The 72,089-nt window shown below is 41.9% G+C and overlaps 2 protein-coding genes and 1 long non-coding RNA gene across 3 annotated transcripts; all 3 read right to left on the minus strand.

Annotated features, from left to right (window-relative positions):
• Positions 1 to 686: 686 nt before the first annotated feature.
• LOC127447454 (mucin-2-like) lies at positions 687 to 23,226 on the minus strand. The gene is made up of 10 exons (XM_051709344.1): positions 18,676 to 23,226; positions 18,002 to 18,063; positions 17,691 to 17,806; positions 16,540 to 16,961; positions 9,145 to 9,209; positions 8,743 to 8,924; positions 8,319 to 8,431; positions 8,168 to 8,232; positions 5,383 to 5,555; positions 687 to 2,737 (listed from the first exon to the last, which is right to left on the minus strand). Exons 1-10 carry the CDS (start codon positions 23,224 to 23,226, stop codon positions 2,646 to 2,648), a joined length of 5,841 nt encoding a protein of 1,946 aa, XP_051565304.1. The 3' UTR covers positions 687 to 2,645.
• A 108-nt stretch (positions 23,227 to 23,334) lies between these two features.
• LOC127440324 (mucin-2-like) lies at positions 23,335 to 40,768 on the minus strand (the record flags this gene model as incomplete). Its single annotated transcript, XM_051696855.1, has 4 exons — positions 39,219 to 40,768; positions 37,023 to 37,084; positions 36,708 to 36,823; positions 23,335 to 25,496 (listed from the first exon to the last, which is right to left on the minus strand). Coding segments are annotated over exons 1-4 (3,717 nt in total), but the record flags the coding sequence as incomplete, so codon positions are not given.
• Positions 40,769 to 53,838: 13,070 nt separating this feature from the next.
• LOC127448142 (uncharacterized) lies at positions 53,839 to 55,837 on the minus strand. The gene is made up of 3 exons (XR_007898466.1): positions 55,787 to 55,837; positions 53,960 to 54,026; positions 53,839 to 53,870 (listed from the first exon to the last, which is right to left on the minus strand). It is a non-coding gene; the product is annotated as an uncharacterized LOC127448142 (long non-coding RNA).
• Between the last annotated feature and the right edge of the window lie 16,252 nt (positions 55,838 to 72,089).

The following is a 72,089-nucleotide window of genomic DNA, read 5'->3' on the forward strand; positions in this document are numbered from 1 at the left end:
TATCTACATTATGCCACAAATGCTGCTGATTGAGCTGAACTTGTATTGAACCCGGAATATTCCTTTAACAAGACAAAAGAGTTTGCAACAACAACAAAAATCAGGTTTGAGAATGTAATTTCCACCAAAAAATTGTTCACTCATCACATCACTGAGATTTGGTGATTATGACATTTGTTGTTTCAGAAATATGACATTGTCGGTAGACAAATTAAAGTATGAGAGTGTGAAAAGTGAGTTTCAGAGTTTATTTTCTAAAAGCTGACAGGGCCAAAAGTGTCCATGGTTGAATAAACACCTTTCTATCCAAAAGCCAAAGCAGCAGAGATTGCTGAGGGTTGCTTTTAGGAAGAGTTTTTATTTGCATATGAGCTTTGTTTCTAAAAATGTTTCCTGATCTTTTATAGATAACATGCTTTATACAAAAACAATGAATCAATGAGGAAATTGCAGAAACTGGGCAGATGGGTGTAGTGCAGATCGAATCTGATATGAAACTCACCTCATAGAAATATGACAGCTGAGAAAAACAAAGAGAATACATGCATACGGGTTCCCCATTGACCAGGAAATAATACAAAAAATGGTAAAAATTATTTTGTACAGATTGCACTGAAAATGAGCTAGTTATAGCCAATGAGATATTTTAGATCTGAGCATAACTAGACAATAAAACAGATTCATCCTTGATTTTTTTAAGATTTTATTGATTTCCAGACCAGAAGAGTTCTATATTTTACTTTTTCCATGACTGTATAATATAACACGATGACTGAAAATTGCAGGTTAATGATTATTTGTATTTACCACAAACTCCCACTACAAATATATATATATATATATATATATATATATATATATATATATATATATATATATATATATATATATATACAGTATATATAAATAATAATCTAACATGAGACTTAGTCTTACTATCTCGTGATCATACATTTCTCTTGAATGCAAAAGGGCCCATTATGTTGTTTACGTGAAATAGCGTGAAATACATCAACCAACAATATATTTTGAATTCAAAGGAAAGCCCTGAGTTTAGGATTAAATTAGCATCAGAAAAAGAGTTTAACAACAATATAATTTGTAATAGATTGCTACTTTTTCAGAATCTGAAAATAAATAAGTGTCAACATCACAGGTTTGATTCTCAGGAAACATCAGCTGATGTAGATGTTAAATGCACTGTACGCCGCTATGGATAAACACATCAATTAAATATATACATTTAAATAACTCATTTAAGTAATTTATGGATGGGGATGATTTTAGCCAGACAATTGTTGAAGAATTTAGATTTGTCAAAATTATGTATCTAACTAATGAGCCTAATCTGGTCTATTGTTGTCAAGATGAATAACAAGTCAAAACAGGTTGTTTTGTTGATTTGTAATATTGCCAGACCATCTTTTTTTCACTCCAGACTTTTCTGATGTCATATCCTTTGACTAACTTTATTTCTTCTGAGTTGTTCTACAGGTTTCATGGTTGAAATAATTAATCTTTTATCTTCTCAAAGCTCGTCCCAGACTCTTCAGAGTCATCAAGCATAAATACAACACCTTGAATGTTTTCCATTACAAAGCTGGCTTGTGTGTGTTGCATTTGAAAAACATTACAAATATGTGTGTATGGGCCAGGAGGGGAGGCACAGCCTCTTCCCTAATTTAAATGATTCAAGTGACATTAAAAGTGACATTACTTTTTCTTCTAGCGCTGATTCTTGTGTACTGTGACACAACTGGTGACAAAATTGAAGAAGAAGAAAAAAACTGCATTAAGGAATTGTTTTGGATGGACCTGTACAACCTGTGTTTAAAAATGTATCAATCTGAGCTGCTTTTGGCACCAGTCTATTGAATTGTCAAAAATCATATTTTGCACATCACACGTGTAAAATGCATTAGCCATTTTATTTTTCTGGTGTTGCTAGCTACTAATAACATTTCCTATTTAAATGAGGGAAATGATTTAAAAATCCCTAACAATATCTTTTCAGTTTTGGTGGCGGAGTTGACATATCATGGTTAAGACTCACCAGACTTTGAAAAATGAGCACTCAAAAAATATCATAAATATCTGACAGTGTTGACTATATATATATATATATATATATATATATATATATATATATATATATATATTCATTTTTATTAAGTATTGAGTTATGGCCTAAGGATAGGTGGGTTTAGGGGTAATGGTTGATAATGTCATAAATTTGATCAAATTTGATTTACAGGGGAAATGTAGCAATTTTAAAATATAATGGCAAGTTGTAGGAAATGTTTGATCCCATGTCTCTAGAATCAGTGCTCAAATTGAATATGTATTTCTGCATACTTCAGATTTGTATTTACTGTATAAACATCCTTGGTCCTTGTAAAGTAGAACATTTCTGGGATAGTTCCATCATGTTGGATATTCCATTTATGTGTGCCGGCATGTATGGAGCCAGAGCTGAAATGAAATCCATCGTAGCTTCAAGGATTCTTTTTCAGCAAGATTATGTAAAATATGTAAGAGGCAGTAGAATACGACTCATTCAGTAGCTTCATGATTCCTTCATGTGAGCAGGTATGAAAGGCAGACCTGTCAGAGTCAGTAATGTCGAAGCACATATATGGCTTTGATCAATCAAACCATGAGGCCAGAATTGACACGGCAACCAGGATTGACGCAGTCGACACACTGATCCTGCTGGTGACCTCACTGGATGAAAATGCTGCAATGCAAAGAAAAGAACAGAACACATTTATCTTAGATTTATCATTCATTGATAGCGTGGAGTTTTGTCAAAAGGAGGGGTTTTCAAATTGGGAGCCTTTGAGAATTGTTGAGAAAAAAACACAAAGTATTTTAACATTGAGAACATGGCACAAATCAAAAGATGAAGGTTTATTTTGTTATGCAGTACATTTTCATTCCCCCCATACAAAGATATGTTTCACAACATCAACATTTACAAAAAAAGTGTTGTTAAATATTATAATTAACTTCAAGTTGACACTCTCATGTAAGCTAACTGTCAATCTGTCACTAAGCAATTGTGTAAATAAACAAGTAATAATAGTATAAGTGCCTGAGCTTAACCAGAGCATTTTTCTGTACGTCTGCAATACCCTTTCATACAAATACTTGCTTAACAGGTCTCATGACAAAGATGTTCCCATAGCAACTTTTTGCCTGCATCATGAAAACATCCATGTCATTCATTCATTGTTCTCGCCTCAGTTCAGAGGATTCCATCACAGTCTCGATTACCATTTTGGATGTATTACGCATCTTTAACCGCAATGTTTCATTATTCTTATGAATGCATGTTAAGTTACATTGTACTATCATATCGATATTGCTAAACCTAACCATTTATCAACAATATAAAAATTAAACATGCAACTAAATGTAATCACACTAATTTTACAAACATTACACTATAATGTAGATATTTTTGAACACCTAAACCTACAGTAAGAATAATATAAAAACAAAAAATTGCTAAAATATTTCCTCTATATAGCACAAAACTAGCATGTATTATTTTATGATCACAATTCAACATAAAACTAAACCAAAACATAAAACCAAAAAATAAATAAACAAGTAAATGATGTTCAGTCCATTTCATTTTAAAATGTAGCACTGGTAAAGTACTGAAATCCTCAGAAGTAATTAGTTGAAAACTAGTTGAATACAGCAGAATAACAATGATATTACTGAAGAATAAGTGATTGATAAATGCGACAGACCAAAGAGGATGCTTTGTTATGAGTGCGTTGTCCTTAAATTGCGATACAAGGATATTCATTTTTTAAAAGTTAATGAGTTCAAAATGCACTGCATAATCTGAATTACTTAAATATTCACCTGCAAAAAGTATATATATATATTTATACTGTATATATTTCAATGCACTTAAGGCTGCACAATTAATTGGAAAAATGATTGTGATTTATTATGGCTGCTGCAGTTAACTAATCATGAAAAGTGTCACACAAAATACAGCATTTAATTTATGTCTGCTTCCTTTGCATTAAATATTTCTATTCACAATTTTTTTTTTGAGCATTGTAATGAATAACAGACTTGTCTGTTCAGTACATAAGCCTATCAGAAATGGCACAACAAAACTAGAACACTCCCATTGTAATATAACAATATCCTCATGAGACCCTGTATCCACATGCGTGGACATTAAGTTTTGGCTTCGCTACAGGCTATGCTTAATTAAGAAATTTTTTAAACCAACTAATCTCAGTTCAGGAAAGGCTGTCATTAAAGGGTTAATCTTTCAGCGCACCAAGTCATGTGAAAAAACAACATGGTGCCAATCTCAGCCGAGTTTGTCTTTTGGAGAAACAGCAACAAAACTACATCTAGTAAGAAACCAGCATAAGTTTTCACGTTAAACCCTGTTTGAGTCAAAAGAGCAGAGTCTCTAGTTTCATCCGATATACCATTTAAAAATATTGCATAGATTTAATGCGAAACGGCACGCTTAGGACTAACTTTCCATAAAAATCCTACATTTACTGTGCATTATCACATTGAGAATCAATGGACGTATCCAAAAGCTGAAAAATGTTGCTTTCGGAGGCTTCATACGGAGTTAGGATGAAAATAAGGTGCATTTGAAACTCTTCTGGGACCAGTGCAGACAGACAGCACACTGGAGGTTAAGTCATTCACTAAATAGGGAGCAAGGGAGCATCCTGTAGCTCTGTATGCAGCTAAGAGCATTCACTCTTAAAATCCGACCAAAAGTTCAGTTTCAGGCTGCAGATGATGTTTAGATCACTCAACATGTTTGACAGACATGTGACAATGATAATCAGTACATAGATTCAGAATTTATAATGTATAATTTTATTTTAACATGGTTGGCAGTGATTTGATGATGCAGGACATTACTTTGAATAAGAAAGATTAATTCAGCTTTATAGAAAATCAGCTGTAATGTCTGCAACGTCTCAAAAACATGAATAACCAACACTCATGGACACTATGAACTATTTGATGAAGAAAAGAAGGACTTTCTAAAGCTTGAAATGACTTAAAATTTCACAACTTAAACCCCCTGTCCACATATGAGGACATACATTTTTAGGAAAATTATTTGCTCTAGAATGTGTTTTTTTTTTTTTTTTGCTTGATTATTAGGTGCTACTAATTACAAATCAAAAAGGGAAATGTAAAATGCCTACAGTAGTCACGTGAGGGTCTAAGGAGGTTAAAATAGGAAGAATAGAAATGACTATTAATCAAATGAATAATCGTGATTGCAATATCAAGGGAAATCATCAAAAATTATGATTTTTGTCACAATCATGCAACCCTAACAGCACTTCAAGATTACATTGAATCACTCACCTGTGCCATTTATCACAATTTGAGAAGTGAAGATCTGGAAGGGCAATGAGCTGTTGGCTGCTCGGACTATAGTTCTCACTAACTGTGTACTGTTGGGTAGAGTGGAGTTCGCCACAAATGAGAGGTCCATGGAGTTTTGAATCGTGGGCACACTCTTCAATTTAGTGGCATCACTGGAAAAAGTGAAGAAGTTTTGAAACTAGATTATATAATAAAATAGTGTTATGTGGAAGAAAACATCCTCCTTAGCCCTGTGGTAGGTCCTACCCAAGGGGGGAGGAGTTTCTACAGGCATGACGACCATAGCAGAGGGCCCTCTGAGACATAGTTTACCAAGAGAGAAACGATTTTACAGAAGATATAACACATGGGGTTACCTATGGGGAACCACCGCATGCGGAGCACCTACCTCAGTACAGGGCCTTACCAGCTAACTGAGCCAAAAGCGAGTTTCTCCGCAAACTCGACTGCCACAGGGCTAAGGAGGAAGTCATCCAGGGATCACAGTCTGTGAACACTACTGGGTGTCAAAAGTGCACGTCTTCCCCTCAACAGAGGGGAAAGGCACTATGCGCAAGCAGTACACCCGGCCAACTGTCCCGGAACTTACCTGCTTGTGCCTGCCACTACATGGGACGAAACCGACTCAACTTGGAGATTGTAGAACCTCGCAAAGGTGTTGGGTGCTGCCCAGCCCGCTGCTCTGCAGATGTCTGCCAAAGAGGCGCCACTGGCCAGGGCCCAGAAGGCCGCCACACTCCTGGTAGAGTGGGCTTGTAACCCTGCAGGGGGTGGCACGTCCTGAGCTTGATATGCCATAGCGATGGCATCAATGACCCAGTGGGCGATCCTCTGTTTGGAGACAGCGCTTCCTTTCCGCTGTCCACCAAAGCAGACAAAGAAATGCTCGGAGCTTCTAAAGCTCTGCGTGCAATCCAAATCGATGCGTAAAGCGGACACAGCAATGCCAAGGCTGGGTCTGCCTCCTCCTGGGGCAGCGCTTGCAGGTTCACCACCTGATCCCTAAAAGGTGTCGTGGGAACCTTGGGTACATTGCCTGGTCGGGGTCTCAGGATCACGTGAGTGTAACCCGGACCGAACTCTAGGCACGATTCGCTGACAGAGAACGCTTACAGGTCCCCTACCCTCTTGATGGAAGTGAGCACAGTGCCTTAAGCTCAGCTGACTCCAAGGGCTCAAAGGGAGCTCCCCGTAGACCCTGAAGGACTATAGAGAAGTCCCACGGGGGAACGAGGCACGGTCTAGAGGGGTTCAACCTCCTAGCGCCTCTCAGGAACCTGATGATCAAGTCGTGCTTCCCCAAGTACTTGCCATCTACTGCATCGTGATGAGCCGAAATAGCGGCTACATACACCTTCAAGGTGGAGGGGGATAGCCGCCAATCCAGCCTCTCCTGCAGGAAGGAAAGCACCGATCCGACTGCACATCTCTAGGGGTCTCATTTCCGCATCGGCTTGAGGCTGGGCGACCATTCCCGAAGGAGGAAGCCGAGCCGAGCCGAAGCCTCTGCATCAGACTTGATGAGCCCACTCTCCGATGCTGCGCTCTAACTCATTGTCTTCCGGAGCTCCGAACGACAAGTCGAACTCGCACTGAGACGAGCCGCCGGTCTCATGCGAGAGCCCGATCAGGACAAGCGAAGGGAATGGGAGGTTCATGGGGGGATACCCGGTGGAGGTTTTCCCATTGATGTCCCCAAATCGCCCCCAGTGCTAAATGATGCGGCCTCAAACCCGTAGGTAGAAGGACCGGTATGGGGAGCCGCTGGGGTATGGTCATGTTCTCGCAATGTTGCCATGGTCATGTTCGCAATGAGGACATGACTCATCCACGAACGATGTCTCCGCATGGGCAGTGCCCAGACACGTAAGACAGCGATCGTGGCCGTCGGAAGAGGAGAGATAACGACCGCAACCAGGAATAACACACAAACGGAAAGGCATCTTTAAAAAGACGCATCTTTAAAAAGACGTTCCGTGTGTGCCACTCTTTCAGAAAGAAAATACACTCTTTTAGAATATACTCTTTTAAATGTTCTGCCGAAGCGCCCAGGGGCGTTCTCTTCAAACCACAGATGCAGAGGGGGAGAAGCTGCTGAAATGCACTGTAAAATCCAGCAGAGAGAGGTGAATGAACTCAGCGGATGAATTCAGCTCAATGAATAGAACCGCTCGGCTCCGAAGAGAAAATCTAAATGAGTGGTTGCATACCAGCTCCTTTTATACCCGTATGTCCGGGGGAGTGGCCTTTTCTCATTGGCCTTTTTTAAAAAAAGCAGAGGTGTTTGGGGCTCCCAAGAGTGACCCCTAGTGTCACTACATCGACACAACGTCAAGTGAGTAACAGATAGGGAAAGTTATATTACCATTCAAACATTTGGACACACTTGACTAAAAACATTAAAACAAAATTTTTAACTTTTCCCTATCTGGTCAAATTCTTCCATTTGAATTTTTCAAATAAAAGCTTTATTTTTTTATAAAACCATTTATATGCACAATTCAAATTTTTCAACACTGGATTCAAGCATTTATGCATAGGCCTTTGGTAGTCAAGTGTCCATCATTTATGGGAGTGTGCTGAGCTGGAATCTACTTTGAAGAAGCTCAGACATAATCTATTTTATGATTACTGCATTATTACCATACTTCTATTTGTGTTATTTCATAGTTTTGATGACTTATTCTAGATCTACTCGTTCAGTGTGTCCAAACGTTTGACTGGTAGTGTGTACTCAAGAAAAAAAATGAACAAGCGTGCATACCTGAAGCTTGTTAAGGTTAAAGTGCTGAATGATGAAGGGTAATCAGCGATGAAAAAAGGTTCAAGCTACAAAAAAGAAAAAGTTTAGAGAAAATTTACTCTCTTGCACAAACAAATGATATCAAATAGATAAGTGGACACTCCATACTTACTGCTGTTTTTATAACCAGTGCTCTGTTTTGAAATTCAGTTGAAGTTGAATTTGAGAGAGCAGCCACAAAGGTGCCATTTGTGGAGATAGTCACTGGGATCTTCTGAAGTTCTCCTAAAGTAAAACAAATGAAAAAAAGGTAAATGTACCACAAATGTCCAAACTTAAGGTTATTGCTGGTTTAGTGCTGATCTAGCTGATATTTACATTGTCCACCAGTTAAAAAAAAAAAATCTGGTCATCCAGTATAGTCTTTTTGATGAGGCTGGTTGATCAGGTTCATCTTGATGGTCAAGCTAGTAAAGAGGCCTTAATGAAACACCAGCACACCAACTTTTCTGTTGGGGACCAGCACCCAAATCACATAATTTGGTGACCAGATAGAATGGTCTTTCAACAGGGATGTCAAGTCTAAAACAACTTACTGACAACAACAATAGAGCTGGCAACAAAAGAGATGTTTAAGCTGGGGTCTTGAGCTGTAACTGCTGTTTGTAGAGTAGTGACAATGTCATTGTTACTTGGGATGGGTTCAGTGGAGGTTTGGTTAAACACTAACTCGAGCTCCACATCCACATTGTCTGCCGCTCGGATTCTGGTAGCACGTCTGAAAAGAAATATATTACTCTTTGTTTAACAGTTTACAACTACTTGAAGACAGCATTACATAGCCTAAAGTATGTGGTGTTTGGGAGCTAATTGTATGTTCTATATTACAGGGATTCAAGTTTATTCTTTAATACTACAAAAATGTCACACAAACTCTCTGACATCGAATGTAAGATATAGTTGATATTTGTAAAGGAATTATTGAAGCATTGACTTACCTGAAAGAAATCACAATGGTCCTGATGAAAAGAGTTCCAAACCTTTTTCTATAGATTATATTACACTGTGAAAATAGTAAGTCAGTTTTAAGAATGTTATTATTATTGGAGATATAGATTGTGAATTACATTTCTTGTAAGTATATCATGTTTTTCTTGAGTGAGGTGATAGATTTGTTATGAAGAATGTTCAAAGTGGGCTCACATTGACTGATCCAATCACAAAAGAGATTATTTTGTTTTTATATATATATATATATATATATGAGAGAGAGAGAGAGAGAGAGAGAGAGAGAGAGAGAGAGAGAGAGAGAATACTTGAGATGTTATGTAATGTCAAATGTGATTGAAATGAACAGGAAATTATGAACTCTATAATTGTGGTTATTTTGAATTAGCATTATCTTTGTTACAAAAAAAAAAAAAAGCATATTGCTGTCTTAAAAGTATTTGCATTAGTTGACAAATTTTGCCATAAACTGTAACTATTGCCCCGGTATCTTCACTATATCAATATAACCCCTTTTAGCCCAAGTGAGGGAGAATTTTACCCCACACATGGGGTAAAAGGCCCCCTCGCCACCTTTTTTAAAAAGTGCTTTTTATTCAAAACAACTTTCTTATATTATTTCTTTTAAAACAAATTATGTTGCTCCATCAATATTCAATAAAATAAATGTATAAATGCCCTTCCTGTTTAAGAGGTTGTAGACATGCTACTTTGTATCAACTATTTGATACAATTTTAATGTTAACAATTTAATGTATGGGAGAGTTACAGTGGATGATCCAGTTCCCTATCTGTCACTCACTCGACGTTGGTGTCGATGTAGTGACACTAGGGGTCACTCTTGGGAGCCCGAGACACCTCTGGTCTTTGATAAAAGGCCAATGAAAATTGGCGAGTGGTATTTGCATGCCACTCCCCCGAACATACGGGTATAAAAGGAGCTGGTATGCAACCACTCATTCAGATTTTCTCTTCGGAGCCGAACGGTCATGCTCACTGAGCTGAATACTACTGTTCATTCACCTGCTGGATCTGACGGCGCATTTCAGCGGCTTCTCCCTCCTCTGCACTGGTGCACTGCAGAGAACGCCTCTGGGCGCTTCGGCAGAAAAACTAGAGAGTATATTTTCTGAAAGAGCATTTTTCCCCTCTAAAAGAGTATATATTTCTCTAAAAGAGCGCACACACGGAACGTCTTTTTAAAGACGCGTCTTTTTAAAGATGCTTTTCCGATTGTGTGTTATTCCTGGTTGTGCTCGTTATCTCTCGCCTTCTAATGGTCACGATCACTGTCTTTCGTGTCTGGGCACTGCTCATGCCGAGACAGCGTTCGTGGATGGTCACGTTCTCATTGCGAGAATATGTCCATGGCAACGTTGCGGTCGCGGCTCGCCTTCGTAAGAAAGCGAGCCACCCCAGAGACTCCCGCCTCGGTCCTTTTACCCACGGGTTTGAGGCCAGCGCGGCTAGCAATGGGGGCGATTTGGGGACCCCAATGGGACCGCCTCCGCCGGGTATCCCCCCGCGGACCTCCCATTCCCCAGCACACTCGTCTGCCCCGATCGGGCTTCCGGGTGAGTCCGCCGGCTCGTATCACGGCGAGTTCGACCTCTTATTCGGAGCCCGCGAAAGTGATGAGTTCTCGAGTGCAGCATCGGAGAGCGGGCTCGTCCAGTCAGAAGCCTCAGCTGGGCTCCTCCCTTCGGGGTCGATCGCCCAGTCACAGGCTGATGCGGAGATGACGACATGCTTTCCCGGACAGCCGCGAGCGTCGGTTAGAGTGGATTTCACCGCTCTTCCCTGAACGCTCGCGGCTCTGTGATTGGTTCCTGGGCTCGCGGCGCCGCTCAATGCCACGCCCCGCCCCGTTCCTTTCTTCCCGGAAGTGCATGAAGAGCTGACAAGGTCACGGGAGGCGCCTTTTACTGCCCGGTCCCGATCTTTTCAGCTTCCCTGCTCTCACTACCCTCGATGGTGGGGCGGCCAAGGGTTATTCGGCAATCCCCCGGTGGATAAAGGCGCTCACGGTGCACCTATGCCCGCAGAGCGCCGCCACCTGGCGCGGGTGCCCAAAGCCCCCGTCCAAGGCCTGTAGGTTTACGTCGTCTCTGACGGTCAAAGCCTATGGCGCTGCTGGACAAGCTGCCTCCGCCCTGCACGCCATGGCTCTCCTGCAAGTCCGCCAAGGCGCTAAAGGAACTGCACGAGGGTAGTTCTGCCCCGGGATTGATGCAGGAACTGCGCTCGGCGACCGACCTCGAGTGACGGAGGTCACGGCGCGGTCTCTCGGGCGGACGATGGCCACACTAGTGGTCCAGGAGCGCCACCTTTGGCTCAACATGGTCGAGATGGGTGAGGCTGACAGGACACGATTCCTTGCTGCCCCCATTTCCCAGGCGGGCCTATTCGGCGACACTGTCGAGGACTTTGCCCAGCAATTCTCGATGGTAGAGCAGTATATGGATGCTAGCCGGCTTATCCTGCCCCGGCGTGGCTCAGGATCCCGCACCCCATCTACTCATCGCCGAGGGCGTCCCCCTGCGGTGACTGCACCGGCTCTGCTGCAGCCCGCCCCTCCGGCCCGGCCCCGGCGTGGAGCCCACCACAGGAAGCCGACGCCACCCGTCTCACAGCCGGCACCGAAGAACCCATGGAGGTCTTCGAAGCGCCCCTGAGACGGGCGACCCAGGGACAACGAAACCCGCTGCTCTGGAGCTGGTAAGCAGATCTTCATCTTTTTGTTACCTTTTGCATTTAATTGTGCTGCATGCCCAAGTGGCTGCAGTACTCAAGAGCTCCGCAAGAGTGGTTTCCTTGTTCCCTGGGTCACATATCCGGTGTGTACGGCTGGCATCACGACCACCGTCCACCACTCCATTTGGCAGGTTGGCGCTCCAGCGGCGGTCTCCCACCCTGAGCGCCCAGCTGTGGCACAAATCCACCCCCGATGTGACAGTCTCCACGGGTCATGAGGACAGGCCTCTTCCTCCCCCGTCCTAGGCTGTTCCGTGGGTGGTCACAAGGAGCCAGGTAAGTGCTTCGATGTCCTCGGACTCAGCACGGCCACGATGTGGTGTGGCACCTCGAGCTCCACCCCGCTGCGAGGCCCCACCCGCCGGTACATCCGATGACGTTGTCCCTTTGGTCCCCCTTGCGCGGAACTTGGACGCATGGCTTGCGCTTTCCAGTCTGTCACGAGGGCTGGTCCGGACCGTCCGACTCGGCTGTGCGATTCACTTCACTGGGCATCCGCCCAGGTCCAGTGGTGTCCACTTCTCCTTGGTGAAAGTCGGAAACGCTGCTACCTTGCGTGGAGATCGCTACCCTCCTACGGAAGGACGCGATAGAACCTGTCCCTCCAGCCGAGATGAAGAAGGGGTTTTACAGCCCCTACTTCATTGTACCGAAAAGAGGCGGTGGGTTGCGGCCAATCATGGACCTGCGAGTACTGAACCGGGCCTTACACAGACTCCCGTTCAAGATGCTGACGCAAAGACGCATTCTAGCGAGCGTCCGGCATCAAGATTGGTTCGCGGCGGTAGACCCGAAGGATGCGTACTTTCACGTCTCGATCCTTCCTCGACACAGACCCTTCCTGCGGTTTGCGTTAGAGGGTCAGGCGTATCGGTACAAAGTCCTCCCTTTCGGCCTGTCCCTGTCTCCTCGCATCTTTACGAAGATCGCAGAGGCTGCCCTTGCCCCGTTAAGGGAGGTGGGCATTCGCATTCTCAACTATCTCGACGACTGGCTAATCTTAGCTCACTCTCGAGACGTGTTATGCGCACACAGGGACCTGGTGCTCTCACACCTCAGCCGACTAGGGCTTCGGGTCAGCTGGGAAAAGAGCAAGCTCCTCCCGGTTCAGAGCATCTCTTTTCTCGGTTTGGAGTTGGATTCAGTCTCCTTGACGGCGCACCTTACGAACGAGCGCGCCCAGTCGGTGCTGGCCTGTTTGAAGGCATTCAAACAGAAAACAGCGGTTCCACTGAAACTTTTTTAGAGGCTCCTGGGGCATATGGCATCCTCGGCGGTAGCCACCACGCTCAGGTTGATGCATATGAGGCCGCTTCAGCACTGGCTCGAGACGGGCATGGCGCCACGGGACACACCGCGTGGCCATTACGTCGGTCTGTCACTGTCTTTTCAGCCCTTGGACCGACCTCTCGGAACTAGTCTCCAGGCGCGTCGTGGTCATGACAGACGCCTCCAAAATGGGCTGGGGCGCTGTTGGCAACGGGCACGCAGCCGCCGGCCTCTAGACGGGTCCGCAGCTGCATTGGCACATCAACTGCCTCGAGTTACAGGCAATTCTGCTCGCCCTGCAGAGGTTCCGGCCGTTGATCCAGGGCAAGCACGTGCTAGTTCGGACAGACAGCACGGCAGCAGTAGCATATGTCAACCGCCAAGGCGGTCTGCGCTCCCGCTGTATGTCACAACTCGCCCGCCATCTCCTCCAACGGAGTTAGCAGCACCAAGTCGCTGCAAGCCACTCACATCCTGGGCAACCTCAACACTTCGGCGGACGTGCCGTAACAACAGGTTACCCTCAAGGGAGAGTGGAGACTCCACCTTCAGGTGGTCCAGCTGATTTGGAGTCAATTCGGTCAGGCACAGGTGCACCTGTTCGCCTCCCAAGAATCCTCCCACTGCCCGCTCTGGTACGCCCTCACCGAGGCCTTCCTCGGCATAGACGCGCTGGCACACAGCTGGTCCCCTGGCATTCGCAAATATGCGTTTTCCCCCAGTGAGCCTGCTCGCACAGACCCTGTGCAAGGTCAGGGAGGACAAGGAGAAGGTCGTCCTGGTAAGCACCCTACTGGCCCGCCCAGACGTGGTGCTCAGACCTCACGCTCCTCGTGACAGCTCCCCCCGGGCAAATTCCCCTGAGGAAGGCCCTTCTTTCTCAGGGAAGGGGCACCATCCGGCACCCGCGCCCAGACCTCTGGAATCTCCATGTCTGGACCCTGGATGGGACGCGGAAGACCTAAGCTGTCTCCCACCTGCGGTGGTAGACACGTTCACTCAGGCTAGGGCTCCCTCTACGAGGCGCCTGTATGCCTTTAAGTGGCGTCTGTTCGCTAAGTGGTGTTCTTCCCGTCAGGAAGACCCCCAGAGGTGCGCAGTCAGATCAGTGCTTTCCTTCCTGCAAGAGAGGTTGGAAGGGAGGCTGTCCCCCTCCACCTCGAAGATGTACGTTGCTGCCATAGCAGCACACCATGACGCAGTCGACGGTAAGTCCTTAGGGAAGAATGATCTGATCATCAGGTTCCTAAGAGGCGCCAGGAGGCTGAATCCCTCCAGGCCGTGCCTTGTTCCCTCATCGGACCTCTGTAGTTTTTCAGGGTCTACAGAGAGCCCCCTTTGAGTTTTGCAGTCAGCCGGGCTTAAGGCACTCTCCTTGAAGACTGCCCTCCTGACTGCGCTCACTTCCATCAAGAGGGTAGGTGACCTGCAAGTGTTCTCTGTCAGCGAAACGTGCCTGGAGTTCGGTCCGGGCTATTCTCACGTGATCCTGAGACCCCCGACCGGGCTATGTGCCCAAGGTTCCCACCACTCCTTTTAGGGACCAGGTGGTGAACCTGCAAGCGCTGCCCCAGGAGGAGGCAGACCCAGCCCTGTCGTTGCTGTGTCCGGTGTGTGCTTTACGCATCTATTTGGATCGCACGCAGAGCTTTAGAATCTCTGAGCAGCTCTCTGTCTGCTTTGGTGCACAGCGGAAAGGAAGTGCTGTCTCCAAGCAAAGGATCGCCCACTGGCTCATTGACGCCATATCTATGGCATGTCTCGCCCAAAACATGCCGCCCCCGGTAGGGCTACGAGCCCATTCTACCTGTGGTGTAGCGGCTTCTTGGGCCCTGGCCAGAGGTGCCTCTCTAACAGACATTTGCAGAGCAGCAGGCTGGGCAACACCCAACACCTTTGCAAGGTTCTACAACCTCCGGGTGGAACCAGTTTCGTCCCAGGTAGTGGCACGCAACACAAGCGGATAAGCCCGGGATAGCCGGCCGGGTGTATCGCTTGCACATAGCGCCTTCCACCTCCTTTTGAGCTGAAGACGTGCGCCGTTAATTCCCAGTAGTGTTCACAAAAGTTGTTCCGTGGTTGACTTCCTCCGAGCCCTGTGGCAGTCGAGTTTTCGGAGAGACTCTCTGCCGGCCCAGTACACGCGCTAAGAGCCCGGTTCTGGGGTAGGTGCTCCGCATGTGGCGGTTCCCTGTAAGGCTAACCCCATGCGATCTATATCTTCCGCTAGTTCTTTCCCTGCTGGCAAACTGCGTCTTCCTTGGGCAGAGCTCCTCTGCCCCAGTCTCCATGTTGTAATAACTCCTCCCCCATTGGGCAGGATCTACCTTGAAGGCTCTCCACATGGTTGGAAAGACCATGTGATGTATTCTTCCACTTAAATATCCCCCCCTCTCTTGGGGTGAGGTGTGGTCTCCGCGGTGTCCTCCCCTTGGGAGGGACACCCCCCGACTAGACCTGGCGGCCCAGTCAGATAATCCCCCTTCTTTTTTAGGGAGTGGAAAAAGAGAAGGGGAAAGAGGCCGCGACTGCGTTAAGCCTGTCTCTATCTCTGGGTAGTCGACTTGTCCCCAAAAAGGGCAGTTCGACACTCATAACTGTGTTGGGGGAGGTTACGTGTCGACCTGGTGCGCTGGCTATGAGGCACACAGCAAGTCTGCCCACCACACACCGCCAGTTCACGTAACACAGTTCAGCCTTGTGGCGTTTTGTATAGGGACCCCTAGTGTCACTACATCGACACCAATGTCGAGTGAGTGACAGATAGGGAATGTCATGGTTACTGGTGTAACCTCCGTTCCCTAATGGAGGGAACGAGACGTTGGTCCCTCCTGCCACAACGCTGAACTACCCGCTGAAATGGCCGGACCTTATATCGGCTCCTCAGCGTAAAACCTGAATGAGTGGTTGCATACCAGCTCCTTTTATACCCGTATGTTCGGGGGAGTGGCATGCAAATACCACTTGCCAATTTTCATTGGCCTTTTATCAAAGACCAGAGGTGTCTCGGGCTCCCAAGAGTGACCCCTACTGTCACTACATCGACACCAACGTCTCGTTCCCTCCATTAGGGAACGGAGGTTACACCAGTAACCATGACGTTTTTACTTGGCAACAAGAAATGGAACAAAAGTAAAACTAACCTAATACTACTGCCTTTAAATGTACCACATAATTGAATATGAGGGATACTAAATGATTATACAGTATATATTTTTTCAAGTACAATACCAAGTTATTTCTTGTATAGTTTTATTGAAACATGTTAAGCATTTAAATCCATGTAACATTAAAATCAATCGCATCACATTTTTGTAATTGTTACTACACAACTCAAAGAAATGTTGTCGTTTGAAACTTACCCCAGTCTCAACTTTTTTTGCTAGATCCTTAAATTCTGGAGATTTCGGGTCTTCATAGTTTTTAATAAACTGTATTATAATGATGACTTCTAAGACTACAGTTGGAGGAGGGCGTAGTGGTCTTGTGGTTGTAGTTGTAGTGGGTTTGGTTGTAGTTGTTGTGGGTTTGGTTGTAGTTGTTGTGGGTTTGGTTATAGTTGTTGTGGGTTTGGGTTTGGGTTTGGTTGTAGTTGTAGTTGGTTTAGTTGTAGTTGTTGTGGGTTTGGTTGTAGTTGTAGTGGGTTTGGTTGTAGTTGTTGTGGGTTTAGTTGTAGTTGTAGTGGGTTTGGTTGTAGTTGTAGTGGGTTTGGTTGTAGTTGTTGTGGGTTTGGTTGTAGTTGTTTTGGGTTTGGTAGTCGTTGTAGAGTCAGGATTCGGCCTTACTGTTTTTGGAAGTTGTCAGAAGAGAAATTGGAAAAAGCTGTTAGTCTCTATCAGTTTTATTTTTAAACCATTTCAACTGAATTAATCAGAAGAGATGATTGAACTTAAAGGTGATGTGTGTCTTTTTTTAGGATGTTAAAATACTTTCTCCTATCCCAGCAGGATATGAATGAAGAAACTAAGTAAGCCATGGACATTTTCCAGAGTAGCGCCATATTTAAATGTTGATGGTAATGTAAGTGAGACTTTGAGGGATAAAAGTACATTCTCTTCAATTGATTTGTACTGTTTAAATTGATTCCCATAAAGAGATGCCCTTCCTGTTAAAGAGGTAAAGACATGCTACTTTGTGTCAACTCAAAAAGAGTGTGTTGTTTGGACAATTGAATGCATGGGAAAGTACGGTGCCACCGTAAAAAATTATATGATAGCATAATGTAACTAAATTAATATATTTATAAATAAAATAAAACATATTGCAGTTAAACTCATAATATACAAAGATAGACAGTGACCCTTCCCTTATTAGACTGCCCTGAGCTTACTGGCTGCATCAGTAAACACACTTTTGCAGTCTAGATAGTGACTGTAATTCTCAATCTACATTGCTTGTAATTGTATTTTAACACCTGTAGTTAAATATAATGACCTACAACAAGATTAATACAGAAAGCATTATAAATTGTTTTGCATAACACTGCATTGCTTATATTGTTAAATTGACTCACCCACTACACTGGTGATGTTTAAAGTGGTGTTAGCAGTGAAAATAATGGTTTTGATTTCTGCATCACTTGGTAATTTGCCAAATTGTAAATTCATATCTGTGATGACTGATCCAGCACTACATACAGAAAAGGAAATAGAAATGGTCCATATTAATGGAATAGTTTTTGCAATTTTCAAAATTCACCTTGTAAGAAAACATTTACCACATTTGGAAAATTGTGATACTGTATATTAGATAACAAGCCTTTCTTCATAAAAAATGGTATGTATTTTAGGGATTAAATGTATTCTTAAGAAAAGAAACTCCCACCTGAACCGAATTACTGTCAATCCAATGAAGGAGCTGAATGCTTTGTTAAAGATTGGCACAAACTGTAAAAAAGTTACAGTGTTAGGTTCAACAATGATTAATGGAGTATAAAACATTTCAGATGAAACATTAATTTTCATATGGAAAGGGGGGAAATTTACAAAATGAAATCATTATGATGGTCACCCCTTGTTTTCTTAAAATGCAGTATTTACAGTGGAATGTGTGGAGGAAACAAACTTAAGGTGTTCATGGCAGTAAAACATGGACTGCTAATTATACAAATAGCAGTGTAATGCTTTTTTCAATAGGGTGCATATACAGTAGAACACTATTTGCACTGGAGTATTAATAGAACATACAGTATTACTGTCTGTGTGGTGGGCAAATAGTATGCATTTCTAATTACACCAGGGTGTGTATAAAATAGAACATTACTTGCACTGGAGTACAAATAGCAAACATTACCACATATTTGGACCCCATATAGACAGTATATTTTACTATTTTACACTTGGATGAATCAATTGTTATTTACACCAGAATGCAAAAAAAAAAAAAAAAAATAGAATACTGAATTTACCGAATGCAGTAGTATATGTTACTATTTACAGTAGTATGTGTTACTAAGGGTGCAGATAGCATCTGCCTTAAATGTTTGCCTCACAGCTTACCTCATCTTGGACTCTTTTTTCTCGTCTTTTAAAAACATCTGAAGACGTGTTTAAAAGTTTAAGATCAAAATCTTCATTGCTGGAAAACCTAACAAGGACAATATTTGTAGGCTGGATTGTGGTTGTAGTTGTTGACTGAGTTGTACTTGTAAAAAGGATGGTGGTGGTTGTTTTAAATTGAGTTGTTGTAGGTAGGGCTGTGGTTATTGTAGGAGGGATTGTGGTTGAAGTAGTTAAAGGCTGGGTTGTTGTTGGTTGAGTTATAGTTGTAGGAGGAGCTATTGTTAAGGCAGTGGATTTAGTAGTAGGCTGTGTTGTGGTTGATGGCTGAGTTGTAGTTGTTGGTGGCTCTGTGGTTGTAGATTGAGTTATATTTGTAGATAGGGCTGTAGTTGTTTGCAGAGTTGTAGTTGTAAATGGTGTTGTTGGTTGAGTTATGCTTGTAGGCAGGATTGTGGTGGTTGTTGTAGGAGGGGTTGTGGTTGCTTGTAGAGTTGAAGCTGTTGAAGGCTGTGTTGTTGTTGGTTTAGTTGTAGTTGAAGGTGGAGCTGTTGTTAAGGCAGTGGTTTTAGTAGTAGGCTGTGTTGTGGTGGTTGTCTGAGTTGTAGTTGTAGATGGGGCTATAGTTGTTTGCAGAGTTGTTGTAAATTGGATTGTTTGTTGAAATGTAGTTGTAGGTAGAGTTGTGGTTGTTGTAGGAGGGGCTGAAGCGGTTAAATTAGTTGTACTTGTAGGCAGGATTGTGTTGATTGGTTCAGATGGGGTTGTTGTAGGTAGGGTTGTGGTCAATGTAGAAGGGGTTTTGGTTGCTTGTGAATTTGAAGCTGTTGAAGGCTGGGTTGTTGTTGGTTGAGTTGTAGTTGTAGGGGGGCCTGCTGTTAGTGAAGCAGTGGCTGTATTTGTAGGCTGTATTGTGGTGTTTGGCTTAGTTGTAGTTGTTGGTGGCTCTGTGGTTGTAGATTGAGTTGTAGTTGTTGACAGTGCTATAGCTGTTTTCAGAGTTGCTGTTGTAAATGGCATTGTTTGTTGAGATATAGTTGCAGGTGATGTTGTGGTTGTCTGATGAAATATGGTTGTAGGTAGAGTTGTGATTGTTATATGAGGGGCTGTGGCATTTGTTTCAGAAGGGATTGTTGTAGGTAGGGTTGTGATTGTTGTAGTTGAATGGGGGGCTGTTGTTAAGGCAGTGGATTTAGTAGTAGGCTGTGTTGTGGTTGTTGACAGAGTTGTAGTTGTTGGTGGCTCTGTGGTTGTAGATTGAGTTATATTTGTAGGTAGAGCTGTAGATATTTGCAGAGTTGTAGTTGTAAATGGTGTTGTTGGTTGAGTTGTGCTTGTAGGCAGGATTGTGGTGGTTGTTGTAGGAGGGTTTGTGGTTGCTTGTAGAGTTGAAGTTGATGATGGCCGGGTTGTTGTTGGTTGAGTTGTAGTTGTAGGAGGAGCTGTTGTTAAGGCAGTGGTTTTAGTAGTAGGCTGTGTTGTGGTGGTTGTCTGAGTTGTAGTTGTAGATGGGGCTATAGTTGTTTGCAGAGTTGTTGTAAATTGGATTGTTTGTTGAGATATAGTTGTAGGTGCAGTTGTGTTTGTCTGTTGAAATTTAGTTGTAGGTAGAGTTGTGGTTGTTGTAGGAGGGGCTGAAGCGGTTAAATTAGTTGTACTTGTAGGCAGGATTGTGTTGATTGGTTCAGATGGGGTTGTTGTAGGTAGGGTTGTGGTCAATGTAGAAGGGGTTTTGGTTGCTTGTGAATTTAAAGCTGTTGAAGGCTGGGTTGTTGTTGGTTGAGTTGTAGTTGTAGGGGGGCCTGTTGTTAGTGAAGCAGTGGCTGTATTTGTAGGCTGTATTGTGGTGTTTGGCTTAGTTGTAGTTGTTGGTGGCTCTGTGGTTGTAGATTGAGTTGTAGTTGTTGACAGTGCTATAGCTGTTTTCAGAGTTGCTGTTGTAAATGGCATTGTTTGTTGAGATATAGTTGCAGGTGATGTTGTGGTTGTCTGATGAAATATGGTTGTAGGTAGAGTTGTGATTGTTATATGAGGGGCTGTGGCATTTGTTTCAGAAGGGATTGTTGTAGGTAGGGTTGTGATTGTTGTAGTTGAATGGGGGGCTGTTGTTAAGGCAGTGGATTTAGTAGTAGGCTGTGTTGTGGTTGTTGACAGAGTTGTAGTTGTTGGTGGCTCTGTGGTTGTAGATTGAGTTATATTTGTAGGTAGAGCTGTAGATATTTGCAGAGTTGTAGTTGTAAATGGTGTTGTTGGTTGAGTTGTGCTTGTAGGCAGGATTGTGGTGGTTGTTGTAGGAGGGTTTGTGGTTGCTTGTAGAGTTGAAGTTGATGATGGCCGGGTTGTTGTTGGTTGAGTTGTAGTTGTAGGAGGAGCTGTTGTTAAGGCAGTGGTTTTAGTAGTAGGCTGTGTTGTGGTGGTTGTCTGAGTTGTAGTTGTAGATGGGGCTATAGTTGTTTGCAGAGTTGTTGTAAATTGGATTGTTTGTTGAGATATAGTTGTAGGTGCAGTTGTGTTTGTCTGTTGAAATTTAGTTGTAGGTAGAGTTGTGGTTGTTGTAGGAGGGGCTGAAGCGGTTAAATTAGTTGTACTTGTAGGCAGGATTGTGTTGATTGGTTCAGATGGGGTTGTTGTAGGTAGGGTTGTGGTCAATGTAGAAGGGGTTTTGGTTGCTTGTGAATTTAAAGCTGTTGAAGGCTGGGTTGTTGTTGGTTGAGTTGTAGTTGTAGGGGGGCCTGTTGTTAGTGAAGCAGTGGCTGTATTTGTAGGCTGTATTGTGGTGTTTGGCTTAGTTGTAGTTGTTGGTGGCTCTGTGGTTGTAGATTGAGTTGTAGTTGTTGACAGTGCTATAGCTGTTTTCAGAGTTGCTGTTGTAAATGGCATTGTTTGTTGAGATATAGTTGCAGGTGATGTTGTGGTTGTCTGATGAAATATGGTTGTAGGTAGAGTTGTGATTGTTATATGAGGGGCTGTGGCATTTGTTTCAGAAGGGATTGTTGTAGGTAGGGTTGTGATTGTTGTAGTTGAATGGGGGGCTGTTGTTAAGGCAGTGGATTTAGTAGTAGGCTGTGTTGTGGTTGTTGACAGAGTTGTAGTTGTTGGTGGCTCTGTGGTTGTAGATTGAGTTATATTTCTAGGTAGAGCTGTAGATATTTGCAGAGTTGTAGTTGTAAATGGTGTTGTTGGTTGAGTTGTGCTTGTAGGCAGGATTGTGGTGGTTGTTGTAGGAGGGTTTGTGGTTGCTTGTAGAGTTGAAGTTGATGATGGCCGGGTTGTTGTTGGTTGAGTTGTAGTTGTAGGAGGAGCTGTTGTTAAGGCAGTGGTTTTAGTAGTAGGCTGTGTTGTGGTTGTTGTCTGAGTTGTAGTTAAAGTTGTCATTTTTGACGGGGCTATAGTTGTTTGCAGAGTTGTTGTAAATTGCATTGTTTGTTGAGATATAGTTGCAGATGATGTTGTGTTTGTCTGTTGAAATGTAGTTGTAGGTAGAGTTGTGGTTGTTGTAGGCAGGGCTAAAGTAGTTAAATGAGTTGTACTTGTAGGCAGGATTGTGGTGGTTGTTTCAGTTGGGGTTGTTGTAGGTATAGTTGTTGTCAGTGTAGAATGAGTTTTGGTTGCTTGTGAAGTTGAAGCTGTTGAAGGCTGGGTTGTTGTTGGATGAGTTGTAGTTGTAGGGGGGGTTGTTGTTATTGAAACAGTGGTTGTATTTGTAGGCTGTGTTGTGGTGTTTGTCTTAGTTGTAGTTGTTGGTGGCTCTGTGGTTGTAAACTGAGTTGTAGTTGTTGACAGAGCTATAGCTGTTTTCAGAGTTGTTGGTAGAGTTGTGGTTGTTGTAGGAGGGTCTGAAGTAGTTAAATGAGTTGCACTTGTAGGCAGGATTGTGGTGGTTGTTTCAGTTGGGGTTGTTGTAGGTAGGGTTGTGGTCAATGTAGAATGGGTTTTGGTTGCTTGTGAAGTTGAAGCTGTTGAAGGCTGGGTTGTTGTTGGATGAGTTGTAGTTGTAGGGGGGGCTGTTGTTATTGAAACAGTAGCTGTATTTGTAGGCTGTGTTGTGGTGTTTGGCTTAGTTGTAGTTGTTGGTGGCTCTGTAGTTGTTGACAGAGCTATAGCTGTTTTCAGAGTTGTTGTTGTAAATGGCATTGTTTGTTGAGATATAGTTGCAGGTGATGTTGTGTTTGTCTGATGAAATTTAGTTGTAGGTATAGTTGTGGCTGTTGTAGGAGGGGCTAAAGCAGTTAAATGACTTGTACTTGTAGGCAGGATTGAGGTGGTTGTTTCAGCTGGGGTTGTTGTAGGTAGGGTTGTGGTCAATGTAGAATGGGTTTTGGCTGCTTGTGAATTTGAAGGTGTTGAAGGCTGTGTTGTTGTTGGTTGAGTTGTAGTTGTAGGGGGGCCTGTTGTTAGTGAAGCAGTGGCTGTATTTGTAGGCTGTATTGTGGTGTTTGTCTTAGTTATAGTTGTTGGTGGCTCTGTGGTTGTAGATTGAGTTGTAGTTGTTGACAGGGCTATAGTTGTTTTCAGAGTTGTTGTTGTAAATGCCATTGTTTGTTGAGACATAGTTGTAGGTGGTGTTGTGTTTGTCTGATGAAATGTAGTTGTAGGTAGAGTTGTGGTTGTTATATGAGAGGCTGTGGCATTTGTTTCAGAAGGGATTGTTGTAGGTAGGGTTGTGATTGTTGTAGTTGAATGGGGGGCTGTTGTGAAGGCAGTGGATTTAGTAGAAGACTGTGTTGTGGTTGTTGACTGAGTTGTAGTTGTTGGTGGCTCTGTGGTTGTAGATTCAGTTATATTTGTAGATAGGGCTGTAGTTGTTTGCAGAGTTGTATTTTTAAATGGTGTTGTTGGTTGAGTTGTGCTTGTAGGCAGGATTGTGGTGGTTGTTGTAGGAGGGGTTGTGGTTGCTTGTAGAGTTGAATTTGTTGATGGCCTGGTTGTTGTTGGTTGAGTTATAGTTGTAAGAGGAGCTGTTGTTAAGGCAGTGGTTTTAGTAGTAGGCTGTGTTGTGGTTGTTGTCTGAGATGTAGTTGTACTTGTAGATGGGGCTATAATTGTTTGCAGAGTTGTTGTTGTAAATTGCATTGTTTGTTGAGATGTAGTTGTAGGTGGTGTTGTGGTTGTCTGTTGAAATGTAATTGTAGGTAGATTTGTGGTTGTTGTAGGCAGGGCTGAAGTAGTTAAATGAGTTGTACTTGCAGGCAGGATTGAGGTGGTTGTTTCAGATGGGGTTGTTGTAGGTAGGGTTGTGGTCAATGTAGAAGGGGTTTTGGTTGCTTGTGAAGTTGAAGCTGTTGAAGGTTTGGTTGTTATTGGTTGAGTTGTAGTTGTAGGGGGGGCTGTTGTTATTGAAGCAATGGCTGTATTTGTAGGCTGTATTGTGGTGTTTGGCTTAGTCGTAGTTGTTGGTGGCTCTGTGGTTGTAGATTGAGTTGTAGTTGTTGACAGTGCTATAGTTGCTTTCAGAGTTGTTGTTGCAAATGACATTGTTTGTTGAGATATCGTTGTAGGTGTTATTGTGGTTGTCTGTTGAAATGTAGTTGTAGGTAGGTTTGAGGTTGTTATATGAGGGGCTGTGGCATTTGTTTTAGAAGGGACTGTTGAAGGTAGGGTTATGATAGTTGTAGTTGAATGGGGGGCTGTTGTTATTAAAGCAGTGGTTGTAGTTGTAGGCTGTGTTGTGGTTGTTGACAGAGTTGTAGTTGTTGGTGATTCTTTGGTTGTAGGTTGAGTTGTAGTTGTAGATGGGGCTGTAGGTGTTTGTGGAGTTGTAGTTGTAAATTTTGTTGTTTGTTGAGATATTGTATGTAGAGTTTTGATTGTGGTAGGAGTAGCTGTAGTAGTTGGTTGAGTTGTAGTTGCAGGTGGGCCGGGGGTTGTATGTTGAGATGTAGTTGTGGGTGGGGTTGTAGCTGAATGCAGATTTGTTATAGTTGTAATTGGTGATGTAATTGTTGTAGGAGACAATGTTGTTGGCTGGATTAAAGTTGTTGGTTGAGTTCTTGTGGTTGTAGTCGTTAGTTGAGTTGTAAGTGTTGTAGGTGGTGTTGTAGTTTGTTGAGTTGTTGTAGGGGGGCTTGTAGTTGTACTTGCTGGTTGAGATAAATTTGCTGTAGATGGACTTGTGGTTGTTGTAACAGGAGTTGTGGAAGTTAGTTGAGTTGTAGTGGTTGCAGGTGGGGCTATGGATGAAGTCTCTGATTGAGTTGTAAGCATTGAAGGTGGTGTTGTAGTTGTTTGAGTTGTTGTAGCTTGTTTTGTGCTTATTGTTGCTGGTTGATTTGTAGTTGTAGGAGGGATTGTGATTGCAGTTGCTGATTGTATTGAAGTTATTGTAGATGAGCTATTGACTGTGGTAAGAGGGGTTGTAGAAGTTGCAGGTAGGACCATGGATGTAGTTGCTGGTGAAGTTGTTGTAGCTGCAGGTTGGCTTGTGGTTGTAGTTACAGACTGAGTTGAAGTTGTAAGAGGGTTTGTCCTTGTTTGTTGTTGAGTCACAGTTGTTGGTGCAATTGTGGTAGTAGTCTCTGAGTGAGCTGAAGATGTATGTGAGGTTGTGAGTTTAGGTGAGGTTGTTGGTGAGGTTGTGGTTGTTGTAGGCTGAGAAGTAGTACTTGTAGTTAAATGTTCATTTGTACTCATTGTAGGTACGGTTACAGTTGTAGGATCAGTTGTAGTTGTAACTGAAAGTTCTGTAGTTATTGGAGTAGTTGAGGTTTTTGATTGCACTGAAGATGATGGAAATAGGGTTTTTGTAGCTGTTAAAGTCACAGTTGTTGGCTGAGTTGTAGTTGTGGTAAGTGGGGTTGTGGACAAAGGTGTATTTGTCACAACTGATGTTGATGGTGGGTTTTGGTAGGTGTATTGTGGATTACAATTGAGAAAAATTGTATGAGTTACAAAATGATAAAAATTATTTCATTTAAACCATAAAAAAGGATTTAATCATAAGAAAAAACATTCACAACTGAGTCACTCTGAATAGAAAATTTACATAACTTAAATATTTCAGATAAATATGCTCATCAAAGCTGCTTTATTCAACACAAATTTAGACCAATAGCAACAAGTGTTAGAATAAATTATAAAATGTTTTACATGACTTTGAATCAATGTTGTTGTTTGATTGATTAACGTAAAGTTATGCATATAGCTACTGTTCCCAGAAGGGAACAACAAATTGACTATGGGAAATCATGCTCTACTGAAGACACCTCCATTCATCCCTGAAAGGCCATTGATGCAAGGCGAGGCCGGGTAACCCCACCCACCCAGCTTGTATACAAATACCATAGTCTTCGTCATACCCCACATTCTAATAAAGGCTTGTTTGGCCCATGCTAGAGTAAGATCTGTAAGTTGTGTGACACATACTGTAGCTCTCATATTAAAAAGCAGATGATGTCCATAATACTGATTTGGACAGTAAGTAGTGGGCACAAGCACAAAAATCCGTGACAAACACACTTTGTCCAGTGAGGACTTAATCAGCTCCAGGAGGAAAAGTTCATGCATTAATGCTCAGATGTTTCTACTCCACTCAACTATCAGGGTACTCAAGCTTCAGAATACTTGTGGTGCCACATTCATGTCCAAACAGAATGGTGACACCATAACAGATGCTGAATGTACAGTATTTAACATTCCTACAAAGCATGTGGTACTCGAGCTGAACTCCAAGTGGCTGCTCAGACTGCATCAGCACCAGTACTGCATGAGGGTCATGTTTTGTGTCCTGTGTGTCTAAACAATGCATCCAAACAACATGAATGGTATCGCAATGGTACTATGGTACCATAAGATATTGTGGCATAGCAACACCAGAACTGTCAGGCCAAGAACAGTTTTCCATCTCATGAAAAGTTAAACTGCCCCATTGAGCAATAATTATGTCCAATACACAGCTTAGTCTATTTATATTTATCCAACATCTCCTACCTCTTCTGCCATTATATTCCCTTGCACTATCAATATATTACAGATTTGTCTTTGTACATATGTATATACTGTATATGTATATACTGTATATATATGTATATATATATATATATATATATATATATATATATATATATATATATATATATATATACTGGCGGCCAAAAGTTTGGAATAATGTACGGATTTTGCTGTTTCAGAAGGAAATTTGTATTTTTCCAGCAGCCATAACTCCTTATCCTTGAGTAATCATGCTAAATTGCTAATTTGGTACTGGAAAATCACTTGCCATTATATCAAACACAGCTGAAAGCTATTTGGTTTGTTAAAAGAAGCTTAACATTGTCTTTGTGTTTGTTTTTTAATTGAACAGTATGCAATAGACTGGCATGTCTTAAGGTCAATATTAGGTAAAAAAAATGGCAAAAAAAGAAACAGCTTTCTCTAGAAACTCGTCAGTCAATCATTGTTTTGAGGAATGAAGGCTATACAATGCATGGAATTGCCAAAAAACTGAAGATTTCATACAAAGGTGTACTCTACAGTCTTCAAAGACAAAGAACAACTGGCTCTAACAAGGACAGAAAGAGATGTGGAAGATCAGATGTACAACTAAACAAGAGGATAAGTACATCAGAGTCTCTAGTTTGAGAAATAGATGCCTCACATGTCCTCAGCTGACAGCTTCATTGAATTCTACCCGCTCAACACTGTTTCATGTACAACAGTAAAGAGAAGACTCAGGGGTGCAGGCCTTATGGGAAGAATTGCAAAGAAAAAGCCACTTTTGAAAGAAAAGGTTCGAGTGGGCAAAGAAACACAGACATTGGACAACAGATAACTGGAAAAGATTGTGTAACACATCAATGGAAAGGAGGATGCGAGAACCGGCTTGATAATATAAATAATATTTAATTAAATAAAAAGACACACAGACACATACAGGGCAGCTGCCCATAATTCTGCCGTCTTTGGTTGCCTTTATCCCTCGCTCACCTCATCAGGCTGATTGGGGTCCAGGCGTCTGTCATTCCTCCCGGTCCCGCCCTCATCCGTGCTACACTCCTCCCTGCATTGCCTCAGGCCAGGGAGCCCCCGGCATGACGTACACCCCCTCCCCTCCTCTCCGGGGTGGGCCAACACAGAGCGACAGCGCGAGAGAGAGAGGAGAGAGAGAAAAAGCTCACTCACCGGTTCTCTGATGCGCTGTCGCGTAGTCCCCGATCACACCCGACAGCCACTCCTCCCCGGGTAGACCGGAGTCAAACCTCCAACCCCCAGTGGACAGAACGCCCTTCTGCTTTTCTGGCGGCATGTGGGGACACTCCTCCGCCCCTGGCAGCGACTCCATCGCTCCAGGCGGTCGGGAAGTCCCGTCCCTCCTCGCCTCGCGGACGGCGGCTGTTCCCCACATCCGGGCGGTCGGGCTACTGCCCCGGCGGATGGCAGCGGCGCTCCACTGGGTTGACGGCAGTGTTGAGGACTCTACGACAGGCATCCCTCCTCCCTCCCAGGTTTTCGGCACCAATGTAACATATAAATGGAAAGGAGGAGGTGAGAACTGGCTTGATAATCTAAATAATATTGAATTAAATCAAATCAAATCAAATCACTTTATTGTCACACAGCCATATACACAAGTGCAATGGTGTGTGAAATTCTTGGGTGCAGATCCGATCAACATAGCAGTCGTGACAGTGATGAGACATATACCAATTTACAATAACATCAAATTAACACAACACAATTTAAACATCTGTTATACACATAATTACACTCAACAATATACAAATAATAACATACACTGTACAGTATACAATACGCTGTTTTTTTTTTTTTTACTATATAGAAACACATTATTCAATAAAAATTAAAAATAAAAATATATAAAAAAAAGTATATATATATATATATATATATATATATATATATATATATAGAATGTACAGTATTGTACTGTATTGACATTCAGGCTGTCGGTTGATAGTCAGTTGTTAAGAGAGAACATAATATAATAATAATAATATAATTTATGACAGTCCGGTGTGAGATATAAGAGTAAGGGTAATAAAGTGCAGTGCTGATGTATTTTGATCGTGGGAGATCAAGAGTTCAGAAGTCTGATTGCTTGGGGGAAGAAGCTATCATGGAGTCGGCTGGTGCGGGTCCTGATGCTGCGATACCGCCTACCTGATGGTAGCAGTGAGAACAGCCCATGGCTCGGGTGGCTGGAGTCTCTGATGATCCTCCGAGCTTTTTTCACACACCGCCTTGTATATATTTCCTGGAGGGAGGGAAGCTCACCTCCGATGATGTGTCTGGCAGTTCGCACCACCCTTTGGAGTGCTTTGAGGTTGTGGGCGGTGCTATTGCCGTACCAGGCGGAGATACAGCCAGTCAGGATGCTCTCCGCAGTGCAGGTGTAGAACTGTGTGAGGATGTGGCGGTTCATTCCAAACTTCCTCAGCCGTCTCAGGAGGAAGAGGCGCTGATGAGCCTTCTTCACAACGACTTCAGTGTGGACGGACCATGTGAGTTCCTCAGTGATGTGGACACCCAGGAACTTGAAGCTGCTGACTCTCTCCACTGGTGCTCCATTGATGGTGATGGGACTGAGTTCTCTGTCTTTTCTTCTGAAGTCCACCACAAGCTCCTTTGTCTTACTGACATTGAGGGAGAGGTTGTGCTCCTGACACCAGTGTGTCAGAGTGTGCACCTCCTCTCTGTAGGCTGTTTCATCATTGTCAGTGATCAGACCTACCACCGTCATGTCATCAGCAAACTTAATGATGGCATTGGAGCTATGTGTTGCCACACAGTCATGTGTGTACAAGGAATACAGTAGTGGGCTGAGAACACAGCCCTGCGGGGCTCCAGTGTTGAGGGTTAGTGATGAGGAAATGTTGCTGCCTATTCTAACCACCTGGCGTCTGCTTGACAGGAAGTCCAGGATCCAGCTGCACAGCAAGCTGTTTAAGCCCAGAGCCCGGAGTTTCTCATCTAGCTTGGAGGGCACTATGGTGTTGAATGCTGAGCTGTAGTCTACAAACAGCATTCTCACATAAGTGTTCTTTTTTTCCAGGTGGGAGAGAGCAGTGTGTATTGTAGATGCAATGGCATCATCAGTGGAGTGGTTGTTGTGGTAAGCAAACTGCAGCGGGTCGAGATTGAGTGGCAATACAGAGCAGATGTAATCTCTGATTAGTCTCTCAAAACATTTGTTGTTGATGGGGGTCAGAGCAACAGGACGCCAGTCATTTAAACAAGTTATTTTTGATTGTTTTGGTACAGGCACAATGGTGGATGTTTTAAAACATGTGGGGACTACAGACAAAGAGAGGGAAAGTTGAAAATGTCCGTAAAAACACCAGCCAGCTGGTTCGCGCACGCTCTGATGACACGGCCCGGAATGCCGTCTGGGCCCGCGGCTTTGCGGATATTCACCCGTCAGAAGGATCGGGTTACATCCGCTACAGAGACGGAGAGTGAACTATCCTCTGTAGCTTCAGCCGCGAGAGCTCTCTCCGCGAGGGCTGTGTTATTTCCCTCGAAACGAGCATAAAAAGTATTTAGCTCATCCAGTAGAGAGGCAGCGGTGTTCATGGCAGAGTTTTTATTCCCTTTAAAGTCCGTGATGATGTTAATTCCCTGCCACATGCTTCTAGAGTTGGTGGTGTTAAACTGTCCTTCAATCTTGCTCCTGTACTGGCATTTTGCTGTTTTGATAGTTTTTCGGAGGGCATAACTGGCTTGTTTATGCTCCTCCGCGTTCCCGGAATTAAAAGCGGAGGTCCGCACATTAAGTGCCGCGCGAACATCGCTATTGATCCATGGCTTCTGATTCGGATAGATTCGTACAGTTCTGGTCAGAATCACTTCCTCTACACACGTTCTGATGAAACACATTACGCTATCAGCGTAAAGCTCGATGTCGTCATCAGAGGCGGACCGGAACATCTCCCAGTCCGTGTGATCAAAACAGTCCTGTAGCGTAGAGTCTGATTGGTCCGACCAGCACTGGATCGTTCTGAGGGTGGGTGCTTCCTGTTTCAATTTCTGCCTGTAAGCGGGCAGAAGCAGAATGGAAGACTGGTCCGATTTGCCAAATGGTGGGCGGGAAGGGATTTGTAGCCATCCCGGAATGGAGAGTAGCAATGGTCCAAAACCCGGTTCCCTCGTGTGTTGAAACTAATGTGCTGGTGATATTTTGGTGCGAATGATTTTAAACTGGCTTTATTAAAGTCCCCGGTCACAATGAACGTGGCCTCAGGGTGCGCGGTTTCCTGCTCACTTATACTCCCATACAGTTCCTTGAGTGCCCGGTCTGTGTCGGCTTGTGGGGGGATGTACACAGCTGTGATAATGACCGCTGTGAATTCCCTCGGTAGCCAGAATGGTCGACACAGAAGCATAAGAAATTCCAGATCAGGAGAACAGAAAGACTTGATGGAATGTACGTTCCTCTGATCACACCAGGATTTGTTGATCATAAAACATACACCACCTCCTCTAGTTTTACCTGAGAGGTCTTTCGCTCTGTCCGCTCTGTGCATGGAGAACCCCGCGGGTTCAATGGCTGAGTCTGGGATCTCCGCAGACATTCAAGTTTCTGTTAGGCAGATAATACAGCAGTCCCTCATCTCTCGTTGGAAAGAGATCCGCGCTTTCAGCTCGCAGAGATTGTTATCCAGAGACTGAACATTTGCTAGTAGAATAGTGGGTAGCGGGGGTCGATTTGCGCGGCGTCTTACTCTGATGAGAACGCTGGCTCTGTTTCCCCTTTTCCTTCTGCGTTTCCGCGGCCGTGCTGCCCAGACAAAGGGCTCTGCTTGCGTGTTTGTAAACAGTGGGTCGGCATTGAGGAATGTGAAGTCCGGTTTTGGTGTGAGATCGCTGAACCAATGTCCAAAAGTGTTTGTCTGTCGTAGACAATAAGGCAGACAACATCCAAGACAAAAAACATAAGAATTGTGAACAAAACAAACAAAACATTGCTATGTTGTGTCGGAGCTCGCAACGCAGCAGCCATACTCGGCGCCATCTTGAGTCCAAAAAAAAAAAAAAAAAAGACACACAAACACATACAGGGCAGCTGCCCATAATTCTCTCTCTCTCGAGCTGCTGTCTTCGGTCACCTTTATCCCTCGCTCGCCTCATCAGGCTGATTGGGGTCTGGGCGTCCGTCATTCTGCCCGGCCCCGCCGTCCTCCGAGATACAGTGTGTTATGGATCTTAACCCCATTGAGCTTTTGTGGGATCAGCTAGACTGTAAAGTGCATGAGAAATGCCTGACAAGACAGCCACATCTATGGCAAGTGCTACAGGAAGTGTGGGGTGAAATGTCACCTGAGTATCTGGACAAACTGACAGCTAGAATAACAAGGATCTGTAAAGCTGTCATTGTGGCACAAGGAAGATTTTTTGATGAGAACTCTGAAGAAGTTTAAGAAGGTCTGATTTTTTTGGTAAAAATTGTAGTAGTAATTTTTCATGTTATTAATGTCCTGACTATACATTGTGATCAGTTGAATGCCACTTTGGTGAATAAAAGTAATAATTTCTTTCCATAAGAGCAAAATCTGTACATTATTCCAAATTTTTGGCTGCCAGTATGTACAGTTGTGCTCAAAAGTTTGCATACCCTGGCAGAAATTGTGAAATTTTGGTCTTTTATTTAAGGATAGTGATCATATGAAGCCATTTATCATCACATAATTGTTTGGCTCCTTTTTAAATAATAATTATAACAGAAATCGCCCAAATGGCCCTGATCAATAGTTTGCATACCCTTGAATGTTTGGCCTTGTTACAGACACACAAGGTGACACACACAGGTTTAAATGGCAATTAAGTTTAATTTCCCACACCTGTGGCTTTTTAAATTGCAATTAGTGTCTGTGTATAAATAGTCAATGAGTTTGTTAGCTCTCACATGGATGCACTGAGCAGGCTAGATACTGAGCCATGGGGAGCAGAAAAGAAATGTCAAAAGACCTGCGTAACAAGGTAATGGAACTTTATAAAGATGGAAAAGGATATAAAAAGATATCCAAAGCCTTGAAAATGCCAGTCAGTACTGTTCAATCACTTATTAAGAAGTGGAAAATTCAGGGATCTCTTGATACCAAGCCAAGGTCAGGTAGACCAAGAAAGATTTCATCCACAACTGCCAGAAGAATTGTTTGGGATACAAATAAAAACCCACGGGTTACCTCAGGGGAAATACAGGCTGCTCTGGAAAAAGATGGTGTGGTTGTGTCAAGGAGCACAATACAACGATTCTTGAACAAAAATGAGCTGCATGGTCGAGTTGCCAGAAAGAAGCCTTTACTGCGCCAATGCCACAAAAAAGCCCGGATATAATATGCCCGACAACACCTTGACACGCCTCACAGCTTCTGGCACACTGTAATTTGGAGTGACGAGACCAAAATAGAGCTTTATGGTCACAACCATAAGCGCTATGTTTGGAGAGGGGTCAACAAGGCCTATAGTGAAAAGAATACCATCCCCACTGTGAAGCATGGTGGTGGCTCACTGATGTTTTGGGGGTGTGTGAGCTCTAAAGGCATGGGGAATCTTGTGAAAATTGATGGCAAGATGAATGCAGCATGTTATCTGGCAGACAATTTGCATTCTTCTGCAAGAAAGCTGCGCATGGGACGCTCTTGGACTTTTAAGCACGACAATGACCCTAAGAACAAGGCCAAGTTGACCCTCCAGTGGTTACAGCAGAAAAAGGTGAAGGTTCTGGAGTGGCCATCACAGTCTTCTGACCTTAATATCATTGAGCTACTCTAGGAGATCACAAACGTGCGGTTCATGCAAGAGGACCAAAGACTTTGCATGACCTGGAGGCATTTTGCCAAGACGAATGGGCAGTTATACCACCTGCAAGAATTTGGGGTCTCATAGACAACTATTACAAAAGACTGCATGCTGTCATTGATGCTAAAGGGGGCAATAAACAGTATTAAGAACTAAGGGTATGCAGACTTTTGAACAGGGGTCATTTCATTTTTTTCATTGTTGCCATGTTTTGTTTTATGATTGTGCCATTCTGTTATAACCTACAGTTGAATATGAATCCCATAAGAAATAAAAGAAATGTGTTTTACCTGCTCAATCATGTTTTCTTTAAAAATGGTACATATATTACCAATTCTCCAGGGGTATGCAAACTTTTGAGCACAACTGTGTATATATATATATATATATATATATATATATATTATATACAGTACTGTGCAAAAGTTTTAGGCACTTGTGAAAAATGTTGCATAGTGAGGATGTCTTCAAAAATAATGACATAAATAGTTTTCATTTATCACTTAATGTCATACAAAGCCCAGTAAACATAAAAAAAGCTAAATCAATATTCAGTGTGACCACCTTTGCCTTTAAAACATTACCAATTCTCCTAAGTACACCTGGACACAGTTTTTCTTGGTTGTTGGCAGATAGGATGTTCCAAGCTTCTTGGAGAATTTGCCACAGTTCTTCTATCTATTTAGTCTCAATTGCTTCTGTCTCTTTATGTAATCTCAGACTGACATGATGTTCAGTGCGGGGCTTTGTGGGGGCCATGACATCTGTTGCAGGGCTCCCTGTTCTTCTATTCTAATCTTTTCTATTTGTAAAAATAATGTTTGGAAGTCTAACATTTATGTTTCCTATTGACACACTAAAGCTGAAGATATAAATAACCATCTTAAGACAAATGCTTTTGTGAAACATCTTATGAGCCAAAGACTTTTGCACAGTAATGTATATATATATATATATATATATATATATATATATATATATATATATATATATATATGTGTGTATATATATATATATATATATATATACACTGTATATATTGTCTTATTGTATATTTCTATATATACTTATATTTTCTATTCACTTTTTATTTTAATTCTATTTTTTCTATCGTTGTTGTATTGTTTGTGCACTGGAAGCTTCTGTGACCCAGATAAATTCCTTGTATATGTAAGCATACTTGGCAATAAAGCTTATTCTGATTCTGATTCTAGATCTATCACAGATCACCATAACATATGATTCACATGATAGGCAAGAAAATATGCGAGGTGACATGGTCAAATCATATCATAGGCTATTGCATATTTATGGTAGGAGTAAAGGAACATGACTAAGCTTTTTGCAAATTGAGTTGGACTCCACATCTAGAAATGTTGTTCATTCACAAGGGAGAACACCTATTTTTTTTTTATTTTTTTTTTTTTATTTTTTTTTTTTTTGCCTGTATGAGTCGAACCAAGGCACGAAAGCCTGCTATATGTTCACTGACGGTATAAGCATATAGATTAATTTTCACACTCTGACAACCCATTCATTTTAATGCTCTTCTCTACACATTTGGAAACTGTGTGAGGTTGCAAGTTGAAATCATATCATATCTCTGATATGAATTGTAAAAAACTACTCTCTGTCGTAACAGATAAGCTTTGTTGCAAATGGGCTTGAGCTCAATGCCTAGAAATGTAATTTGTTGGCAAGACATTAAAATGCTCCTTTTGGGATTTATACAGAATCCCAGGGCCTGTGCAAAGCGAGTCAAGTTATTCATTTGAAAAAAACTGCTCCCTCAAAGCCAGTATGCTCAAATTTGCAAACCCAGCAAGGCTGTTCTAATGCCACCTTAAATCATTGATTAATACTGTATACAAGGTGACAATGTCAGAACAGGAGGATATGAAAATCCATATGCTATTCCTTACAAAGCAAACCTCAGGTCTGACCTGAGATATATAGCTATTTGAAGGGAAGAGTCTGTTTGATTGACGTGAATCCATTGTAGGGAAGCATACAGAGTGGCACCTGAAGTGGTATACTTTACACTCACAGGTGTTTTCGTTCAACTTTCTCATGTCCATAATAAGATGCCTCCTGTCTTTATTTAGAGCAAGGAAATAGCAAGGAAATAAAAAATCTATGTTCAATTCTGGGACCGGGAGAACTTTCACTACAGCTAGTATCACAACCCCAGTGCTGGCGCATCACTTGATTGGCTGCAGCCCAGATAATGTCGAATTGATTTTCCCACTGTAGATGCATTGTGGAGCTAGCACATATAATGCACCTTGCAGGTTTTCAACAGTGTCAATTGTAAGTTCCCACTACTTCTCGTGGTGGCACGGTTACTCACCTCAATCCGGGTGGCGGAGGACAAGTCTCAGTTGCCTCCACTGCTGAGACCGTCAATCCGCGCATCTTATCACATGGCTCACTGTGTATGACACAGCAGAGACTCAGAGCATGTGGAGACTCATGCTGCTCTCCGCGATCCATACACAAATTACCACGCACCCCATTGAGAGCGAAAACCCCTAATCATGACCACGAGTGTGACTCCATGCGACTCTACACTCCCTAGCATCCGGGCCAATTTGGTTCCTTAGGAGACCTGCCTGGAGTCACTCAGCACGCCCTGGTTTCGAACTTGCGACTCCAGGGGTGGTAGTCAGCGTCAGTACTCGCTGAGCTACCCAGGCCCCCAATAAATAAACCTTTTATGTGTAAACTTATAGTAAATTTTGCAAAATGTTGATATGATGATGTAATGTCAAGAAAACCTAAAACAACTGTAAAAACAACTTTACAGTGCAAATAATGCATGTTTTTTAACAGAAGAATTAATGTAAGTGCTTTCATAAAAGCTTCACTTATCTGCTTTTAAACCATTCAAAAATTGGCCTTGTTCACATGCATTGTAAGTGTCCAAAAATTATTGCTTTTTTTAAAGAAAAGGAGGGATGAGTCGAAATAAAAAAACATTATGCCGGTGGCACCAAGTGTTCTCTCATCAAAGTCACATGGCATTCGAGACTTGAGCATCAAGGCTGGCGGCAATGCACACATGCCTCGTGCTATAAAAGGGCCAATTTGGCATGGAATGTCCAGTGAAAACACTGAATAAGTGAGTATCCTTTATGGAAATGAAAAACCCACATGCTACCTGGCATCGCCATGTGTCAGTGGCCTTTTAGGTGCGATGTCTTCAGTAGAGTACGCGAGAGTGTGATTTCCCATGGTCATTGTGTTGTACCGAGTGAACTGACGCAACGGGAACTTACCTGTTACTCTGGTAATTAGGAAAGTTGTGTTAGCAGTGGAAATTGTGTTTTCAATGTCATTGATATTGGTTGAGTTGCTGAACTGTACATTCATATCTGTGATTATTGATCCATTTCTACAAAAAAGGAAAAGGGAAGGTAAATGGTCTTAGGGTAAATGATATCAAAATTATATTTGTAAATAGCTATTGTTTGTTGGTACATTATGTATTTGGTCAAATAAAAGCCTGACAGATGCAGCGATTACAGAAAACCCAACAAAGTGCACAAGAATATTTAGAGATCTATCCATACATAAAGAAAAGAAATACCCACCGGAACTGAAGAACTGTCAATCGAATGAAGGAGCTGAATTTGTTTTTTAAGATTGGTTCCAACTGTGGAGAGGTCACAATGTCATGTTCAGTGTATAATAATTGTAAATGAATGTTATAACAACACATCAAAAAAGTTTCAATATCAAAAATGTCAGTTATTTGTCACAAAATACATTGACTTTACAAAACGTTTACATTTCTAACTTGTGCTGCAACATTTGTGCAGATTGTTTTGTGAAATTTTGCTATTGCAATTCAAACTGCTATACAATAAAAATGTAAAATTCTGTGTTGCCCTTGCCAGTGATGTCAATTCTAAAAAACAATGCATAAAATCACATTTAAACAGTAGCTTTTAATATGGTGTTAAAACTACTGACTAGTAAGTGATTCCTTTTGGCAAAAAACTTCAATAAAAAAAAGAAGCTTTGTGCAGTCAAAGTGGTGCTCTCGTAATGGTTTCAGGGGTGGATGTTGCCTTGGTTACAATTAACAGGGACTTACATATTTGTGCCAAGTCACTTACATATCTCTTGATATTTGCTATAATCAGCATGTCATGAGATAAAAATAGCAACAATATTTAAACATAGTATTAATAGTGTTAAGCCCTTTTAGGCATATGTGAATGTGTAGAGATTTCTGTAGTCTCTTGTGGTTATACACGTAGTGCGGCTACTGATGATTTTATATTTTTAGAGTGTTATCAGTTTGAACATGAAGCCGCATCCGAGAGGTTCAGATTAGTTTAATTAATTAACTGTTTAATTTATTTTAAATAGTCATTAAATTGTATTGCTACATCATGAGACAGGAACTCTAAACTGATAAATAAAATGGAACCTACTTATTATTGACACAAAAATACATTTTATTGACAATTAAATATTAGGATTTTATGGACAGCAAAATGTGTTATAATTGCACGGGAAAGTTCTGATTAAAGCTAAACATCATGTATCAAGTTGAATTTAGTTGGTTGTGACATTTTCTCTGTTTTAGTTTGCATACAGAAATCTGATATATGGCAATATACTGTGTGTAAAACACACACACACACACACATAATATGTACAGTATGTTCATGTACGGTTAATACTGATTTTAAAAAGTCACATACCTATAAATATAGGCAACATATATTTAAAAATATTATAAAATAAATAGCTGATTTAATTTATTTAATGTATATTTTCCAAATTATATTGTAATTTGAAATATGAACATATATTCCAAAATATATTATCTATAATTATATTTATTATAATTATATATTCCTGAATGGCCATATATCAGATTTCTGTATGGGTTTATATACAGTATTTGTAAACTACTGGGTAACTAAATCACTTGATGCTGATTTATACAGAGTGTCTATTTGCACCCCTGGGTAAACAGCATCTGCCACACAGCACAGCTATTTGCACCCCAATAGTCTGGTGAAGCCACAGAAATATATGACAGACAGAACAATAAATGTTGCTGCAGTGGGCTGGAGTGTAAAGACGGTGTGTGAATGTGTACTGCTATCCTAGTGACCGTGGTTTAAATCTGGGTTTTGTCCCACTCTTTTTCCTATCCGATTTCCTGTTTCCACTCTTAAAACTTCCTTTAGTACTACTTAAAATAAGAGATAAAAACTAATATAAACATTGATTTCATCACAGTGATTTGGTCATGGTGAATGTTGGGAGTGCAGAGAAGGGTTTGATCTGGAGGCGGGGACTGTTGATCGCACTTGTTCCCGCTTGTCTGTACTACTAATACTGTAATACATTACTAATTCCTGATAATCAATGGACAAGACTGACATGACTGCTGCTGCCGCTCAAGAAAAGATGCACCACAATGATCCGCTTGGTGCACGATTTTGATCATCATTCCATGACTTGCATTGAAAAAGAACCATTGGACTGCATGTCCCCAATACATTTTCAATGGGAGAGAGCGGTAGCACTGGTCTAGCTCATAAGCAACAAGAGGAGAGACACAATACAGACAGAGGCTAGAGAGAAAAAAAATTAAAATTGTTTTTAAATATAATTTAAAAACAATACTGAATACATTCATTAATGATGCATCACCATTTGTAACCAAATTTTCTCCATAGTCTACTCAGCTTTTTGGTATTATTTTATGTCATCCAGCTGCATAATATATTATATATATAGAATTTATTTACTATATAACGTACCTCATTTTTGACTTTATGTGCTCGAGTTTTGAAGGCATCTGAAGTTGGAATTAACAATTCATCAAAAAAAGTTTCATTGCTGGTAAAAGAGACAACAACTGTAATAGAGGGCTGGACAGTTGTTGTTGTTTGTGTTGTACTTGTAGGCTGTGTTAAAGTTGAAAAAGTTTGTTGAGTTGTAGTCGTTGGTTGAGTTGTTAATGATGTAGTTGCAGGCTGGATTGTAGTGGTTATAGGTTTGACTGAAGTTGTAGATGGGATTGTGGTTGTAACTGTAGGTGGGGTTAGGGTTGTTATAGGTTCACTTGCTGTAGGAGGTGATGTATTTGTAGTTGTTGGCTGAGCTGTTGTTGAAAGGGTAGTGGTTGCTGTAGGTGGGACTGTAGTTGTGGGCAAGATTGTTGTAGGCAGGGTAGTAGCTGTAGATTGTGATAAAGATGTTGAAGAATTTGTAGGTTCAGTTTTTGTTGTTGCTATAGGTTGTGTTGTCATAGGTGTGATTGTGGTTTCTGTTATAAGCAGGGTTGTCATTGCTGTTGGAGAGGCAGATGTTGTCTGAAGGGTTGTAGTTGTTCTAGGCAAGTTGGTTGTAGACAGGGTTATAGTTGAAGTTTCATGAGCAGTAGTTGTTGCAGGAAGGGCTCTGGTTGTGGTTTGCAGTGTAGTTGTTGAAGGGTTTGTTGTTGTTGACTCAGTTGTAGTTGTAGCTGTCTGTTGTGTTGTAGACATGATTGTTGTTTTCATAGGCAGGATTGTAGTTGTTGACTGAGCTGTTGTAGAAAGGGGTGTGGTTGCTGAAGGAGTGATTGTAGCTGTAGGTGAGTTTGTTATAGACAGGGTTGCAAATGACGTTTGAGCTGTTGTTGTTGAAGTTTGGGCTGTGGTCATTGGTTGCAGTGTAGTTGTTGATGTAGATTGTGTTGTTGTAGGTGTGATTGTGGTTGGTGCTGTTATGGACAGGGTTCTAGTTGTTGGTTGAGCTGTTGTAGAAAGGGTTGTCATTGCTGTAGAAGGGGCTGTAGATGTAAGTAGGGTTGTAGTTGTTTCAGGCGAGTTGGTCGTAGATAGGATTGTAGTTGAAGTCTCATGAGCTGTAGGTGAATTTAGGGCTGTTGTTGTTGGTTGCAGTGTAGTTGTTGGTTCAGATGTTGTTGTTGCTATAGGTTGTGTTGTTGTAGGTGTAACTGTGGTTGGTGATGTTATAGGCAGGGTTGTAGTTGTTGGATGAGATGTAGAAAGGGCCATCGTTGCTGTGGATTGGGCTGTAGATGTAAGTAGGTTTGTAGTTGTTTTAGGTGAGTTTGTTGTAGGCAGGGTTGTAGTTGAAGCTTCATGAGCTGTAGTTGTTGCAGGCAGGGTTGTGGTTGTTGGTTGCATTGTAGTTTTTGATTCAGTTGAAGTTGTCGCTGTAGATTGTAATTTAGTTGTTGAAGGGGATGTTGGTTCAGTTGTCAATGTTGCTGTAGGTTTTATTGTTTTAGGTGTGATTGTGGTTAATGTTGTTATAGGCAGGGTTGTAGTTGTTGGTTGAGCTGTTTTAGAAAGGGATGTTGTTGCTGTAGAAGGGGCTGTAGATGTAAGTATGGTTTTAGTAGTTTTAGATGAGTTTGTCGTAGGCAGTGTTGTTTATAAAGTTTCAAATTCAAGTAGAACAAATAAAATTCACATTTATCTCATTTTTACTCACATTCACTGATAATGTTGCCTTGCACTGCAGCTCAAGAGCAGCTCTCAAACTAAATATGACATGGTTACGAACATGATATGGTTGAATGTCAGTAATATGAAATGCTATTGCTTCTCTTGTCTTATGACCAAACGTCATGGCGTCAAACCTGTCCCATAGGTACCATATTTGATTTGAGTGCTGCTCTTTAGTTGCATTGAAGAGGACACTTTTCAGTGAATAATGACTTAAATTTCAGTCTGTTTCTGACACAAAGGCACATCATATCACTAATCAAGAGTTGGAATACAGTGCATGAGTGGACTACTTTTATGGGGTGTCTTTGTCCTTTTTGGAGCTTTACAGACATGTTCACAAAAACTAAGTGCTTGAAAATTCTCCTTATGTGTACACTTTTGTGTTTCCGGTATTTATCTAACTCTACATGTTGGCTCACTATAAACAAGTGAATGAAGCAAGAGAAACTTCAGTCCCTAAAAGTATTGCTAAAATATTGTTAAACATGACAGAAAACTGACTATTTTACCCAAAATGCGTGTACCATGCATATTTATGATCATAAGAGTATCACGTTGCACTTTCACGTCAAACAGTGCCATGTACTGTACATCACCAAAGACCCACCCATTAGTAAGCTCACCCAATCATCAAACAAAGAAGACAGGCTTCCAGGTGGTACAAAAATAGATTGATTGAAAGCCCAATGTTTAATAAACAATAAGAAATTTCATTCCAAGGCAAGGAGAGCTCAGAGTTCCCATGGAATCCGAGTGATGCCGGGCATCCAGACGGGACCTCAAATTACATGTTAAGAACCTCTTGTCTAATCAACATTGATCTGTGGTTCATTAAAATTTTATAGTACAGCTATCGTCCTGGTTACTTTCCTAACCTCCATTCCCTGTTGGAGGGAACGAGATATTGTGTCGATGTAGTGACACTAGGGGTCACTCTTGGGAGCCCCAAACACCTCTGCTTTTTGAAAAAAGTCCAATGAGAATTGGCGAGTGGAATTTGCATGCCACTCCCCCAGACAAATGGGTATAAAAGGAGCTGGTATGCAACCACTCATTCAGGTTTTATGCTGAGGAGCCGAGACCAGGTCCCAGCCATTTCAGCGGGTAGTTCAGCGTTGTGGCAAGAGGGACACAACGTCTCGTTCCCTCCATCAGGGAACGGAGGTTACGAAAGTAACCAGGATCTGTCACTCACTCGACGTTGTGTCAATGTAGTGACACTAGGGGTCCCTATACAAAATGCCACAACTAGCTGAACTGTGTTGCGTGAACTGGCAGTGTGTGATGGGCAGACTACTGTGCGCCTCGTAGCCAGCGCACCAGGCCTTCACGTAACCTCCCCCAACACTCTTATGAGCATCGAACGGTCCATCAGGAATAAGTGCCCAACTATAGGGAGAGGCTAGCCCAGCTGAGGCCTCTTTTCCCTCTCTTTTCTCCCCAAAAAGAGTGGAATTTGTTAACTGACTGGGAGCCATAAGTGTCTGCGTCAGGGGGTGTCCCTCCCAAGGGGAATACACCACGGAGACCACACCCTGCCCTACAGAGTTTCTACAGAGCATGGCGACTAGGGGCAGAGGGGCCTTTGCCCAAGGAAGACGCAGTTTGCCGTCAGGGAAACAAGTTTGCGTAAGATATCACATGGGGTCGCCTTTGGAGAACCAGCACATGTGGAGCACCTATCTCAGTACAGGGGCTCATTAGTGCGCGTACTGGGCCAGTCAGCAAATTTCCCTGCAAACTCAGCTGCCAGAGGGCTAAGGAGGAAAGTCATCCAGTAATCACGGTCTGTGAACATGACTGGGAGTCAAGAGCACATGTCTTCACCTCAAGGGAGGGGAAAGGCGCTATGCGCAAATGGTACACCCGGCCAGTTGTCCCGGAACTTACCTGCTCGTGCCTGCCAATACACGGGACGAGACCGGCTCAACCCGGAGATTGTAGAACCTCACAAATGTGTTGGGTTTTGCCCAGCCCACTGCTCTGCAGATGTCTGCCAAAGAGGCGCCACTGGCCAGGGCCCAGGAGGCTGCCACACTCCTGGTGGAGTGGGCTCGTAACCCCGCAGGGGGTGGCACGTCCTGAGCCTGATATGCCATCGTGATGGTGTCGATGACCCAGTGGGCGATCCTCTATTTGGAGACAGTGCTTCCTTTCCGCTGTCCACCAAAGCAAACAAAGAGCTGCTCGGAGCTTCTAAGGCTCTATGTGCAATCCAAATAGATGCATAAAGCTCACACCGGACACAGCATTGCCAAGGCTGGGTCTGCTTCCTCCTGGGGCAGCGCTTGCAGGTTCACCACCTGATCCCTAAAAGGAGTCATGGGAACATTGGGCACATAGCCCGGTCGGGGTCTCAGGATCACGTGAGAGTAACCCAGACCAAACTCCAGGCATGATTTGTTGACAGAGAACGCCTGCAGGTCCCCACCCTTTTGCTGGAAGTGAGCGCAGTCAGGAGGGCAGTCTTCAAAGACAGTGCCTTAAGCTCAACTGACTCCAAGGGCTCAAAGGAAGCTCCCTGTAGACCCTGTAGGACTACAGAGAGGTCCCATGAGGGGACGAGGCACGGTCTGGAGGAATTCAACCTCCTAGCACCTCTCAGGAACCTGATGATCAAGTCGTGCTTCCCCAAATACTTACCATCTACTGCATCGTGATATGCCAAAATAGTGGCTACGTACACCTTCAGGGTGGAGGGGGACAGCCGCCCCTCCAGCCTCTCCTGCAGGAAGGAAAGCACTGATCCGACTGCACATCTCTGGGGGTCTTCGCGTCGGGAAGAACACCACTTAACGAACAGACGCCACTTCAAGGCATACAGGCGCCTCGTAGAGGGAGCCCTAGCCTGAGTGATCGTGTCTACCACCACGGGTGGTAGGCCACTTAGGTCTTCCGTGTCCCATCCAGGGGCCAGATGTGGAGATTCCAGAGGTCTGGTCGCGGGTGCCAGATGGTGCCCTGTCCCTGAGAAAGAAGGTCCTTCCTCAGGGGAATTCTCCAGGGGTGGCTGTCATGAGGAGCGTGAGATCCGAGAACCACGTCTGGTTGGGCCAGTAGGGTGCTACTAGGATGACCTGCTCCTCATCCTCCCTGACCTTGCACAGGGTCTATGCAAGTAGGCTTACTGGGGGAAACGCATATTTGTGTAGTCCAGGGGGCCAGCTGTGTGGGGTGCCTCGGTCAGGGCGTACCAAAGCGGGCAGTGGGAGGATTCCATGGAAGCAAACAGGTCTACCTGTGCTCGACCAAATCAACTCCAAATCAGCTGGACCACCTGAGGGTGGAGACTCCACTCTCCCCTGAGGGTAACCTGACGTGACAGCGCGTCCGCTGCGGTGTTGAGTTCACCCGGGATGTGAGTGGCTCGTAGCGACTTGAGGCACTGCTGACTCCAGAGGAGGAGATGGCGGGCGAGTTGTGACATGCAATGGGAGCGTAGACCACCTTGGCGGTTGATGTACACTACCATCGCTGTGTTGTCCATCCGGACCAACACGTGCTTGCCCTGGATCAATGGCCAAAACCTCCGCAGGGTGAGCAGTACTGCCAACAACTCTAGGCAGTTGATGTGCCAATGCAGCCACGGGCCAGTCCAGGAGCCGGCAGCTGTATGCCCATTGCATACGGCGCCTTAGCCCATCTTGGAGGCGTCTTTTGTAACCACGACACACCTGGAGACCTGCTCTAGGGGAACCCCTGCCCGTAGAAATGCAAGGTTGGTCCAAGAGCTGAAGAGGCAGCGACAGATCGACATGATGGCCACGCGATGTGTCCCGTGGCGCCATGCACATCTCGGGACTCGAGTCTGAAGTCATTGCTGAAACGGTCTCATATGCATCAACCCGAGCGGTGTAGCCTCCAATTAGGATGCCGTATGCCCCAGGAGCCTCTGAAAAAGTTTCAGTAGAACCGCTGCTCTCCATCTGAACACCTTCAGACAGTTCAGCACCGACTGTGCGCGCTCGTTTGTGAGGCGCGCTGTCATTGAGACTGAGTCTTTGCATCAGCATCTTGAACGGGAGTCTGTATAAAAGCCTGGTTCAGTACTTGCAGGTCCAGGATTGGTCTCTGTACAACCCTTTCTTCATCTCGGCTGGAGGGACAGGCTCTATCGCGCCCTTGCGCAGAAGGGTAGCGATCTCCACACACAAGGTAGCGGCATTGTCGCCCTTCACCGAGGTGAAGCGGATGCCGCTGAATCTGGGCGGGTGCCTAGCAAACTGAATTGCATAGCCGAGTCGGACGGTCTGGGTCAGCCACTGCGACAGGTTGGAAAGCGCGAGCCATGTGTCCAAACTCCGGGCGAGGGGGACCAAGGGAATGATAATGTCGGATGTACCGGTGGGTGGGGCCTCACGGCGGGGCGGAGCTCAAGGTGCCATGTCGAGGGGATTCAAGCCCCGTGGCCGTGCTGAGTCCAGGGACATCGAAGCACTTACCTGGCTCCTGCCGCCCACCATAAGATTGGCCGAGGAGTGGAGAGGAGGAGTTCGTCCCCGTAGTCCACCGGACCCAATCCCATGTGGACATGTTTGTGCCACAGCTGGGCACACAGGAGTGGGGGGACCACCGCTGGGATGCCATACCTGCAAAGATGGGACGGTGGACAGTGGTCGTGACGACACCAAACATGTGACCCAGGGAACAAGAAAACCACTCTTTTGTTGAATTTTTGGGTACCGCAGCCTCTTGGACATGTGGTGAAATTAAATGAAAACGAAACAAAAGATTCTCCTCCTGCGCCTTGTCCACCTGGGGGATCACCGAATACCCCCTGGCCGCTCCACCATCGAGGGTAGCGAGAGCGGGGAGCTGAAAGTCCGGGACTGCGCAGTAAAAGGTGCCTCCCACGATCTTGTCAGCTCCTCATGCACTTCTGGGAAGAAAGGAACGGGGGTGGGGCATGGCCGTTAGTGGTGCCCCGAGCCCAGGAACCAATCATCGAGCTGTGAGTGTTCAGGGGAGAATTCCACTCTAGTCCGACACTCGCGGCCACTCGAGAAAGCATTTCCATCATTTCCGCATCGGCCTGGGACTGGGCGACCACTCTCGAAGGAGGAAGCCCAGTCGAAGCCTCTGTGTCCGACTGGACGAGCCCACTCTCCGATGCTGCGCTCGATAACTCGTCTTCTTCCCGGGCTCCGAACGAGATGTCGAACTCACCCAGAGACAAGCTGGCGATCTCATTCGAGAGCCCGACCGGAGCAAGCGAGTGTGCTGGGGAATGGGAGGTCCGTGGGGGGATACCCGGTGGAGGTGGTCCCATTGAGGTCCCAAATCGCCCTCAGTGCTAACTGGCACGGCCTCATACCCGTAGGTAGAAGGACCGAGGCAGGGAGCCACTGGGGTGGCTTCCTTTCTTACGAATGAAAACCATGACTGCAACGTTGCCATGGTCATGTTCTTGCAGTGAGGACAAGACCCATCCATGAACAATGTCTCCGTGTGGGCAGCGCCCAGACACGAAAGACAGCAATCGTGGCCGTCATTGACGGAGTGAGATCAAACGCAACCAGGAATAACACACAGACGGAAGGCATCTTTAAAAAGACGTTCCGTGTGTGCCGCTCTTTTAGAAAGAAAATATACTCTTTTTTTTTTTTAGAATATACTCTTTTAGTTGTTTCTGCCGAAGCGCCCTGGGGTGTTCTCTGCACTCCATGGGTGCAGAGGGGGAGAAGCCGCTGAAATGCGCCGTAGAATCCAGTAGATGAGGTGAATGAACTTCGCGGATGAAATCAGCTTCAATGAATAGAACCGCTTGGCTCTGAAGAGAAAATCTGAATGAGTGGTTGCATACCAGCTCCTTTTATAACTGTATGTCCGGGGGAGTGGCATGCAAATTCCACTCGCCAATTCTCATTGGCCTTTTTTCAAAAAGCAGAGGTGTTTGGGGCTCCCAAGTGTGAACCATAGTGTCACTACATCAACACAACTTTGAGTGAGTGACAGATAGGGAACTGTCAGACTCCCATTGTACTACGGCCTCTAAAAAGGTGTCTATGGGCCATACGTACACTGACTGGACATATTCTTGAAAAAAGTAAATTATGTTATTTTAAATATATTAAATATGTACCTGCAGAAATCGGAATTAAATTTTAGGAGAAGCCAAACTTCACTTTTCGTCTTAAAGCAATCGCCATTGTATTATACACATGACAACTTGTTATTGTAATTGTAAATGGTAATTATCTTTTATTGACTTTTGAACGTGGCTAAATATTACAAATATTATCAGTTCTTCCCAAAAGGTGGGAGATTTCTGTCACATGGGTCTGGAGAAAAAAAAATTTTTTTAAATGTAGTGAAGTTCAGCATGCAAAGTAGAAATATTCCAAAAATCTACTTTACTGCAGTGACGAAGTATTGTTTAATTACTACAACCTACACATCTGACAGTTCTGGATTTGTGTGGTAAAACAAGGAAACTATTACAGTAACAGAAAGAAAAAAAAATGTGACAGCTTCCGTGAGATCTAAATGTGAGGAATGTTATTTGTTACAAAAGTGACTGATTTCAAGTATAGAGAAGTACTGAACTTGTTCTGGGGGTACTTGTGAAACTTGTGCTTGATTCCGATAAGGTCAGTTGTGTTGTGGTTGATTGATCAGTGGAACTTTGTTCTATTATTCAAATTTCAGATGAGTATAAATGTTACAAAAGTACCATGTAATTGATTTCAAGTACAGTATATCTTATACAACGGCACTGTACCTGATGTGCTTGATGGCGATGTTGCTGTTGGCGTTGTGGTTGATTGATCAGTGGAACTTTGTTCTATTATTCAAATTTCAGATGAGTATAAATGTTACAAAAGTACCATGTAATTGATTTCAAGTACAGTATATTTGATACAACAGCACTGTACCTGATGTGCTTGATGGCGATATGGCTGTTGGCGTTGTGGTTGATTGATCAGTGGAACTTTGTTCTATTATTCAAATTTCAGATGAGTATAAATGTTACAAAAGTACCATGTAATTGATTTCAAATACAGTATATTTGATACAACAGCACTGTACCTGATGTGCTTGATGGCGATGTTGCTGTTGGCGTTGTGGTTGATTGATCAGTGGAACTTTGTTCTATTATTCAAATTTCAGATGAGTATAAATGTTACAAAAGTACCATGTAATTGATTTCAAGTACAGTATATTTGATACAACGGCACTGTACCTGATGTGCTTGATGACGATGTTGCTGTTGGCGTTGTGGTTGATTGATCAGTGGAACTTTGTTCTATTATTCAAATTTCAGATGAGTATAAATGTTACAAAAGTACCATGTAATTGATTTCAAGTACAGTATATCTTATACAACGGCACTGTACCTGATGTGCTTGATGGCGATGTTGCTGTTGGCGTTGTGGTTGATTGATCAGTGGAACTTTGTTCTGGTGTTCAAAATGCAGATGAGTATAAATGTTACAAAAGTACCATGTAATTGATTTCAAGTACAGTATATTTGATACAACAGCACTGTACCTGATGTGCTTGATGACGATGTGGCTGTTGGCGTTGTGGTTGATTGATCAGTGGAACTTTGTACTGTTGTTCAAAATGCATTTGAGTATAAATGTTACAAAAGTACAACATAATTGATTTCAAGTACAGTATATTTGATACAACAGCACTGTACCTGATGCGCTTGATGGCGATGTTGCTGTTGCCGTTGTGGTTGATTGAGCAGTGGAACTTTGTTCTGTTGTTCAAAATGCAGATGAGTATAAATGTTACAAAAGTACCATGTAATTGATTTCAAGTACAGTATATCTTATACAACGGCACTGTACCTGATGTGCTTGATGGCGATGTTGCTGTTGGCGTTGTGGTTGATTGATCAGTGGAACTTTGTTCTATTATTCAAATTTCAGATGAGTATAAATGTTACAAAAGTACCATGTAATTGATTTCAAGTACAGTATATCTTATACAACGGCACTGTACCTGATGTGCTTGATGGTGATGTTGCTGTTGGCGTTGTGGTTGATTGATCAGTGGAACTTTGTTCTATTATTCAAATTTCAGATGAGTATAAATGTTACAAAAGTACCATGTAATTGATTTCAAGTACAGTATATTTGATACAACAGCACTGTACCTGATGTGCTTGATGGCGATGTTGCTGTTGGCGTTGTGGTTGATTGAGCAGTGGAACTTTGTTCTATTATTCAAATTTCAGATGAGTATAAATGTTACAAAAGTACCATGTAATTGATTTCAAGTACAGTATATCTTATACAACAGCACTGTACCTGATGTGCTTGATGGCGATATGGCTGTTGGCGTTGTGGTTGATTGATCAGTGGAACTTTGTTCTATTATTCAAATTTCAGATGAGTATAAATGTTACAAAAGTACCATGTAATTGATTTCAAGTACAGTATATCTTATACAACGGCACTGTACCTGATGTGCTTGATGGCGATGTTGCTGTTGGCGTTGTGGTTGATTGATCAGTGGAACTTTGTTCTGGTGTTCAAAATGCAGATGAGTATAAATGTTACAAAAGTACCATGTAATTGATTTCAAGTACAGTATATTTGATACAACAGCACTGTACCTGATGTGCTTGATGACGATGTGGCTGTTGGCGTTGTGGTTGATTGATCAGTGGAACTTTGTTCTGTTGTTCAAAATGCATTTGAGTATAAATGTTACAAAAGTACAACATAATTGATTTCAAGTACAGTATATTTGATACAACAGCACTGTACCTGATGCGCTTGATGGCGATGTTGCTGTTGCCGTTGTGGTTGATTGAGCAGTGGAACTTTGTTCTGTTGTTCAAAATGCAGATGAGTATAAATGTTACAAAAGTACCATGTAATTGATTTCAAGTACAGTATATCTTATACAACGGCACTGTACCTGATGTGCTTGATGGCGATGTTGCTGTTGGCGTTGTGGTTGATTGATCAGTGGAACTTTGTTCTGGTGTTCAAAATGCAGATGAGTATAAATGTTACAAAAGTACCATGTAATTGATTTCAAGTACAGTATATTTGATACAACAGCACTGTACCTGATGTGCTTGATGGCGATGTTGCTGTTGGCGTTGTGGTTGATTGAGCAGTGGAACTTTGTTCTATTATTCAAATTTCAGATGAGTATAAATGTTACAAAAGTACCATGTAATTGATTTCAAGTACAGTATATCTTATACAACGGCACTGTACCTGATGTGCTTGATGACGATGTTGCTGTTGGCGTTGTGGTTGATTGATCAGTGGAACTTTGTTCTATTATTCAAATTTCAGATGAGTATAAATGTTACAAAAGTACCATGTAATTGATTTCAAGTACAGTATATCTTATACAACGGCACTGTACCTGATGTGCTTGATGGCGATGTTGCTGTTGGCGTTGTGGTTGATTGATCAGTGGAACTTTGTTCTATTATTCAAATTTCAGATGAGTATAAATGTTACAAAAGTACCATGTAATTGATTTCAAGTACAGTATATTTGATACAACAGCACTGTACCTGATGTGCTTGATGACGATGTGGCTGTTGGCGTTGTGGTTGATTGATCAGTGGAACTTTGTTCTGTTGTTCAAAATGCATTTGAGTATAAATGTTACAAAAGTACAACATAATTGATTTCAAGTACAGTATATTTGATACAACAGCACTGTACCTGATGCGCTTGATGGCGATGTTGCTGTTGCCGTTGTGGTTGATTGAGCAGTGGAACTTTGTTCTGTTGTTCAAAATGCAGATGAGTATAAATGTTACAAAAGTACCATGTAATTGATTTCAAGTACAGTATATCTTATACAACGGCACTGTACCTGATGTGCTTGATGGCGATGTTGCTGTTGGCGTTGTGGTTGATTGATCAGTGGAACTTTGTTCTATTATTCAAATTTCAGATGAGTATAAATGTTACAAAAGTACCATGTAATTGATTTCTAGTACAGTATATTTGACACAACAGCACTGTACCTGATGTGCTTGATGACGATGTGGCTGTTGCCGTTGTGGTTGATTGAGCAGTGGAACTTTGTACTGTTGTTCAAAATACAGATGAGTATAAATGTTACAAAATTAACATGTAATTGATTTCAAGTACAGTATATTTGATACAACAGCACTGTACCTGACGTGCTTGATGGCGATATGGCTGTTGGCGTTGTGGTTGATTGATCAGTGGAACTTTGTTCTGTTGTTCAAAATGCATTTGAGTATAAATGTTACAAAAGTACAACATAATTGATTTCAAGTACAGTATATTTGATACAACAGCACTGTACCTGATGCGCTTGATGGCGATGTTGCTGTTGCCGTTGTGGTTGATTGAGCAGTGGAACTTTGTTCTGTTGTTCAAAATGCAGATGAGTATAAATGTTACAAAAGTACCATGTAATTGATTTCAAGTACAGTATATCTTGATACAACGGCACTGTACCTGATGTGCTTGATGGCGATGTTGCTGTTGGCGTTGTGGTTGATTGATCAGTGGAACTTTGTTCTGGTGTTCAAAATGCAGATGAGTATAAATGTTACAAAAGTACCATGTAATTGATTTCAAGTACAGTATATCTTGATACAACAGCACTGTACCTGATGTGCTTGATGACGATGTGGCTGTTGGCGTTGTGGTTGATTGATCAGTGGAACTTTGTACTGTTGTTCAAAATGCATTTGAGTATAAATGTTACAAAAGTACAACATAATTGATTTCAAGTACAGTATATTTGATACAACAGCACTGTACCTGATGCGCTTGATGGCGATGTTGCTGTTGCCGTTGTGGTTGATTGATCAGTGGAACTTTGTTCTGTTGTTCAAAATGCAGATGAGTATAAATGTTACAAAAGTACCATGTAATTGATTTCAAGTACAGTATATCTTGATACAACGGCACTGTACCTGATGTGCTTGATGGCGATGTTGCTGTTGGCGTTGTGGTTGATTGATCAGTGGAACTTTGTTCTATTATTCAAATTTCAGATGAGTATAAATGTTACAAAAGTACCATGTAATTGATTTCAAGTACAGTATATCTTATACAACGGCACTGTACCTGATGTGCTTGATGGCGATGTTGCTGTTGGCGTTGTGGTTGATTGATCAGTGGAACTTTGTTCTATTATTCAAATTTCAGATGAGTATAAATGTTACAAAAGTACCATGTAATTGATTTCAAGTACAGTATATCTTATACAACAGCACTGTACCTGATGTGCTTGATGGCGATATGGCTGTTGGCGTTGTGGTTGATTGATCAGTGGAACTTTGTTCTATTATTCAAATTTCAGATGAGTATAAATGTTACAAAAGTACCATGTAATTGATTTCAAGTACAGTATATCTTATACAACGGCACTGTACCTGATGTGCTTGATGGCGATGTTGCTGTTGGCGTTGTGGTTGATTGATCAGTGGAACTTTGTTCTATTATTCAAATTTCAGATGAGTATAAATGTTACAAAAGTACCATGTAATTGATTTCTAGTACAGTATATTTGACACAACAGCACTGTACCTGATGTGCTTGATGACGATGTGGCTGTTGCCGTTGTGGTTGATTGAGCAGTGGAACTTTGTACTGTTGTTCAAAATACAGATGAGTATAAATGTTACAAAATTAACATGTAATTGATTTCAAGTACAGTATATTTGATACAACAGCACTGTACCTGACGTGCTTGATGGCGATATGGCTGTTGGCGTTGTGGTTGATTGATCAGTGGAACTTTGTTCTATTATTCAAATTTCAGATGAGTATAAATGTTACAAAAGTACCATGTAATTGATTTCAAGTACAGTATATTTGATACAACAGCACTGTACCTGATGTGCTTGATGACGATGTGGCTGTTGGCGTTGTGGTTGATTGATCAGTGGAACTTTGTTCTGTTGTTCAAAATGCATTTGAGTATAAATGTTACAAAAGTACAACATAATTGATTTCAAGTACAGTATATCTTGATACAACAGCACTGTACCTGATGCGCTTGATGGCGATGTTGCTGTTGCCGTTGTGGTTGATTGAGCAGTGGAACTTTGTTCTGTTGTTCAAAATGCAGATGAGTATAAATGTTACAAAAGTACCATGTAATTGATTTCAAGTACAGTATATCTTATACAACGGCACTGTACCTGATGTGCTTGATGGCGATGTTGCTGTTGGCGTTGTGGTTGATTGATCAGTGGAACTTTGTTCTATTATTCAAATTTCAGATGAGTATAAATGTTACAAAAGTACCATGTAATTGATTTCAAGTACAGTATATCTTATACAACAGCACTGTACCTGATGTGCTTGATGGCGATATGGCTGTTGGCGTTGTGGTTGATTGATCAGTGGAACTTTGTTCTATTATTCAAATTTCAGATGAGTATAAATGTTACAAAAGTACCATGTAATTGATTTCAAGTACAGTATATCTTATACAACGGCACTGTACCTGATGTGCTTGATGGCGATGTTGCTGTTGGCGTTGTGGTTGATTGATCAGTGGAACTTTGTTCTATTATTCAAATTTCAGATGAGTATAAATGTTACAAAAGTACCATGTAATTGATTTCAAGTACAGTATATCTTATACAACGGCACTGTACCTGATGTGCTTGATGGCGATGTTGCTGTTGGCGTTGTGGTTGATTGATCAGTGGAACTTTGTTCTATTATTCAAATTTCAGATGAGTATAAATGTTACAAAAGTACCATGTAATTGATTTCAAGTACAGTATATCTTATACAACAGCACTGTACCTGATGTGCTTGATGGCGATGTTGCTGTTGGCGTTGTGGTTGATTGATCAGTGGAACTTTGTACTGTTGTTCAAAATGCAGATGAGTATAAATGTTACAAAAGTACCATGTAATTGATTTCAAGTACAGTATATTTGATACAACGGCACTGTACCTGATGTGCTTGATGACGATGTTGCTGTTGGCGTTGTGGTTGATTGAGCAGTGGAACTTTGTACTGTTGTTCAAAATGCAGATGAGCATTAGTTATGGAATCATCACAACTAAACAAGTAATAAGTGAAATTAAGGAAGTTCGTTAACTCACCTAGTAACATACACACTGTAATTACCAGAGCTAGTTTATGCATCTTGATAGCTCTTAAGATGATCGTCTAAAAAACATATGAATAAATACAAATATGTAAACAAAGACACAATCAACATCAACTTTTATAACAAGTAATATCAACACAATTTGTCCAGTGCAAGCAGCCACTTAAGCCACTCACTGAAACTTACGAAGCTGTTTTTATTTGTGTATATATATATATATATATATATATATATGGAGCAACTTTTTAAATCAAAGTATTAATATAAAATGTAAGACCTCTTTTCAGATCATTTGTTCTTCATTGCTTGAATAATGAAGGTACAAGTAGTTATAGTTTATTTCAAATAAACTATAGTATTAGTATGTAATATATATGTAGTATTAGTCTTTGTAATGTCAGAATTTAATTGGACATCATTTTTGTCAATGCATATTTGACATTACAAATATAAATTTTTCAACATCCAGAGTGTAGCTATGATTATGAAACCTAGTTTCAACAACAAATATGTTATCTCCACCCTTCATGTATATTGTTGACATCAATATTTGGTGTGACCACCTTTGCCTTTAAAACATTACCAATTCTCCTAAGTACACCTGGACACAGTTTTTCTTTGTTGTTGGCAGATAGGATGTTCCAAGCTTCTTGGAGAATTCACCTATTCACACCTATTGAGTCTATTTAGTCTCAATTGCTTCTGTCTCTTAATGTAATCTCAGACTGACACGATGTTCAGTGGGGGGCTTTGTGGGGGCCATGACATCTGATGCAGGGCTCCCTGTTCTTCTATTCTAATCTTTTCTATTTGCAAAATTAATGTTTGGGAGTCTAACATTTATATTTCCTATTGACACACTAAAGCTGAAGATATAAATAACCATCTTAAGATAAATGCTTTTGTGAAACATCTTATATGCCTAAGACTGCTTGTACAGTACTGTGTATATATATATATATATATATATATATATATATATATATATATATATATATATATATATATATATATATAAGTAGCCTGTTGCATTGTATATTGCATTTTGCGTAAGTCTGGAGCAATTTACTAAGATCATCCCAACTGTAATCTTGAACACTGCTATCAATACTTGAACTCCACCAGCACTACTTCAATCCATTGCTCTTTTTAATTAGTGGAGAGCTTCAAATAAGAAAAGAGGCAGTAATTAAAAGTGAAGGGAGATTTCAACATGGTGAAAATATGACAGCGCTCTTTGGTGAAAGGCTGTTACAGTAATGTTAGCTTAATCTAAAGTTACATCTTAACAAATATGTAAAGACAGATCATAGTTGTTTTAAAATTGAGAATTCCATGTTGACTAAGTAACTTTGTAATTTCTAAGTCATTTTGTAATAGAATGTTTAAAAATGTTAATGACAATTGTATGACTGTTAACCCTCATTTTCGAATGAATGTTTTTTCTCTTTTAATCATTCTAATACATTGTAAATTAAACTTATCCTCATTAAATTATGTTCTTGGTTTTAAAATGTGACATTTATGTGTTTTTATGTTATTCTAATACCAATTAATGACCACTGTGTATTAAATGTGCATTATAAATAAATGTGTCTTGACTCTTGCCCTTAAAAACAGCCAGACTTTTATCATTAAAGCTTTAACACTCCAATTAACCTGAAATCGTACATGTTTCTGAAAGGCAATACAATTCAGATACTACCATAAAACATTATTATTGTTCCAAATAATGAAATATTAAAGTTGCATTCATTTGCCAAAATAAAGTGTACATTATTCAGGATAATAATACTATTTGTGTTCTCCAACAACTCACCCAGGCCATTCAGGAAAGGTAACTCTGATGGTAGAGTTGAATGTAACATGCACATGTCACACTGTAAATCCTGTTACTAAGGTAGGTAAAATCATGCTCTTCTGAAAATGCAGCATTTTATTAGCTCTGTTTAGTCATGTGACATGAAAGACACATTATCACTCTAACACATCTTGAAACATTCTGGATATACCAATTTATTCAACAATGCATTCTTCTTCGAACACACAGTTTCAAGTGCTGTGGAAACAAACATGCAGGAACTAGAGAAACTTGCTCACCTCTTGATATTCTGCCAATTCATCTTTCTGTGATGTGGATTACATACATGATTGAAATTTAGGATATGAACTCTCATGATCCCATTCATGGAAAATCATAATAATCACTTTGTATTTAAATGATTTCGCAGGTGCTTTAGTTTAAACTGATTAAACCTATGAAGAAAATGTAATTCAAACAAAAACTAATCTTGTAGTAAATTAACTTTTACATTGCTGTTCATGAGCAGTTTCTAATTATAGATCATTTTCTTAAGCATTTGCTATGTAAATGTGAAGGCCTGTCTAATTACATATTGTCATAAGAACTAACAGTCAACACTGATTAAAGTCTAAAAAAGCGCTAATTTGATCAGACTAAAATCATGTTAACACACATATTGTTTATGTCTTGTGTCTATACTTTTGAAACAGTGAGTATTTGAAAGTTTACAGATTGACCCCATTGACTTCCATTGTAAGTGTCTCACTGGAACACACATTTGTGCTTTTATTAAAGAAAAGGAGGAAGGAGTCAAAATTATTTTTGTGATAATCAACATTATGCCACAAATGCTGTTGATTTAACTTGTTTTAAGCCCGGAATATTTCTTTAATTACACATAAGTAATAAGGGGGTGTGTAACAAAGCCATTATTTGTATCTGTATCTGAAGCGATTGCAAAATTATCTGTATCTGTATCTGTATTCGGATAGAACCGGAAATGGGCATGGTTTAAAGCAGAAGTGCATTGAAACTAAATGAAACACCCATTTTAAATGTAACTCTATTACATTTATACTGTAGTTTCTATTAATAAACTATGTCTTATATTTTTTTGTTTCTTACCAGAGGACGCTGAATATCTAGGCTACATTAAATGTGTAATATGTTGTTAACTGTGGTTTTATTTTAATATCTGCTGAAACAGAATTTTTGTTTATGTCTGTGCACGTATAACAATATTATTCTGGATGCAATTGTGAAATATCAAGCACACATTTTTGCAGTAAATATTAAATAAATACAAATACAAACATTAAAAGAAACAAGAATAAATCAATGTCTAAAATCAGATTAAAGTCCCGTAAGTCTATCAGAAATTTTTATGATACACTTGAGGATGATTTGTTTTCACATATCTTAACATAATATGGAGGACAAAACTATTTGTGCATAATCAGTTTAATAGAGCTGCAGGACTGTCAGAGCATTTTAGTACAGAGGTACAGAACCAAAAGTCTTCATAGGTTCCATTTTAATTTTTTAATTTAATGGAACAGGTTCCCAACCCTAAATATAAGTCACTTTCAAAAGAAGTGTTTATTAAAAGCATAATGAAAAAAGCCATTGACTCAATTAAGAAGCCAAGCAGAAACTAGACTGATGGGTTGGAGATGAGTTGGAACCTGGTAAGAAATAAAACAACTTAAAGAAGAAAAATCTAATCATTTTTTTATATATATATTAATCACAAGCTGACTATTTATCCCAGTGGTCTTAATAGAGTTTATTTGATACACTGAAAACATTAGTCACATATCCTTAAAAACAACATAGATTATTCTCCAGAAACACCCTAAAATACATATATTACCATATAAATGAATATACAACGTAAATCTACATGTCTTAATAGTGTAAATATTTATAACTGAAACACAAGAATAACATATGTACTGTGTTCTATGATCATACATTTCTCCTGAATACTGAAAGGTCAGTGGTATTAATTCAGAGAAAGCCCTTTGAATTTACAATTAAATTAACATCAGAAAATTAGATTAATAGTAATATGATTGCTCATTGATTTTGCTATACTTTTAAGAATTAATAACTTAATTAATTTAAAATAAAGTAGGACAGTAGAAAATGTAGTTGCAAGCAAACAGCAATTATGTGACTTAGTAAAATAGCGGCAGATACACTGTAACTTGAAACATATGTACAAATAATGTGGATAGTGGATTTATATGATTTCCAGTTATTAGGTTGAAAGTTCATGAGCAGTATTTTTAACTCATCCAGTAAATGGCACTAACTCATCTTGTACTGTCAGGGCTTGATCTCAGAGTACAAAGTTTGCTTTGTTACTGGCAAAAGTGTTGCCAAGATCCAGCCTCACTTTCTGTTTGGCAACTTAGGAGTCAAATGTATTAATGTGATACAGGCAACGGTTTTTAATATCATAACATCAGTAGATAACATTATATGTTTACCTTTTTCACTGTTGACTTAATTTGGGCAAAACTGAGGACCTATTTTAAAAACAAACCCATCCCATGGTATCCCATCCAACTCTGATGAGGATTGGCCTGAAGAAGCCCAATTTTATGAAGAATGGACGAACTTTGTAGAAGATGAAGCGAAACACAGATTTTGTTGAAATCCAATATAGCGGAGAGTCTTTTCTGGTGGGATTTCAAACCATAGGTTCACTGAATTTGGCATGAGCAGATGACTGCATGTACTTTTACCAAACAGTTATAAAGGGCTGTCATAGACTCCTGTGAATTAAGAAGGCTAAAAAGAAAAATAACAAATTCAGTAGGTGTCTAGACAACACTGTCGCTATGGTCCCTTTCAAAATTTACTCTACATGAAAGAAGTCTGCTAGATATTATGAAACTAACTATCTTGAGGATTAACTGCTGCACAGGTCTGTTGTTGCTGACAAGAAGTATAACTGTGATTACAACACAGCAAAGCAGCTGTACAAGTTTTTAAAATTTGTGTAACACAATCCTAATTGTAAGACTTTTCTGATGTTTGTCCTCTTCATATTTTTCATTCTTTTGTGAAAATAGGGTATCTTTTAGCTCATCAAATCTTCTCCCGTAGTCAAACAAATCTTTAAATATTTCCATTTCAAGACTTCTTTGTTTTGCATACTATGCTGGGTTTCAAAATAAAATAAGACCTGATGTGATATTAAATTACATGGCCATGGTCAGTCGAACCATGTGACCAGAAGCGATATGGAAACCAGGATTGAAGCGGTTGACACACTGATCCTACTGGTGACTTCTCCTGATGAAAATGCTGCATTACAATGAAAACAAAGAAGAAAAGACTAAAATTATTTTGTATTTATCATTTTTGTCTAAAGAACATCTAGTACTAACATTTATATATTGATTTTACATACAGTCGTATACTATTAACTTACGACGGCGAAATCTAAGTTTTCGGAATATTCTGAGAATAAAGTAACAATGACCAGAAACAGCGCATCAATATCACAATGCGTCATTATCACAATGATAGCCAGTAGCTTCATCAATGCAAGAAATTGATGTGGATGATTTAGTTAAATCATACTTTATTTTAGGATTTAGCAACAATGAAATCCTTTGTCATCTTTTGGCACATCAGCACAAAATAATTATTGGGATCTGGACACTGCAGCGGTTATGTAGAAATTGAATTTATTCAGGAGAAAGAACCAGACAGACGTTCGCGCAGTCCCGCTTGGCATGGGCCGGCTTTCCCTTAAGCTCTAAGCTGAACGTTAGTAGCACTTAAATTGAACTTACTACAGCACGTTTCCCAAAAGCATCATTATCTAGCAGCTTTAAGTAGCATGTAAAAATGCTCGTAAATTAACTAGAGCTATGAACCGCTCTTAAGTCCATAAATTACTACACGTATAGTTCTTGCGTCTTTCACAGTTTATCAGATACAAAGGGACACTTAATAAATTACATTAATATGTTTTAGCGATAATATATAATTGGAAAGCCATTGTACACAGTTTCAGAGGATAAAAAAGTGTTGATAAAGTCTCCGCAGTCACACGCGTCTTCACTTGCCTGAGACAAAGGTCAGTTAAAGAGTTTAAAGGTCAATGTATACAAGTATTTGACTACAGGATTACCAATCAGAAACAAGTATTCAAGGAAGCCATCTGCAAAAAGTGAACAGTACATCACAGCACTGGAAGATGATAGTGAATCACTCACCTGTGCCATTTACCACAATTGAATAAGGGAAGATCTGAAAGGGTAAAGAGTTGGTGTAGGCTGCTCGGAGTATAGTGTCTGCTATCTGTGATTTATTAGGTAGAATTGAGTTCACTGTGAATGCAAGATCTATGGAGTTTAGGATCGTTGGCACACTCTTTGATTTTACGCTGACATCACTGGAGAGAGAACAGGAGTTTTGAGACAAGATTCAATAATCAAAATTGAGGGTTCCCTATCTGTCACTCACTGGACTTTGTGTCGATGTAGTGACACTAGTGGTCACTCTTGACACTTGGGAGCCCCAAACACCTCTGCTTTTTTAAAAAAAGGCCAATGGGAATTGGCGAGTGGAATTTGCATGCCACTCCCCCGGACATACGGGTATAAAAGGAGCTGGTTTGCAACCACTCATTCATATTTTCTCTTCGGAGCCGAGCGGTTGTATTCAATGCACTGAATTCAATTCCCTCCAAATACGCACCTCAAAACTTTTGGATTTACGGCACATTTCAGCGGCTTCTCCCACTCTGCACCTGTGGAGTGCAGAGAACACCCCTGGGCACTTCGGCAGAGTGAAAATAGAGAGTATATTCTAAAAAAGTATATTTTCATTCACAAAAAGAGCGGCACACACAGAATGTCTTTTTAAAGATGCCTTTCCGTTTGTGTGTTATTCCTGGTTGTGGTCATTATCTCTCCGCTTCTGACGGCCATGATCACTGTCTTATGTGTCTGGGCACTGCCCATGCGGAGACATCATTCGTGGATGGGTCATGTCCTCATTGCGAGAACATGACCATGGCAATGTTGCAGTCACGGCTTGCTTTCGTAAGATGGGTCACATGTCCGGTACGCACGGCTGTCATCACGACCACCGTCCACCGTCCCATTTTTGCAGTTATGCTGCTCCAGTGGCGGACCCCCGCCCTGTGCACCCAGCTGTGGCACAAACACGCCCACACGGGATTGGTTCCGGTGGACTACGAGGACAAGATTCCTCCTCCCCCCTCCTCGGCCAATCTTATGGTGAGCGGCAGGAGCCAGGTAAGTGCTTCGATGTCCCTGGACTCAGCATGGCCACGGGGCTCGAGTCCCCTCGACGAGGCACCTCGAGCTCCGCCCCAGCATGAGGCCCCACCCGCCAGTACGTCCGACATGATCATTTCCTTGGTCCCCCTCGCCCGGAGTTTTGGCACGTGGCTCACGCTTTCCATCTCGTCACAATTGCTGACCCAGACCGTCCGACTCGGCTACGCGTTTCAGGGTTCTACAGCCCTTACTTCATCGTACCGAAGAAAGGTGGTGAGTTGCGACCAATCCTGGACCTGCGAGTACTGATCCTTGCTTTGCACAGACTCCCATTCAAGATGCTGACGCAAAAACGCATTCTAGTGAGCGTCCGGCATCAAGATTGGTTTGCGGCGGTAGACCTGAAGGATGCGTACTTCCGCGTCTCGGTTTTACCTCGACACAGAACCTTCCTGCGGTTTGCCTTCAAAGGCCAGGCGTACCAGTACAAGGTCCTCCCCTTCGGCCTGTCCTTGTCCCCTCGCGTCTTCACGAAGGTTGCAGAGGCAGCCCTTGCCCCGCTAAGGGAAGTGGGTGTCCGCATCCTCAACTACCTCGACGACTGGCTAATCTTAGCTCACTCTCGAGAGTTGCTGTGCGCACACAGGGACCTCGTGCTCCGGCACCTCAGCTGACTGGGGCTTCGGGTCAACTGGGAAAAGAGCAAGCTCTCCCCGGTTCAGAGCATCTCTTTTCTCGGTTTGGAGTTGGACTCAGTCTCGATAACGGCGTGCCTCACGAATGAGCACACACAGTCATTGCTGAACTGTCTGAAGGCATTCAGACAGAGGGCAGCGGTTCCACTGAAAAATTTTCAGAGGCTCCTGGGGCATATGGCATCTTCAGCGGTGGCCACACCGCTCGGGTTGATGCATATGAGACCGCTTCAGCACTGGCTTCAGACTCGAATCCTGAGATGGGCATGGCACCGTGGGACACATCACGTCTTTTCAGTCCTTGGACCGACCTTGCATTTCTATGGGCAGGGGTTTCCGTAGAGCAGGTCTCGTGGTTACAACAGACGCCTCCAGGATGGGCTGAAGCGCCGTATGCAATGGGCACACAGCTGCTGGCTCCTGGACTGGCCCACGGCTGCGTTGGCACATCAACTGCCTAAAGTTGTTGGCAGTACTGCTCACCCTGCAGAGTTTCCGGCCATTAATCCAGGGCAAGCACATGTTGGTCCGGACAGACAACACAGCGATGGTAGCATACATCAACCGTCAAGGTGGTCTACGCTCCTCTTTCATGTCACAACTCACAATTGCTGAGAGCCACTCACATCCCGGGCAACCTCAACACCATGGCGGATGCACTGTTACGACAGGTTACGTTCAGAGGAGAGTGGAGACTCCACCCCCAGGTGGTCCAGCTGATTTGGAGCCTATTTGGTCAAGCACAGGTAGACCTGTTTGCTTCCCGGGAATCCTCCCACTGCCCGCTTTGGTACGCCCTGATCGAGGCACCCCTCGGTACACATGTGCTGGCACACAGCTGGCCCCCTGGACTATGCAAGTATGCATTTCCTCCACTGAGCCTACTTGCACAGACTCTGTGCAAGGTCAGGGAGGACGAGGAGCAGGTCATCCTAGTAGCACCTTACTGGCCCACCCAGACGTGGTTCTCGGATCTCACGCTCCTCGCAACAGCCCCCCCCGGTGAATTCCCCTGAGGAAGGACCTTCTTTCTCAGGGACGGGGCACCATCTGGCACCTGGTGTATGTAGCCGCTATTTTGGCTCATCACAATGCAGTAGATGGTAAGTACTTGGGGAAGCACGACTTGATCATCAGGTTCCTGAGAGGTGCTAGGAGGTTGAATCCCTCCAGACTGTGCCTCGTCCCCTCGTGGGACCTCTCTGTAGTCCTTCCGGGTCTACGGGGAGCTCCCTTTGAGCCCTTGGAGTCAGCTGAGCTTAAGGCACTCTCTTTGAAGTTTCCCTGCTGACTGCGCTCACTTCCATCAAGAGGGTAGGGGACCTGCAGGCATTTTCTGTCAGCGAATCGTGCCTGGAGTTCGGTCCGGGTTACTCTCATGTGATCCTGAGACCCTGACCGGGCTATGCGCCCAAGGTTCCCACAACCCCTTTTAGGGATCAGGTGGTGAACCTGCAAGCACTGCCCCAGGAGGAGGCAGACCAAGCCTTGGTGTTGCTCTGTCCATTGCAAGCTTTACACATCAATTTGGATCGCACGCAGAGCTTTAGAAGCTCCGAGCAGCTCTTTGCCTGCTTTGGTGGACAGCGGAAAGGACATGCTGTCTCCAAACAGAGGATCGCCCACTGGGTCATTGACGCCATCGTGATGGCATATCAGGCTCAGGATGTGCCACCCCCTGTGGGGTTACAAGCCCACTCTACCAGGAGTGTGGCGGCCTCCTGGGCCCTGGCTAGTGGCGCCTCTTTGGCAGACATCTGCAGAGCAGCGGGCTGGGTGGCACCCAACACCTTTGCGAGGTTCTACAATCTCCGGGTTGAGCCGGTCTCGTCCTGTGTATTGGCAGGCATGAGCAGGTAAGTTCCGGGACAGCTGGCCGGGTGTACCATTTGCGCATAGCACCTTTCCCCTCCCTTGAGGTGAAGATATATGCTCTTGACTCCCAGTCGTGTTCACAGACTGTGATCCCTTAGCCCTGTGGCAGTTGAGTTTGTTGAGAAACTTGCTGTCGGCCCAGTACGTGCGCTAATGAGGCCCTGTACTGAGGTAGGTGCTCCACATGTGCTGGTTCCCCGAAGGCGGCCCCATGTGATATCTTCCGCAAAATCGTTTCCCTGTCGGTAAACTGCGTCTTCCTTGGGCAGAATCCCCTCTGCCCCCTGTCTCCATACTTTGTAGAAACTCCTCCCCCTTCGGGTAGGACCTACCATGGGACCTCTCTACATGACTTACTCCAGACAAGACTCGGTAAGACCATGTGACGTATTCCACTCAAAATACCCCCCCCCCCCTTTTTGGGTGGGGTGTGGTCTCCACGGTGTCTTCCCCTTGGGAGGGACACCCCCAATGTAGACACTTATGGCTCCCAGTCGGTTAACAAATTCCACTGTTTTTGAGGAGAAAAAAGAGGAAGCCTGTCCATTTTGATGGGCAGTCAACTTGTTCCTGAAGGACCGTTCGACACTCATAAGAGCATTGGGGGAGGTTACGTGATGGCCTGGTGCGCTGGCTACAAGGCACACAGCAGTCTGCCCATCACACACTGCCAGTTCACGCAACACCATTCAGCTAATTGTGGCATTTTGTATAAGGACCCCTAGTGTCACTACATCGACACAATGTCGAGTGAGTGACAGGTCCTGGTTACTTTCGTAAACTCCATTCCCTGATGGTGGGAACGAGACGTTGTGTCCCTCTTGCCACAATGCTGAACTACCCGCTGAAATGGCCGGGAGCTGGTCTCGGCTCCTCAGCGTAAAACCAGAATGAGTGGTTGCATACCAGCTCCTTTTATACCCGTATGTCTGGGGGAGTGGCATGCAAATTCCACTCACAAATTATCATTGGCCTTTTTTCAAAAAGCAGAGGTGTTTGGGGCTCCCAAGAGTGACCCCTAGTGTCACTACATCGACACAATGTCTCATTCCCTCCATCAGGGAACAGAGGTTACGAAAGTAACCATGATGTTTTCTTGAATGAAAAGCTATATTGAAGAGAATAGTGAGCATTCACACAAATGCATACCTGAAGTTTGTAGAATATAAAACTGTGAATATTGAAGGGTAATCAATGATGAAATTAGGTTCAAGCTACAAAAGAGAGCAGGAAAGTTGTTTTGAGACAAATGACAACAAAAGCCTATTACTCTAAATAGCCAAGTGGACACTCCATACTTACCCCCGTTTTTATCATAAATGACCTGTTTTGAAATTCATTTGAACTTGCATTTTTGAGAGCAGCCACAAAGGTACCATTGGTCAAGAAGGTCACTGGGATTTTCTGAAGTTCTCCTAAAGTAAAACAAAGGGAAAAAAGGATATGTACCACAAATTGGGCAGATTGTTCCATAAAAATATAAAAAAAATCTGATAAATTAGATGTGTCAGGTCTCACTTTAAAACAGCTTTACTTTTCAACTTACTAATGACACTTATAGAGTTAACATCAATGGTGAGGTTAAAGGCTGGATTTGAAGCGGCCTCTTTTAGAGCATCCACAATCTCTGGGTTGTCTGGGAGAGGTTCAGTGGAGGTTTTATTAAACACTAACTCAAGCTCTGCCTGCACATTTTCTTGCATCCGTCTTCTGATAACACATCTGGAAGGAAACACATACCACATTGTTTACAGTTAACAACTGCTTCAAGATATATGGTACACAACCAATGTGAAACCAATTTTATCTGTTGGCAAAAGCAACTGACTCTTTGCTATACTTAAAGGATTCCGAAGTTCTCAAATGACTTTCATGCATCAAAGAAAATATGTTTTGTGTCACTGGGAGTCAAGTATATGTTAGAAATGTTATACAAAATGGCACTGAAAAGCATGATGGAGAGAACATTTAATAACACAATATTCTAAGTAATGAAGTAGACCATTGACCCACCTAAAAGCAATCACAATGGTCCTGATGAAATGACTTCCATAATTGTTTTTATAGACTTGGTCACACTGTGAAACAAGTGTATATTAACTATTAATGTGTTGATAGTAGGAGATATTAACTATTACAAAGAATTTCATGTCACATTAGAGGATCATGCTTCATTTCCTTATATGTATCACACAATTAAACAACAGTAATAAATGTTGGTTTACATTTTTATCACCTTTTAAATTTTTACATAAAAAGTTAAACATTTTAAATTGCAACCATTTCCTCCTTTTTGCAATTTTGAAACTTACCCTAGTCACAATCTGTTCTGCTAGGATCTTAAACTTATCACTTTGCGGGTTTTCCAGCTCTTGATCAAATTGCATTATTATGATGACCTCTATGGTTACAATCGGCAGGGGGTGTATTGAAAGCAGTGTTGTTATTGTTGTTGTTGTTTTAAGTGTGGTGGTTGTTTTGGCTGTAGTTGTTTTAGGTTTAGTTGTATTTGTTGGCTTTATTGTGGCTGTTGTAGGTTGGGTAGTAGTTTTAGATTTAGTTGTTTTTGTTGATGACACTGTTTTGGTTGTGGAAGAGGTTGTAGGTTGCATTGTAGTTTTTGTGTGATGGTTTGTTGTTGTTTGAGCTGTAAAAGATGCAACTGGGGTTAAGGTTGGAGCTTGCCTAGTAGTAAGCATGTTTGTGATTGCTGATTGAGTGGAAGTTCTGGTAGGTGGGGTTAAACTTGTTGGTAGGGATTGTCTTGTCCTTGTTAGCATAGTCACAAATAAGGATGTAGTTGTTCCTTGAGTAGTCGTTGTGGGGGTTACAGTTATTGCTGTAGGTGGGACTGTCATTGAAGTTGTTGATAGAGCTACAGTTGTCACCTGAATTGCTGTTGGTGGTTCATTTTCAGGTGAGGTTGTAGATGTTTCTTGAGCAGTCGTTGTTTGGGCTGTGGTCATTGTTAGTGAAAATATCTTTGAAGTTGTTGATGGAGTTGTAGGTGAGTTGGCAGTTGTTACTTTTGTTGTTGTAGTTGGCCGAATTGTGAATGTAGTTGTTGGAACTGTTGTAGTTGAAACTGATGGGACTACAGTTGTCACCTGGTTCGTTGTTGTTGGTTCAATTGCAGGTGATGTTGTAGCTGTTTCTTGAGCAGTCGTCATTTTGGCTGTGGTTGTTGATGTTAGTGAAAGAGACGTTGAAGTTTTTGATGGAGTTGTTGTAAGTGAGTTGATTATTGTGTTGTAGTTGTTGGCTGAGCTGTAGTTGTTGTAGGTAAGTTTTCAGTAGTTTCTTGACTAGTTGTTGTGGGAGATGTGGTCACTGCTGTTGGTGGGACTGTTGATGAAGTTGTTGATGGAGTTGTATGTGAGTTTGAATTTGTTTCTTTTGTTGTTGTAGTTGTCTGAGTTGTGAATGTAGTTGTTGGAAATGTTGTAGTTGAAACTGATGGGACTACAGTTGTCACCTGGTTCGTTGTTGTTGGTTCAATTGCAGGTGATGTTGTAGTTGTTTCTTGAGCAGTCCTCATTTTAGCTGTGGTTGTTGTTGTTAGTGAAAGAGATGTTGACGTTTTTAATGGATTTGTTGTAAGTGAGTTTGCAGTTGAATGTTGTGTTGTAGTTGTTGGCTGAGTTGTAGTTGTTGTAGGTGAGTTTTCAGTAGTTTCTTGACTGGTTGTTGTGGGAGCTGTGGTCACTGCTGTTGGTGGGACTGTCCATGAAGTTGTTGATGGAGTTGTAGGTGAGTATGCAGTTGTTTCTTTTGTTGTTGTAATTGGCTGAGTTGTGAATGTAGTAGTTGGAACAGTTGTGGTTGATACTAATGGGACTACAGTTGTCACCAAGTTCGTTGTTGTTGGTTCATTTGCAGGTGTTGTTATAGTTGTTTCTTGAGCAGTCGTCGTGTTGTCTGTGGTCGTTGTTAGTGAAACAGACATTGAAGTTTTTGATGGAGTTGTTGTAAGTGAGTCTGCAGTTGAATATTGTGTTGTAGTTGTTGGCTGAGTTGTAGTTGTTGTTTGTGAGTTTTCAGTAGTTTCTTGACTAGTTGTTGTGGGAGCTGTGGTCACTGCTGTTGTTGGGACTGTCGATGAAGTTATTGATGGAGATGTAGGTGATATTGCTGTTGTTTCTTTTGTTGTTGTAGATGGCTTAGTTGTGAATGTAGTTGTTGGAACTATGGTGGTTGATATTTGTGGGACTACAGTTGTCAACTGGATCATTGTTTTTGCTTCATTTGCAGGTGAGGTTGTAGTTGTTTCTTGAGCAGTCGTCATTTTGGCTGTGGTCGTTGTTAGTGAAAGAGACATTGAAGTTTTGATGGAGTTGTTGTGAGTTTGCAGTTGATTGTTGTGTTGTAGTTGTTGGCTGAGTTGTAGTTTTTGTAGGTGAGTTTTCAGTAGTTTCTTGACTAGTTGTTGGGGGAGCTGTGGTCTCTGCTGTTGGTGGGACTGTCGATGAAGTTGTTGATGGAGTTGTATTTAAGTTTGCAGTTGTTTCTTTTGTTGTCGTAGTTGGCTGATTTGTGAATGTAGTTGTTGATGGAACTGTGGTTGTCGTTTTTGTAGGTGAGCTTGTGGTTGTTTTAGGCTGACTTGTGGTTGTAGTTGTTGTTGGTGGGGTTTTGTTTGTTATAGGCTGGATTGTGGTGGTAGCTGTTGCAGGTGGTCTTGTTGTTCTTAAAGTCTGGATTGTGGTTGTAGAAGTAGTATGCAGTATTTCTGTTGTTTTAGGCTGGATTTTGGTGGTACTTGTAGGTGGGCTTGTTAACGTTGTAGGCTGGACTGTGGTCGTAATAGTTGTAGGTGGGCTTGTGGTGGTCGTTGTTATAAGAGTGCTTGTAGTTGTTTTAGTCTGGGTTGTTGTGATAGTAGTTGCTGGCAGGCTTGTGGTGGTAGTCCATGTAGGTGGGCTTGTGGTAGTTGTCTTTGGTTCAGTTGTAGTTGCTGTTGTATTTGAACTTGTGGTTGTTGTTGGCTGGATTGTGCCTGTAGTATTTGTAGGTGTGCTTTGGTTGTTGCTAGAAGCGGGCTTTTAGTTGTTATAGGCTGGATAATGGTGTTAGCAGTTGTGGTTGCAGTGTTTTTTTTTTTTGTTTGTTTTTTTGCCATCTAAATATGAGAGGGGTAATATCATGTTACACCAGTGCCACCTGTGATTGATTGTATGTTTTTATGAATAGGAAATTTAACCCTTGTACCTGATGTGTGTTTTTTTGTGGCATTACTTGTGCTTGATGTGTTGAAATGTACTGGTGTTCAGAAAGCAAACAAAGGTGAGTTATGATCATCAAAAAGAAGTGAGAGTTTGAGATTTTAGAGAGATGAAGAATATGGACTGACATTGGTTGACTGACCTGTTAACATAAACACTGTAGTCAGTACTGCTGCTCTGTGCATCTTGATAGCTGTCATAATGATCACCTATAAAAATAAGATATGACATGAGATAAGTTTAATAATTATATCCGTGCCCTCAGGCAGGAAATTAGTAAAGCCGAGCAGAAATGGTGGAAAGTCCGATTATTTTTCTCTCTCCAACTTTTAAGGGAGAGTTTGAGAAAATATCAGATGGCTGTGAAGCCTGCAAGAGCAAGTTATTTTTCTTGGATCATAGAGCAGAACCAAAACTCTCCTAGGATATTGTTTTCAACTATAAATAGAATATTTAACCCGGCTGGAGGGCTTGGTTTTAACCCCTCTGTAGGCACATGTGAAACATTCTTAAACTATTTTGTTAGTAAAGTAACTATGATTAGAGCTAATTTTTCCATACAAGTTGTTGATGCAGCGGAGACATCTTCTTGTGTTAGCACATTTGATCGATTTGAGGATGTATAAGTTTCAGCAGTTAAAGACATCATTATGCACACGAGGCCATCCTCGTGCAGTCATGATGTCATTTCGCTACAACTTCTCAAGGAGATGGTAGATGATTTTTGCCCCAGCATTGCAGCCATTGTTAATAGTAGCATTTTAAGCATGCGTTGATTCAACCACTTCTTAAGAAGCCAATTTTAGATCCGGTGGAGCTGAAGAATTATAGGCCTATTTCTAAGCTACCTTGGCTGTCAAAAATTCTTGAGAAAGTAGTTCTATTGCAGTTAACCCCATTTTTGGAGAAGAATATCATCAAATTTCAGTCTGGTTTTAGGATGGGTTATAGCACAGAGTCTGTTCTTTTAAGAGTTGTAAATGACCTGCTTATAATTAGGGATTCAGGCGATTATGCTGCTTTAATTTTACTTGATCTGAAAGCAGCATTTGATACAATAGATCATGCATGTCTCATTGAGTGATTATCTAAAATGATGGGGATCAGTGGGATTGCACTTCAATGGTTCTCCTCTTATCTTGCAGAAAGGGTGTTCTCAGTAAAGATTGGTGACTTTTCATCATCCCTTGCACCTGTTATTTGTGGGGTTCCTCAGGGGTCTTTTTTAGGACCTATGTTTTTTTCTTTGTATATGCTTCCTTTGGGCATGATTTTTAGAAAATATGATATATCATATCATTTTTATGCTGACAATACTCAAATTTATCTGCCTTTGAAATCTGGTAACAGTGTTTTTAATTCTTTATTGGCATAGTTGGAAGAGGTTAAAAATTGGATGGCTCACAACCTACTCCAATTAAATACAGGGAAGACGGAGATAACTATTTTTGGGCCAGCCGATGGAGCATTGAACATTGCTCCAAATCTGGATCTGTGGTCAGCCCATGTTCAGAGTCAAGTTAGAAACTTGGGGGTTGTCCTTGATCCGGATCTTAAACTAGATAAGCAGATAAATGCTGTGGTTAAGAGCTGCTTTTTCCAAATCAGAGCAATTGCTAAGCTTTGTTAGCATTGTTTCAGCCAATGATTTAGAGAAAATGATTCATGCCTTTATTTCATTGCGTTTAGATTACTGCAATGTACTTTACATCGGATCCTGTCAGGCCTTGATTTCGAGACTGCAGCTAATTCAAAATGCAGCAGCAAGGCTGCTTTTTGGGGCAAAGAAGAGGGATCACATCTCGCCAATTCTGGCTTCGCTTCGCTGGCTGCTGGTTGAATTTAGGATAAAATATAAGGTATGTGTTTAAAGCAGTCCATGGAATGGCCCCCGCCTATGTGTCTGACCTCATTTCTTTACAGCAGCCTCAGAGAACACTAAGATCGGCTAACAAATTATTACTCTCGGTGTCCCGATCTAATTTGAAATCAAAGGTGATCATGCATTTTCAATTGCAGGGCCTAGATTATGGAACGGACTGCAGCTTGAAATTAGAGCTGCTCCTAGCATTTCTACTTTTAAAGCATGTGTTAAAATGTATTTGTATTCCTTGGCCTTTGAGTAGAGGCATTGATGTATTGTTTTATGTTTTAATATGGTCTGTAATTTGTGTTTTTATGTTTTCTGGCTTTTATGAATATACAGCACTTTGAGCTACGTCAAGCATTTATTTTGCCATGTGTCTTTTACGTTTTCAAAGTAGTTTCATTGATCATCATTAATAATCAGTAACATTACTTATCAATGATATTATGTGGCTGGATTACATTTGTGAGATTTAATGTTTGTGTATGAACACTAAGGAAAGAATCTTAGACATGGATTAAGCACAGTTCTTGGACTAAAATGTTTTCAAAATTTAGTTGCAAGCAGCAATTTTGTGGCCACAGCACCCAACTTGACGCTTTTACAAAAAAGTGTTTTGAAAGCCAGAAGTATGATTATTTTTAACATAGTACATAGTTATAACTTTTGACCAAAAGGTAATGCTGTAAGCTAATTAAAATGGTGACATCAGGACATTGTGCCAATGACACATTTTTGTCAATATTGCACAGTTATAAAGTTTCATGTCAATATGCCATACCAATGTTCAATCTGAACCATCTGGAGGTTGTCTGATGCAAATTTTGGGGAGACTCGATGAACGCTGGAGGACGAGTTTATTAAGATATACAGGTGCATCTCAATAAATTAGAATGTCGTGGAAAAGTTCATTTATTTCAGTAATTCAACTCAAATCGTGAAACTCGTGTATTAAATAAATTCAATGCACACAGACTGAAGTAGTTTAAGTCTTTGGTTCTTTTAATTGTGATGATTTTGGCTCACATTTAACAAAAACCCACCAATTCACTATCTCAAAAAATTAGAATATGGTGACATGCCAATCAGCTAATCAACTCAAAACAACTGCAAAGGTTTCCTGAGCCTTCAAAATGGTCTCTCAGTTTGGTTCACTAGGCTACACAATCATGGGGAAGACTGCTGATCTGACAGTTGTCCAGAAGACAATCATTGACACCCTTCACAAGGAGGGTAAGCCACAAACATTAATTGCCAAAGAAGCTGGCTGTTCACAGAGTGCTGTATCCAAGCATGTTAACAGAAAGTTGAGTGGAAGGAAAAAGTGTGGAAGAAAAAGATGCACAACCAACCGAGAGAACCGCAGCCTTATGATTGTCAAGCAAAATC

Source organism: Myxocyprinus asiaticus, chromosome 1, assembly GCF_019703515.2.
Source record: "Myxocyprinus asiaticus isolate MX2 ecotype Aquarium Trade chromosome 1, UBuf_Myxa_2, whole genome shotgun sequence".
In the NCBI taxonomy this organism is placed as follows: Eukaryota; Metazoa; Chordata; class Actinopteri; order Cypriniformes; family Catostomidae; genus Myxocyprinus; species Myxocyprinus asiaticus.

Coding starts and splice junctions, on each gene's coding strand:
- LOC127447454 (XM_051709344.1), bottom strand. CDS start 23,226: ATGTCTCAACAAACAATGGCATTTACAACAACAACTCTGAAAACAACT. Junction 16,962..17,690: donor AAACATCACCAGTGTAGTGG/GTGAGTCAATTT, acceptor TTCCAAAAACAG/TAAGGCCGAATCCTGACTCT. Junction 2,738..5,382: donor AATTGTGATAAATGGCACAG/GTGAGTGATTCA, acceptor TTTGCATTGCAG/CATTTTCATCCAGTGAGGTC.